At 34.5% G+C, this 72,089-nt stretch overlaps 2 protein-coding genes, 1 long non-coding RNA gene and 3 other non-coding genes across 6 annotated transcripts in view; 3 read left to right on the plus strand and 3 right to left on the minus strand.

The window, feature by feature from the left end:
• Positions 1–5,067: 5,067 nt before the first annotated feature.
• On the minus strand, positions 5,068–5,174 carry LOC131181249 (small nucleolar RNA R71). Its single transcript, XR_009149875.1, has one exon. It is a non-coding gene; the product is annotated as a small nucleolar RNA R71 (small nucleolar RNA).
• Positions 5,175–15,214: 10,040 nt separating this feature from the next.
• LOC131181225 (small nucleolar RNA R71) lies at positions 15,215–15,321 on the plus strand. The gene has a single exon (XR_009149851.1). It is a non-coding gene; the product is annotated as a small nucleolar RNA R71 (small nucleolar RNA).
• Positions 15,322–24,212: 8,891 nt separating this feature from the next.
• On the minus strand, positions 24,213–32,691 carry LOC131180799 (disease resistance protein RPV1-like). Its single transcript, XM_058148522.1, has 5 exons — positions 32,138–32,691; positions 30,947–32,048; positions 30,540–30,839; positions 29,483–30,451; positions 24,213–25,126 (listed from the first exon to the last, which is right to left on the minus strand). The coding sequence occupies exons 1-5, from the start codon at positions 32,629–32,631 to the stop codon at positions 24,347–24,349; spliced, it is 3,645 nt and encodes a 1,214-aa protein (XP_058004505.1). The 5' UTR covers positions 32,632–32,691; the 3' UTR covers positions 24,213–24,346.
• Positions 26,250–27,281, plus strand: LOC131180800 (uncharacterized). Its single transcript, XR_009149494.1, has 2 exons — positions 26,250–26,771; positions 27,099–27,281. It is a non-coding gene; the product is annotated as an uncharacterized LOC131180800 (long non-coding RNA).
• Positions 32,692–67,102: 34,411 nt separating the features above from the next.
• Positions 67,103–67,210, plus strand: LOC131181141 (small nucleolar RNA R71). The gene has a single exon (XR_009149769.1). It is a non-coding gene; the product is annotated as a small nucleolar RNA R71 (small nucleolar RNA).
• A 3,712-nt stretch (positions 67,211–70,922) lies between these two features.
• Positions 70,923–72,089, minus strand: part of LOC110653235 (disease resistance protein RPV1) — a 5,097-nt gene continuing 3,930 nt past the window's right edge. The window contains exon 5 of the mRNA XM_058147967.1: positions 70,923–71,729. Within this exon, the coding sequence (XP_058003950.1) occupies positions 70,923–71,729 (807 nt within the window). The remainder of the gene's footprint in view (positions 71,730–72,089) is intronic.

Below are 72,089 nucleotides of genomic sequence, written 5' to 3' on the forward strand. Positions count from 1 at the left end.
CAAATGGTATTGTCCAATCAGAAGCCTAGATAATAAGGGGAGATGTCAATGCAGATTTTAATTTGTCAAAAGCTTCCTTGCACTCTTCACTGAACTCAAAAGAAACATCTTTTTGCAAGAGTCTAGACAAAGGCAATGCTATCTTAGAGAAATCCTTAATGAACTAGCGATAGAAACCTGCATGACCAAGAAAAGAGCGTACTTCCCTCACAGTTGTGGGGTAGGGTAAGTTCACAATTAAATCAATTTTAGACTTATCCACCTCAATACCCCTATTAGAGACAACATGACCCAAAACAATCCCCTGTTCCACCATAAAATGACACTTCTCAAAATTTAAAACAAGATTTTTCTCAATGCATCTTTCAAGAACAGAATTTAAATGATGTAAACATGCATCAAATGAATCACCATACACAGTAAAATCATCCATGAATACCTAAATGCAAGTATCAATGTAATATGAAAATATGCTCATCATGCATCTCTGAAATGTGGCAGGTGCATTACAAAGACCGAAGGGCATCCTTCTAAAAGCAAAAGTTCCAAAAGGGCAAGTGAAGGTAGTTTTCTCTTGATCCTCCGGTGCAATCACAATTTGATTATATCCAGAAAAACCATCAAGAAAGCAGAAATAAGACTTACCTGCTAACCTCTCAAGCATCTGATCAATGAATGGCAGTGGGAAGTGGTCCTTCCTTGTTGTTGAATTCAGCTTGCAGTAGTCTATGCACATTCGCCATCCACTCTGAATCCTTATTAGAACAAGTTCATTATCTTGATTTGCTACCACAGTGACTCCTGATTTTTTTGGCACTACTTGGACTGGACTTACCCATTTGCTGTCTGAAATTGGGTAAATAACTCCTATATCCAGTAGCTTTGAAATCTCCTTCTTCACAACCTCCATCATTTATGGGTTCAATCTCCTTTGAGCTTTTCTACTTGGTTTAGCCTCATCCTCCACTAAAATCTTGTGCATGCACACTGATGGACTTATACCTTTGATGTCAGCTATTGTCCATCCAATTGCTTCCTTGTGTACTCTCAGAACCCTGATCAATCTGTCTTCTTCAATCTTTGTTAAATTACTTGAGATGATAACTGGAAGTGTCTCATTGTCTCCCAAGTAAACATACTTAAAATGCTCAGGTAAAGGCTTGAGTTCAAGAACTGGTGCCTGCACCATAGAAGGTAATAATTTTATGTGAGATACAGGTAAATCGATCTTTGGTACTCCATACCTTTTTTGAACAGGAGGTAATGACTGCAATGCCATTACTGTCTCTTGAACCTCTACACTTAATGGTTGATTGGTATTGATTTCTTGAATTCTTTGACTAATCATCACTTCTAACTCATCCTCCATGCTTAACTCAAAGACATCCTGCACAATTGTATCAACAACATCAATAGAAAAGACAGAATGATCATCAGTAGGATACTTCATGGCATTAAAGATATTAAATTTGACAGTCTCTCCATCAAACTCCATAGTTAAGGTACCATCATCCACATCAATTTTTGTCTTGGCAGTTTTGAGGAAAGGTCTTCCAAACAAAATCAAAGCTAACTTTGATGTGGGAACACTATCCTCCATATCCCGAATGTAAAAATCTGCAGGAAAAATCAATTCTCCAACCTGCACCAACACATCCTCAACTACTCCCAATGGGTAAGCATTAGAACAATCAACTAACTGAATAATGACACTGGTTTCTTTCAAAGGACCCAAATTTAAAGTTTGAAAAACTGAATTTGACATAACATTAATAGATGCTCCTAAATCTGCCATTGCACATTCAAATTTAGAATCACCTATTCTGTAGGGAATAGAAAATGAACCTGGATCCTTACACTTAGGGGGTAATTTTTGCTAAATTAATACCGATACATTTTCCCCTTTACTAATCTTCTCATTATTCCTCAACTTCCGCTTTGTAGTGCATAGTTCCTTAAGGAATTTAGCATACTTGGAAACTTGTTTGATTGCATCAAGTAAAGGTATATTCACCTCTACCTTCCTGAAAGTCTCCAAAATTTCTTTCTCTTATTCTTCTTTCTTATTTTTAGCCAACCTACATGGGAATGGAGGAAGAATAGAATTATTAACCTTATTCAGTTTAGGTTCAGTATTTACCTCAATTTCAGACTCTTTTTCTCCTTGCTTCTTCTTTTTTGTTGACTCATATGGAGTCTGATTATCAACTTCTTTCCCACTCTGCAACAGTATCGCACTCGCATTTTCTCTGGGGTTCATGACTATTTGTGATGGAAGCTTTCCAGATCCTTGAGCTTCCAGCTTACTCACAGAGGAAGCTAACTGATCAATCTGCCTCTCTATGTGTTGAATGCTATTTCTAGTCTCCTGTTGAAACTGTTGGGTATTGTTAGCCAAAGCCTTAACAATTTCATCTAGTGACATACCTTGATTTGAGGGAGGCGGAGGTGGAGGTGGAGGTGGAGGTGGTAGATTCACTTGTGGTCTTTACTGCTGGTATCGGTTTTGCACCGGTTGATTCCCATAACTCAAATTGGGATGATCTCACCATCCTGGATTATAAGTATTAGAATAGGGATCATACCTGCATTGTGGCTGTCCATAATTTTCTATTGCATTAACATGTTGCATTGATTCATCCTCTTTTAATGCAGGACACATATCAGTAGCATGACCCGAACCTGAATAAATTCCACATGCCTTAACAGGTTGCATGTTCCCTACAGCCAACTACTTCACCAAAGAAATTAAATCAAAAATTTGTTTCTCAAGGTTAGATGTACTTACCTCATTAACCTTCATAGGTGTGTGATACACTCGAATTGTATAGATGTTTTTAAGCACATTTGTATTCTAAATCGTAGCATTTAGACAAGTATTTCCATGCATAGTAGTTGATTTCATTAGTTTTCATAAATTCTGTTGCCAAGCCCTTAATTCCATATTTTCTGCATTATTTCAAGAGTTTGGGTGAAGCCCTAAAGGATGGAAGTACAAAGGAAAGCTTGGAGAGGTAAAAAGACAAAGAATTGCTACTGATACAAAGTACACGGGTCGTGTAAACCAAGCCCCAAACCCGTGTAACTCTTTGTCAGAAGAAAGCCAAGAGAATCGATGAGAAACACAAGTACACGGGTCGTGTAAGTAGACCCATGTAATCTGCAGGGACCTGTGTAAGTCTCTGCTGAGCGCAAGCTTGAAGAACCTTATGGGAACAATAGTACACGGCCCGTGTAGTTGGCATAGACCCATGTAACATTTTGTGCCGAAACAAGACCACGCGATTCTCCTCCAGCAAGTTACACGGCCCTACTTTGCGGGGCAAGTGTAGTGACACATGGGCCGTGTACTATGCTACAGCCTATTTTCTGACTCGAATTCCCCTCCTGTTTTCTGATTTGAATGAGACTCCTAAAGCCTTTTGAACTCAAAATGACCTAACCCTAGAGCAACCAATATATATAGAAAAGAAAACATCAGGAAAAGAGGTCGGCCACTGTCATCGGGAATGTTGCTGAAGGTTGCTATTATCGGGCTCTACATCAATACCAAAAGAAGTTTTCCAGCTGAAGCTCCATAAGATCAAAGCTGAAACTCTCTTTGGTTCCTTCATTTCATCTCCTTAGACAGAATTTTATTACTTTATTTCTTTTGCATAACTCTCTTTTTATTGTTTTTAGTTTTTATCATGACATTTGCTGAACTCACCATGAGTGAGTAGTTTTCTTATTCTGGATTTGGGAGAGTAGCTCTTGTAATTATTATTATGGATGAACACTGAGTTTTATTTATTGGATTTGAGATTCGTTTCTTGATTTAATTTCTTGTGATCATAATGCATGCTATGTGTTGGTACCCACTTAGTTATGATTGTAGATGTTAATTGAAGGACTGAACGGTGAAGATTAACATTAGAAAATCGAGATCTTAAACCTAGGAATTCTAACCTAGACATAGGATGATACCTTTGTGGAACCTAAAAATTGGTCAAAGGTCTTAAAGGATTTTAATTGATTTGATCACCACGAAAGTAGGGTTCGAGTCAATTAGAATACACCCTAGATGGCTTGAGAGAGGATTTAAGATAGCTTAGGACTGATTTCCATCAAGGAAAATGATCCTCAATTCAGTAAATAAACGAGATAACATCCCTAGTATGATTCAAGTGTGAAATCTTAATTCTAGAATTGCTTCAAATAAATTATTTCGTTTTAAGTTTACCATTTTGGTGTTTAAAATTAACAAACTTCATTCCCTAAGTATTCGATAGCCTAGACAGTCAAGATTTCTGTGTAGATTGGTACTTGCTAAACAAAATTCCTCGTGGGAACGATACTCTACTTATCACTTTATTACTTGTTAGCGATACGTGCACTTGCGGTAATTGCAAAATAGCAAAACAAGTTTTTGGCGCCATTGCCGGGAAATTTTTGGTTTAGTAATATCAAGCGATAGGTGATTTAGCTGATTTAGGCAATTATATTTATTATATAATTTTATTTTACTGGTTGTATTTCTTTTTTTTTTTCTTTTCTCTTAGGTGCCCGATCTGGTATATGACCAGAACAAAGCCAGAAGAAATTTTGGACTGTGATCCAAAAATAGACAGAACTCTGAAAGCCATCAGGAGGGAAAGGAAACATCAAGAGCACGGTCAAGGAGATCCTAAAATCCAAACCATGGCCAATAATAATGACAGACCAAGACTCTTGAGAGATTACGGAGCTCCATCTATCCCAGGATTTTAGCCCAGTGTCACTAGAGCCACAGTGGAAGCCAACAACTTTGAATTAAAACCAGCATGGCTCCAAATGATTCAACAAACCCAATTTGCAGGTTCACCAACAGAGGACCCACACTTTCACCTCCAGTGCTTTCTTGCCCTATGTGATACATTCAAGATGAATGGAGTGTCTGATCAAGCAATAAGACTCAGAGCATTCCCATTCTCCCTTAGGGACAGAGCAAGGAAGTGGTTATTTTCTCAACCGGCTGAGACATTCACTACCTGGGAAAACCTCTCTCAAGCTTTTCTAGCAAGGTATTTCCCACCTACAAAGACTGCAAAGCTGAGGCTTGAGCTCAACACCTTCAGACAAAAGGAAGGAGCATCACTCTATGACGCATGGGAAAGATATAAAGACCTGCAGAGGGAATGTCCACACCATGGCATAGAAGATTGGCTATTGGTGCAAAATTTCTATAATGGATTACTACACTCTACAAGGAGCACAGTTGATTCAGCTGCAGAGGGTGATCTAATGGAGAAAACAGTGCCACAAGCACTTGAACTTCTAAAAAGTGTTGCATACCATAATTATGAGTGGTCGAATGAAAGAGGAAATGTAAGAAGAACTGCAAGGGTCCTGGAAGTAGATGCCCTAAGCATGATAAATGCCCAGTTTGATCAGCTCACAAAGAAACTCGAAAGAATGCAAACCAACGCAATTGGTACAAATAGTCAACATGAGGGTAGCTGTGAAGGAGGATACATGAATTCAGAATACAGCAATTTTAACGAACCTACAGAATAGATGAACTATATGAATAATGGAGGAAACTTCAACCAGAGGTAGCCAAACAATTTGTATTCAAATACTTACAACCTTGGATGGAGAAACCACCCAAATTTCTCATGGTCCACTTAGCAGAACCAGCCAATAAACAAGCAATAAGGGTACAAACCTCCAAAGACTCGGATTTGTAGCAGGTCAGAACTTTACACAGCCATCACTACCTCTCCAACCTCAACAACCTGAACCGAAAATGACCATGGAAACCATGATGGAAGGATTCCTAGCAGCTCAACAACAATAAACTAAATTGATTAAATAGTTGACTTCCAGAATGGACCAACTTGCCACCCATAACAAGATGCTAGAGAATCAAATTGCTTAGCAACCAAGTTCTTCAAGTAAGCCTGCTGGCAAACTGCCCAGTCAACCAAAAATGAACCCAAGGGAGCATTGTAAGGCAATTGCACTAAGGAGTGGGAGAACTCTAGTACAACCAGAGGTAGAATCAACAAAGGAAACCATAGAAAAATCTAATGACCAAGCAGAAAAAAAGGAGGAAGAAGCTAAGAAAGATCAGGAAGAGGAAGCAAAGAAGACAAGGAAATTACCAGAACCATACCAGCCTCCCCTACCTTTTCCTCAGAGATTTCAGAAAGCCAAACTGGACAAGCAGTTTGGGAAGTTTTTGGAAGTTTTACAGAAACTTTACATTAACATCCCCTTCACTGAAGCACTTTCTCAGATGTTGTCTTATGCCAAATTTCTTAAAGAAATTTTGTCAAAGAAAAGAAAGCTAGAAGACTATGGAGCAGTAGCTCTAACAGAGGAATGCAGTGCCATTCTGTAAAATAAACTGCCTCCAAAGTTGAAAGATCTAGGAAGCTTCTCCATACCCTGTATCATTGGTAACAAGAAAATAGACAAGGCCCTCTGTGATCTTGGGGCAAGCGTTAGTCTAATGCCTCTATCAATATGCAAAAAGCTGGAGATCGGGGAACTGAAACCCACAACAATCTCATTGCAATTGGCTGATCGATCCATTAAATATCCTGTAGGGATACTTGAGAGCATCCCTATCAAAGTGGGCAAATTCTTCATTCCAGTGGATTTTGTTGTCCTTGAGATGGAAGAAGATGTCCAAATTTCCATCATCTTGGGAAAACCATTCATGGCAACTGCCGGAGCCATCGTAGACGTAAAAAATGGACGATTAACCCTTAAGGTAGGAGAAGAAGAAGTGGAGTTCAACTTGTTCGACACAATGAAACACAAATTTGAACCTGATGAATGCTTCAAGGTTGACATAATTGACGAACAAGTTAAAGAGGAATTTCATAAGACACATCCTAAAGATCCTCTTGAAGCATGTATTGTGCGCAGCCACACAGTGGATGATGAAAATACTGAAATAGCAGCATGTGCACAATAGTTGGCAACTCCTCCACCCCTACCTTTAGCTAAGGCTTCCGAGATAGAAAAGTTAAAGGAGGAACAAACCAAAGGTAAGCTCCAGGAAAACTCTAAACAGGTAGAGCTTAAACCTCTCCCGTCTTCACTAAGGTACGCATTCCTGGACTCAAAGTCTAATTATCCTGTTATAATCAATGCTAGCCTGTCTAAGTTAGAAGAGGAAAAATTGTTAAGAGAACTTAGAATCTATAGCAAAGCATTAGGGTATAAAATAGAAGACATGAAGGGGATCAACCCTTCGATTTGCATGCATAGGATACCCATGGAAGAAAACAGTAAACCCACAATCGAACACCAAAGAAGACTTAACCCAAACATGAAAGAAGTATTCAAGAAAGAAATTTTAAAACTATCAGATGCAGGTATCATATACCCAATTTCTGATAGTAAATGAGTTAGTCCAGTACATGTAGTTACTAAGAAAGATGAGACAACTGTTATCCAAAATACAAGCAATGAACTAATTCCTACTAGAGTAGTCACTAGTTGGCGAATATGCATAGATCATAGGAAATTGAACAGTGCCACCAGAAAAGATCATTTCCCTCTTCCTTTCATTGACCAAATGTTAAAAAGGTTAGCGAAACACTCTTATTTCTGTTACCTGGATGGGTATTCGGGATTCTTTCAAATTCCTATTCACCCAGAAGACCAAGAAAAGACAACATTCACTTATCCCTATGGAACATTTGCATATAGGAGAATGCCTTTCGGTCTTTGTAATGCCCCTGATACCTTTCAAAGATGCATGATGGCTATTTTTTCTGATTATATTGAAGATATTATGGAAGTTTTTATGGATGATTTTTCTGTTTATGGAACTACTTTTGATGATTGCTTAGCTAATTTATCTAAAGTGTTGCAAAGATGTGAAGAATCAAACCTAGTCCTAAATTGGGAAAAATGCCATTTCATGGTAAGGGAAGGCATAGTTCTGGGACATTTGATATCAGAAAGAGGAATTGAAGTTGATAAGGCAAAAATTGAGATCATTGAAAACATGCCACCACCAACATCAGTCAAGGGAGTGTGAAGCTTTTTGGGACATGCAGGATTCTACAGAAGATTTATCAAGGAATTTTCTAAAATAGCTAAGCCACTTACTAACTTGTTAAACCAAGATGTTCCCTTTGATTTTGATGAAAATTGCCTTGTCTCCTTTAACAGAATCAAAGAAGTCCTGATATCAACACCAATAATATAGCCACCAAATTGGGAGCTACCATTCGAGGTTATGTGTGACCCGAGCGATTTTGCAGTTAGAGCAGTGCTCAGGCAAAGAAAAGATAAAAAGCTCTATGCTATTTATTATGCTAGCAAGACACTCGATGATACACAAATCAATTATGCTACCATAGAGAAGGAATTCCTAGCAGTGGTATTTGCAATGGACAAATTCAGATTTTACCTCATCGGGTCAAAAGTCATTGTATTCACAGATCATGCTGCAATCCGGTACCTTATGAACAAAAAGGAAGCAAAACCAAGACTGATTTGATGGATTCTACTCCTGCAAGAATTTGACCTTAAAATAAAGGATAAAAAGGGATCTGAAAATGTAGTAACTGACCACCTTTCTAGACTAAAATTGGAATACATGGAAGATTTCGAAAATTTGCCAATTGACGATTCATTTCCTGATGAGCAATTACTTGCATTCTCTAAAGCTCCATGGTACGATGACTTTGTTAATTTTCTTGTATGCAGGGTACTACCTCCAAACATGACTTATCAGTAAAGGAAGAAATTCCTACATGATGTCAGATATTACTTATGGGAAGAACCACTACTGTACAAGAGATGTAATGATGGGCTGATAAGAAGGTGCATACCAGAGGAAGATATAGAAAGTATCATTTATCACTGCCATTCATCACTATATGGAGGACATTTAGGCACTTCAAAGACCGCAGCCAAGATTTTACAAGCAGGGTTTTACTGGCCACATTTATTTAAGGATGTAAGATCCTTTGTGCTAGCTTGTGATCAATTCCAAAGAACAGGCAACAGTTCAAGAAGGAATGAAATGCCACTGCACGGTATACTTGAGATAGAATTGTTTGATGTATGGGGAATAGACTTCATGGGACCATTTCCCTCTTCCCATGGAAACAAGTATATTCTGGTTGGAGTTGATTATGTGTCAAAATGGGTAGAAGCTATTGCAAAGCTAACCAACAATGCTAGAGTGGTCACTAAGTTCCTTAAGAAGAACATCTTCACAAGATTGGGCACACCACGAGTGATAATCAGTGATGGAGGAAGCCACTTTTGCAACCAACAATTCAAAACACTAATGAAAAAATATGGAGTGACTCACAAGGTGGCCACATCTTATCATCCTCAAACCAGCGGTCAAGTAGAAATATCAAACAGGGAACTGAAGCAGATTCTGGAGAAAATTGTAAACAGATCTAGGAAGGACTGGTGCATGAAGCTAGATGATGCACTATGGGCATATTGCACTGCATATAAAACCCCAATTGGCACAACACCCTTTCGACTGGTTTATGGAAATCATGCCATCTCCCTGTTGAACTTGAGCATAAAGCCTACTGGGCAATTCAGGTACTAAACTTTGACCTCAAAGCTGCTGGTGAAAAAAGGCTTTTACAACTAAATGAGTTGGAAGAAATCTGATAAGATGCATACGAAAATGCCAAAATCTTTAAGGATAAAACCAAAAGATGGCATGACAAGCGCATAGCAAGGAAAGAGATAAAAGAAGGAGATCTTGTCCTCTTATTCAACTCTAGATTGAAATTCTTTCCAGGGAAGCTGAAATCAAGATGGTCCGGACCTTTCAAGGTCACCCAAGTCTTCCCACATGAAGCAGTAGAGGTATGGAGCGAAACCTCAGGTGCATTCAAGGTCAATGGGCAGAGGCTAAAGCCTTACTTTCATGGAGAACCCATAGAAACGAGAGTAAATTGCACTCTCAGTCCTCCTACTGACAGACCATAAACAAGCAAAGTCCAGCTAAAGACTATAAACAAGCGCTCTTTGGGAGGCAATCCAAAATTTTGCTGAACTTTTCTTCTTTTCTTTTTCTTCAATATTGAATTTTTGTTTCATACTCATTAGCATTTCATTTTGTAGGATTTTTGAAAAAGGGAATAGAGATCAAAAGAGGAAGAGAATCACCAAATCAAAACCATAAAAGGGAAAATTGAACAAAACTAGGGAAGTAAATCTACTGTTAATCTTTGCATCCATTTCATGTGTTAGAATTATAAACTTTTCATTTGCCAAAGATTTGAGAAATCAGAAACTTACACGGGTCGTGTGCTGATAGTACACACCTCGTGTAACTTTCTGGAAGCCATAAATTTCATGCAATCTCAACCCTTCGGGAGACAGAAATTTACACGAGTCCATATCACAAATTACTCGGACCGTGTAATGTCTCTAGCAGAATAACTAAGAGACAGAAGGTTATACGGGGCTCCTTGAATTTTACAGGGGTCGTGTAACATATCCAGTAAAGTAATCTAAGAGACAGGAAGTTACACGGGTCCCATAGCTGATTTACACAGGTCGTGTATTATGACAGATTTCGAAAATATCAGGCAAAAATTTACACGACCCTACATGTTGGGACCCGTGTAGTGATAAACGAGCCATCAATCTTGTCGCAGACGCGACTCCTGGGGTGCAAAACCCGCGAAACGAAGAGTCCTAACGGCTCTTTAAATACACCCCTAACATTAAAACCCTTCATAAACACAAAACCTTTCATCTACTCCCTTCTTAGCCTATAAAAACCTCTCAAATCTCATCTCCCTTCACCAAAATCATACTCTTCTCCTTCCCAAAAACACACCCATGGCTCCTGCGAAGAGATCTGCAAGGAGAATCGACTCTTCTTCAAGACAAAGAGGATAATCCTCACCTTCTCCACCCCAGCCTTCAACCCAATGCCCAAGAACGAGGGTAGCCACTCCCCAACCATCTCAACAAGCCCCTCCTCCACCGCAACCACAGCCCCAACCCACTCCCCAACCCGAAATCTCTATTCCTTGGGGATTTCTAGATGACGCCCACAAAGCAATGTGCACCCGACTTCATTCCCGAAAAATATCCTCCACCAAATACATAGATTTTCCACTTTTAGAGCAAATTGGGTTGCAAGAAGAAATCAATGGACTACTTAATACCATTGGGTGGACAAGGTTCGCCCAACTCCAGCAAATCCAAATCAATGGGCATCACTAGTCTGGCATTGCGATACATGCATCGGTTTGCCGCCCACACCATAATGGGCTGTGGCGACAGTCTTGGCATTGTCAACGCCAGTGAGCTATTTTTCCTATGGTGCATGGTCACCGGGCAGCAGTGCAGTATTGGCTTTTTCCTGTGCAACCATCTCCGACGCCTTTGCCATCAGCCTACCGGGCACATAGTACTTGGAGGCCTTGTCACCACCATTGCCCTCCACTTCGACTTTGTTCCAGGATATCACAGACTACGCTTTGTTACTGGAACATCGAGAATTGATCAGACTATCTACATATCCATGGGGATATGTAAGAAGGTGGGCAACACATGCTACTTGGTGGATACCGAAGGAAATACCATCCCTCGGAGAGACGAGGCAAGGGAGGGACCCTGTGAGACTTCACAACCCCAAGAAGAAAGGCAAGAGCGGATGTTCGAAGAGTCCCCTATTCGAGTGCCTCCATACACACCACCACCGACAGACCCGGTCCTTACATACTTGCAGCGCATGGAGACCACAATATACGACAAAATGCGAGCTATCGAGGACAGCCTCTAGAAAGCACATAACTAGCTGGACATTCTAATGGACAAACTAAATGAGGAAGATGAGGAGGAAGAGGAGCAAGGATCACCAACATCACCATCATCATCATCAGAGGCCTTTTAGAGATAGGAATATAGTATGTGATCTTTATTGTAATATCTTACATGCCCTAGTCCTAACTTAAAACCATAGGTCTCTTTTATTTGCTTTATGTTCAAAAATTTTCCTTGCTTAATAAATATTATGCTTCCTTAAAATTTTTGTACGCTTCATCTAATATTGCACATTATATTGACATTGGGGATAATGTCTGATTTGAGTTTGGGGGGGGGGGGGGGTACATTTGCACTTGCATATCATTACATGCAAATCATTGCATTGTTTAAATTTAGCTATATTATTCTTGTGTATCAAATTCAGCCACATGAAAATTTTTGGATTGTAAATTGTGAAACTTAGCACTATAACCAAAATTTTTGTAATCTAATAATTGGACTCCACGGGATAGAGGAATGAACGCATCTAGATAGGCAAAAAAGGGATTCTAACATGTTGTTTGTAAAGAAACTAATCTCTTTAATGGAACTAGACTAGTTAAACCTCTTCATAACTATTAATTTATCACATTGAACTTGTAAAATTAGGAGAACGATTTTTGAAATACAAACAAACCTAAAAACTGCCTCACTAGCTCTAGAACATATCTCTTGGACCTATCAAGGTGAAATCCTAGCATACGTTTGATGAAGAGATAATTAAGGCATTCTTTGATACAGCCTTACTAGCCTTAGCCACCCCTAAATTAAAATGTATATCCCTTGTAGCCAACTTGAAGCCTATGTTCATCCCTTAAAATTTATTGCTTACCCATGTTATTCACCTAGTCCCTAACCTAAACAACTACCATACCCTTTTGAGGAAGCAAAATGCATAAAGAAAATGAAGAGAGGATGTGAAACTTAAGAAAGAATGCGAGTGTACAATTGAAAAAAAAAAATTTGCCTTTCTAACCTAGCAAAAGCAATGAGTTTGGGGGAGAGGACAAAAAGGAAAAAGAAACGAAGTCCCAAGATAAGTGTCATGGAAGTATGCTTGACAATATAAAAAGCCAAAAGCCTTTCCTTTTTACACAAAATATGTAGAAACAAACTCAGTATAGTTAGATTTTACGTATACATGCTATCCTCATATTTGCATTCCCTAAAAACCTTTCATTGGCAACCAAGTTTATCCCTCTAGCCCCATTACAACCCTTTTAAAAACCTTTTGATCTTTTGAAAAAGCGCATGCTACATTAGTGGAGATAGAAAATTGAGATATGCCTATGGAGTTAGAATTGGAATATTTCATCTCAATTACTTACGAAAGAGGCAAATTTTTGGGAGTTAGTGTTTCTTAATTCTATCGCGATAAAACAGGTTGTTTGTGGTTTATTAATGGTCTTGTATAGAGGAATAATTAGTTGAAACACCATAAAACGAGGTGAAGTTCCAAACAGGCAGCTGTTAGAACCCTCATGCCTTGAAAGAGGGAAATTGGTAAGAAGGTTGGAGGAGTTCAATTCTATGCTTATTAAATTGATGGTTGTATTCCTAAGTATCCCCTGAAATGTGCTTTAAAACAGAGTTTTGTTTTGCTTGAGGACAAGCAAAAGTTTGAGTTTGGGGGGTATTTGATACACTCGAATTATATAGATGTTTTTAAGCACATTTGTATTCTAAATCGTAGCATTTAGACAAATATTTCCATGCATAGTAGTTGATTTCATTAGTTTTCATAAATTCTGTTGCCAAGCCCTTAATTCCATGTTTTCTGCATTATTTCAGGAGTTTGGGTGAAGCCCCAAAGGATGGAAGTACAAAGGAAAGCTTGAAGAGGTAAAAAGATAAAGAATTACTGCTGATACAAAGTACACGGGTCGTGTAAACTAAGCCCCAGACCTGTGTAACTCTCTGTTAGAAGAAAGCCAAGAGAATCGATGAGAAACACAAGTACACAGGTCGTGTAAGTAGACCCGTGTAATCTGCAGGGACCCGTGTAATTTGCAGGGACCCATGTAAGTCTCTGCCGGGCACAAGCTTGAAGAACCTTATGGGAATAATAGTACACAGCCCGTGTAGTTGGCACAAACCCGTGTAACTTTCTATGCAGAAACAAGACCACGTGATTCTCCTCCAGCAAGTTACACGGCCTTACTTTGCGGGGCAAGTGTAGTGAGACACGGGCCGTGTACTATGCTACAGCCTATTTTCTGACTCGAATTTCTATCATGTTTTCTGATTCGAATGAGACTCCTAAAGCCTTTTGGACTCAAAATGACCTAACCCTAGAGCAACCAATAAATATAGAAAAGAAAACATCAGAAAAAGAGGTCGGCCACTATCATCGGGAATGTTACTGAAGGTTGCTGTTGTCAGGCTCTACATCAGTACCAAAAGAAGTTTTCCAGCTGAAGCTCCACAAGATCAAAGCTAAAACTCTCTTTGGTTCCTTCGTTTCATCTCCTTAGACAGAATTTTATTACTTTATTTCTTTTGCATAACTCTCTTTTTATTATTTTTACTTTTTATTATGACATTTGCTGAACTCACCATGAGTGAGTAGTTTTCTTATTCTAGATTTGGGAGAGTAGCTCTTGTAATTATTATTATGGATGAATACTGAGTTTTATTTATTAGATTTGAGATTCGTTTCTTGATTTAATTTCTTGTGATCTTAATGCATGCTATGTGTTGGTACCCACTTAGTTATGATTGTAGATGTTAATTGAAGGACTGAACGGTGAAGATTAACATTAGAAAATCGAGATCTTAAACCTAGAAATTCTGACTTAGACATAGGCTGATACCTTTGTGGAACCTAAAAATTGGTCAAAGGTCTTAAAGGATTTTAATTGATTTGATCACCACGAAAGTAGGGTTCGAGTCAATTAGAATACATCCTAGATGCCTCGAGAGAGGATTTAGGATAGCTTAGGACTTATTTCCATCAAGGAAAACGATCCTCAATTCAGTAAATAAACGAGATAACATCCCTAGTATGATTCAAGTGTGAAATCTTAATTCTAGAATTGCTTCAAATAAATTATTTCGTTTTAAGTTTACCATTTTGGTGTTTAAAGTTAACAAACTTCATTCCCTAAGTATTTGATAGCCTAGACAGTCAAGATTTCTGTGTAGATTGGTACTTGCTAAACAAAATTCCTCGTGGGAACGATACTCTACTTATCACTTTATTACTTGTTAGCGATACGTGCACTTGCGGTAATTGCAAAATAGCGAAACAGTGTGTGATCCATTCTCATTCCAAACTATTGAGAATTTGCTGCCATGTTAGCAATCAGCCTTCCTTGCCTCTTATGGTGTCTTGTCAACCAAAGCTCCTCCACTAGCAGCATCTATCATACTGCGGTCTATTGGTAGAAGTCCCTCATAGAAATACTGAATCAAAAGCTGCTCACTTATTTGATGATGGGGACAGCTTGCACACAGCTTCTTAAATCTCTCCCAATACTCATACAAGCTCTCTCCATTGTATTTCCAGATGCCACAAATTTTTTTTCTTATGTTGGCAGCACGGGAAGTAGGAAAATACTTCTCCAGAAATATCTGCTTCATCCCATTCCATGAGTTGACAGATCCAGAAGGAAGGTAATACAGCCAATCTTTAGTTGTGCACTCCAGTGAGAAAGGGAAAGCCCGAAGCTTGATCTGATCCTCTGAAACACCTTGAGGTTTCATACTGGAACACACAACATGAAATTCCTTTAAATGCTTATGTGGATCCTCACCTGCAAGACCATGAAACTTAGGCAACAAATGGATTAGTCCAGATTTCAATTCAAAAGCAACATTTAAAGCAGGGTATTGGATACACAAAGGCTGTTGGTTTAAATCAGGAGCAGCCAACTCTTTCAAGGTTCTAGCAGCCATGGTTTCGTTTTCAGAATTTGACTCTGACTCCGAATCCGAACTTAACTCCTTTGGAGATTGGACTCTTTCAGATGTACTCGAAATCTGCCTAGCTTGCTTAGCCAATTTTCTCAAACGTTTAGCTGTTTTTTCTACTTCTGGATCAAAGATCAACTTACCAGATTGAGAAATTCTTGTCATAAGCAAAAAAAAAATCAAAGTAAAAACAGAAAAATACCTCAAAACACTTGAAAACAATCGAATTTGGCCTTAAGAGGGTGGGGCCAAGGAATCCTATGGATTGATTGGTCTTAAGCAGAGCGTCGTTTCCTTCAAAATAGTTATGGGCCGCCCTCCAAATTCAACCAAAATCCTTAATAAACAGTAACAATGAACAGTAACACCATAATCATTATATATATATTTTTCTTCTTTTCCAAAAACCTGAAAATAGCAATAACTCACAAACAAAATTAATAACAAAATATCTAACACCAAAAACACGAAATCAAATAAACTTCAGTCCCTGGCAACAACGCCAAAATTCATGATGGGTGTCGAATCCACCAGAAATTAAATTAACTAAATCACCAAGTATGAAATATTTTTTGCAGTAAGTGGTGAATCCAAGTCGAACCCTAGAGACTGAATTATTAAATTTCGTGCACTTATGTAATGGAAAAGAAACAAAGGTTGTGGGGGGGGGGGTTAATTCACAATCCAAAGAAGAAATAAAAAAATCAGAAATTAAGAACGAAAATTAAATATGAAATTCTTGAATTAAACAAACTTCAGTCCAATGTAATTCTCATTCCAATGCATTGATTTGACCATAGACAAAAGAAATACAATTATATCTTATTGAATACTTAACATAGATTTACCAAACAGCAAGGTAAACCCCTGACTTCCCTAGACTCATCAATTCGAGCCTAGCACTCTTATTGACTCTAATTATTAACTGAGTTGGTATTAAGCAATCCTCATCAAATTAATAACTGCTTTAAGAAAAGGAAGTAGTTAAGCTGAACAACAATTTATGAAGCATAAATCATTTAATCCACCCTATTGTTTCCTTAGGTTATTATCGAAAACTTGGATCATAATCAATAAAACCTAATTGCTACTCATGTTCAATCTTACATAACAATTACGGATTATGAAGATGAACTAGCAATTGATCAAATCAAACAATTAACTAATAGGCCTTTTAAGCAAATCATTCAACAAATCAAAAACAATTAAATTAGAAAATAATAGATATTCAAAAAGACATAAATTAAATTAAGAACCTGATTTCAAAAATCATACATAAGAACTTGAATCCCTTGAACTGAATTAAAAACTTAGCCACTCATGTTCATGGCTTACAAAAAAATAAAGAAAAATAAAGAAAAAATCTAAAAAGAGAATGGAGAATGAAAGCCTTCAAATGGAGAACGAAGGTCTGAATTGGGATCCTCTTAGCTGCTGCCCAAAGACATATTTATACTAAAAAAAAAAAACCTAATCCCAAAGATAGGAACCAAACCAAACTAGGAAAGGTTTTGAAATTCAAGATGCAGATTTTCAGCCTGCATTCACGTTTCTAGAATCAAGGCAGATTTTGAATCTGCCTCTGCCCTCTTCAGGAAAGTTGTAGCCCTATTTCTTAGCTTTTCAACGGGTACTCATGGACCCAAATCCGAGGTCTACAGCCCAAGTTATAGCCCAAAAACTGGGACTGGTTCAGTCAGATGGTCCAGGCCATTGTAACGATTTCGTTGTCATTTTTGACAATTAAAATGGCCTCATCTCTCATCCAGCCCTTCATAGAAGTTGTAAAGGTGGCTCTTAAGGTTCAATTGGGCTTGGCCTTGCTTCATTTGAACGTTTGAAACTCCAGATACAAAATAAATACTAAAACTGGTTGTGACCCATTGAGTCTGGGTTTTTGCAATAGATCCATAGCTCATTTTGTCAACCTTGGAGACTGATTTGGGCTTTTGTCCCTCTTTATCATTTGAAGTGCTCTATTTTAGCTTTTCAATGGATTAAACAACACTCAATTTGGAGACCCGCAACTTTAGAAACACCTGAAAAATATAGCAAAGGTCAAATGCTGAAAATTTCTCCATTTAACACAATTATTCCACAACTATCTAAAAATATGCCTAAATGATAAATATATTTTAACCAACTGAATTAAACATAAAAACACACTAAAAATACTAAATGTGATGGGAGTAAAATTAATAAATTATGCATTTGTCATTACTAGAAGTCATTCATAATGGGTAGTGATGGAAGCCACACTACATTGTAGTTGTAAGGTTTAATTCATGGAATTATATGAAAATTGAATGCAAATATAATATCTATTTAATATCAAAAAGCTACCAAAGCACTCATAACTATGGCACCAAAGCACTAATTTTTCATTAATTTTTCTGCAATTTTATCTTATTATCAAGAGATGTAATATTGGTTTTTTTTTTCTCCAATTTAGAGGATTATTATTAAAATGTGAGCGTAACACGGAGGGGTTATTTGCTCTCATAGTATCTATTTTAAAGCCACCAAAGTACCTAGAATACATATTAGGATCACCAAATTGGAACCCAGCTCCATAGCTTTGCTTTCAGACAAAAATTCAAATTTCTAAACTCTTGAGGTGTCATAGCAAAGTCTTCTTGTCTCTTATATTTGTATCCCTGAATTCAAGAGGTTAGGCCTTCCATCATCTAATATAACTCATCATGATCTTGCTTTCTTAATACATCATCATCCCATGTGCATGCATGTTTATGGCACAATTTGTTCATCAATTGAATAAATCATGAGGTAAGCTTGGGAATATATATGGGAATGGAGGTTTGAGAATTGGATGTGTTGTCTGTTTACCATATATTCAAATTAATGAGGACTAAATTCATTGAGTTTGACAACCATGATTATAATTTGGATTTTTTTATTTCTTATTTTGTTAGTCTTCTTAAATGTACTTGAAAAAGGTCTTCTAAAATGTAATTAATTTTATTATCATTATTTTTTAAATAAATTATCATTTTTTTTATATTTTTCTAGCAGAATTTGTGAGGGGGTAAAGGCGGACTTAGGTTAAAGCCTTGAAGGTCACTGTCTATTATAATGATTTTGGTGGGGACAAATATTTATTATTAATTTTATTATTTAATATTTAATAATTATTTACTTTAATTTTTAATTTATCTGTTTAAAAATTTATTTTAATTCCTTACTGGATAGTGTTTGTATTGGATTTGAATTCCATACATTCGAAGATTTTGAAGTGATACTGTTTCATTAATCCCCTTTCAAAGATGAATCTTTAGGTTCAATGTTAGATGGTGTATTAGATGACAAAGTTCTAACAATGTGATAAAGTCTTTTGAGATATTTGGGTAAGCCATTACCTTGCAAATTTTTTACGAATGATCATTTTAAAAATTTAGGCGCATGAACGCCTTAAAATTTTGGGCAATATATTGTCTTGAAAATTTTAGGCAAATAATCGCCTTCAAAAATTTTGGGGGAACTATGACCATAGAAAGTGTGGCAAATTATTGCCTTAGAGTGTGGCAGACTATCGCCTTTGTGGGTGGCAGTCTACGCCTTAATGTTTAGTGGACTTGTTTGCCTGATACCTTTATTGTGGACTTATTAATTGGCTTGTTAGACACCATTATGATAGATTTATTTCTTAGGTAGCTTATCGATACCTATATAGTGGACTTACGCCTTAGGTGGATTGCCGATGGCTTTATGGTGAACTTTATGTCTTATGTAGCTTATCGATACCTTTATGGTGGACTTGTGCCTTGACTTAAAATAGTGGCATTAATGGAACCAATGGTTCTTTAGTAAAACTAGTTTTTTTTTTTAACCTGCGTTGCATGTTAAATTTACTATTTATATTTACTGTTTATATTCGTAATTTAATATTTTATATGGAATTTTAGAAAAATTTTTATACTAATTAACTAATAAACCTTAAAATATTCTGAAAATTTGTTTCTTTATTTTTTTAAGAATTATTTCTTTCCCCAATTTAAGAATTTGTTTCTCCCCACAATTTGAGAATTTATTTTTTATTATTTTAGAGAATTCATTTCTCTTGTCTAATAAATTTTCTAGTTTTACATTAAATGTATAATCTAAGGAATTTATAAGGCTTCAATTGAAAAGAATCATTTGTAAGACAAAAATTTAATTCAATACTCATACAGTCATATTATTTTTTGCGAGATTTGTATTTTTTTAAAATTAAAAAGAATTGATTTTTTTTTTTTTGTCTATTACATTTTCAAATATGAGAATTGATAAAAGAGAAACCAATTAAATAGAATTCTTTTAAAATTTTAGTTTCCAATAGGAGTAAGAGTAAACTTGGCTCTAAAGTGCTTCGTCTACCTAATCATAGCAATTTCAATAAAATATGGAGATAACCTTGATATAAATTATTTCAACATTGAAATATATGTGATTAATGTGTATGAATCAACAAGAAGAGATTGTATAAAATGTAACAATCATTCAATAAAATGAAAAATTAACCTAGATATAAATTACTTCAATATTGAAATATATGTGATTAATGTATATGAATTAATAAGAAGATGATGTATAAATCATAACAATAATTCAAAATGAGTTGCAAAATTGCACAAATTAAGTGAAATGTCAAAAGACTTAACATGATAAACAAAAAGAAAATTAGTAATGCCTTACTCTATCTTTCTACAAGTTGACATAGAATCATCTGAATAAAAAAAAGTAGGCACCCATAAGCATTTTATATATAACAGCACCACATGATAGGCTGTGATTTTATAATAAATAATCATTAGTGGCAATTTTTTTTATCAAAAATTAGGAGTCTGCAAATATCTAATAAACATTGGCAACTAAATGAATTTCTATATTGCCATTTGTATGTCTATTTGTTTCATTTACTTTTTATTTTTTATAATTTTCGTTTTCTACAAAAATTAATAAATATCCAATTGAAACTTAAAGACTAAGAAAGAAGTTAAATATAAGTATAATTAAGAATTTTAAATTTAAGTATATTTTTTATTTTTTATAATTATCAACTTCAAATTTAAGAATGTTTAGAATTCTTCATAAACAAAACTAATTTTATTATTATTTCTTTTTTTTTAATTCTATAATATTTTTATTTTATTTAAAAAATATATAATTTTCATAATATTTACTATAACTTATAATTATAATTGTATCAGAATTAGAATTGTTAAAAAATATTAATAAAAAATTATAATAGCTAAATTAAATTTAATCATTCATTGTAAAACACCCCCCCTTATGCAGATATTATGCACCCATAAGGCTACTAGCAAGTCATTGATGGTAATTTTATAAATTTAGCCTAAGAAACCATACAACACGTGATGGCACTTTGTAATTTGAGCAAAGAATAAGTCTTTTCTCTTATCAAAGAGGGGATGGCAATTTAGTAATATTGATGAAAAGCTAAGGTTCACATGTCAAGATTGGTGGCAAAGTTGTAAATATATCGAAACCAATGTCACTTTCATTAACTATCAGGGACTCCTTAGTAAATTTCCAATAAAAACTCTGGCCATTTACAAGAAACGGGAGCAATGTTGTTAGTGCAGGAAGTGCTTTTGTAAATAAATAGAATCTTCACATGACATGATGACATTGTAATTTTAACGAAAACTCCATGGAACATATGATGGATGGCTCTTAGTAATTTTGGCCAAACGAGGCACATGAGTAAATAAAATCAAAATTTACACCAGCTAATGATTTGGCTTAAAGCAAGAGCCATTTAAGAGCCAAGAAAACGATGGCAATGCAGTAATTATGAATAAAACATCATGCAGTCATGAGACCACGCAACAGTGGCTTTTTCATTTTCATTTTATCGGAACTTCGTCATTGGTTGTGTGTCGCCAACACGAGTTTATACGGGTTTGGTAAGGGATATCCAACATATAAAATTTGAATTTGACTCGAACTTATCACGGGTATTAAATTTAAAATCTGAATCCATTTTAAACCTGATTATATACTACCTAAACCCATTTTATTAGGGTTCGGTAGGATTGATCACTTGCAAAAACTCAACCCGTTGCCATTCTATGTGAAAGGAAGATGATGAAAGGACTTAGTGATGAAGAATGGTAAAAAATGTTGGCACTGAGTGGAAATAGTTTAATAGGCCAACATCCTACCTATATCCCTTTGACTTATAGCGTTTGGGTTGCTACCTTACAAGGGGTCATCTAAACAAACGTTAAAACAATGTTAATTATTATCTAATAATTAATAATAAAATTCCCATTAATGAATTGTGTCTTTTCTTATAGAAAAATATCACCTAGCATTAGCAATGAGGAATTATTAGGTGCACCCGGTGTACATACACCTTCTCTCACAATCATGTGGGACCCACTTCCTATATAATAGGAAGGATCCACTTTCTGTGAGAGAGGGAGCACTATTTTTTAGTGCACCGAGTGTACCCAATAATTAGCCATTAGCAGAGGAATTTTGGAATTTTGGAACCAGAAAATAATGAAGACAATTTTGCTGTTGAAGCCTTAGCCGGAAAAAGTTCAGAAGGTTAGTTTAGTCGGGCACATTCGAGCAGGTTTTTGGTCAAAATTAATGATTTTGATTTAAGATTGAAGAATCGTATTCAATTTGATTTTAGTTTTGATGAAGTTTAATAGTTGAATTTTTTTAATTTTTTATTTTAAAAATAAAAATATCAGACTCAAAATTAAATTGATTGATTTATTTCTATTCAAAATCAATTTAAATTAATTTAATTTTCACTAATTCTAGTCTTTCAATTTTCAATTAAACAACTGATTTGATTATAAATCTGCCTTGGGCTGGATCATGATAAGATTTGTCCAAAAAGAAAATTCATAAACGGTTAATCAGTGATAATTAGTTTTTAATGATGTGTAATTGTCTCGTGAGCTGCATGGCTGGGACTGTTAGCGCCATTAAAAATAATAATAATTATAATAACATTGTTTTAACAATTTGTTTAGATATTACCTTCACATATATAAATTAAAATAAATTTTAAATTAATAATTTTACATATTAGAGAATATTAACTCATTATAAAAAAGATACCAAAAAATTATTTAAAAGAAAATTCTATCATTCACAATATAAAATTTTGCTTTTTATTGTTGGAAGGCTGTAACAGCTTTATATTGACCTCCACTTCCTGATCAAGAGACATAGTTTTATCAAATATTTATTGGTGTATTCTATAGTTAGTTAATTTAATATATTTATTTTTAGACATTTTATAATTACAGATAATTTTTTATTTAATTTTAAAGATTAATTTTTCATATTTCAAAATTAATTTTGATTTTAAATTCTTTTACGTGGCACAATTTTAACCATCTAATTTATTTAATTTTGAATTTGTGCTACAAAAATTATTAACATTTAAATTAATATAAAACAGAAAAAAAAAATAAAAAAAATTGCTATAAATGTAAAAATCGAAAAAGCAATTTTTTTTTTACCATTAATAATAGAATGATATCTAAATTTTGCCAATAAATATGACCAAAATTATCAAATTTATGTATCAATTCATCAATTAAATTTAAGAGTAAAAATCTTATTTTTTGACATAATTTTTATCATTAAGTCAGTTAATAAAATAATTATTTTTAAATTGTGTTAATTTTAGTCTTTTAATATATCATGTGACATTTTATTATTAAGCTAAGTGTCTTATTTTTATAACTTAATTTTTTATAATTTAATTTTTATTTGCGTGTATATGAGCCATAGCCCCAAATTTTAAAAATTATATTTTTAATTTATTGACATATTTTACATTAGTGTTTTTTTTTTTTTTAAAAAAAAAAAACCTATATGAATGGTCCCTTCAAAATTTACAAATGGCTAAATGTTCAATTTTATACATATACTAACCGAGGATACTCAATTTAACTCATTTTTAATTTTTCTTTGCCAAGTTAATCACAAGTTTCACTATTTTTAACATAATTTAGTCTAAAAATTAAAATTTTTGAATTAAATTTCTTGATATTTTAATTTATATAAAATCAAAAACCTCAATTTTTTTATTTTTGAGCTAAATTTATTAATTTTTTAATTTAGTCCAAAAATAAGATATTGAATTTCTAAATTTTATTTATTTTTTAGCCAAATTAAACTTAAAGTAAAACTAAAAAATAAAATAATTAAATTAAACATTCTCAACAAGTATGGAGATGAAATTAAGCACAAGTTATTTATAAATTTTCCTACAACCTGAACAAGCTTTCCATTATAAATTTAATTTTTGCCCCCCCAAACCCCCACCCAAGTTTTAAAAGTATATTTCTGCCTTTGAATATAGTTTCTTATTCAATGGCCAAGCTTTTCTTATTCTCTGGCAGCATAGGATGATGAAGAATTGGAAAATCTCTACTCTATAGTGTGTAATTCTTTTGCCTAGTTATAAGGCACCGACAACCAAAAAATAAAATAAAATACATCTAGCAATAGCAGACTTAGCTTAATAGTGTTATAATTTACAAATACATAATTCTCAATTTATACATAAAATTTTAAAATCAAGTTTTCATTTCTCTCCTTACAAGTAAAGACATTATTTAAGAAAAACAAAATTTCTTCAACACCAAGTTTAGTTGCGCATTCCATGAAGAGACAGAGAAGAGTTGAAGGAAAGTAGCTTCAAACATACATAAATGAGCATCAAAGCAAAGATCATCCGGGTCGGTTGGGCTTTGGTTTGATCTGAATTAGCAGCCAGGCAGATAACTAAGGTGAATAAAAAAGATAATGCGAAATTTAAATCAAAACCTTTAAACTCATGCCTCTCTGGATATTGCTCATAATCATCCTCAGCAACTTGATCCGACATTTCAGAAAATTGAGTAAAGAACAACCCCTCGTCATCGGCCCGTTCATAGCCCACCATCGCTGACAGTCTTTTTCTATCATTACCATCATCATCATCGTCTTCCAAGTTATGATCAAACAGTAGATGGACTCCACACTTGTGTATGACCTCGCTAATAAATTCTCTTTGATCGGTTCTACCATAGAATTGAAATGAGGCCTCTCTGATACGGAATTTCTTAGAATTAAAATGAATGGTGGAATACCAGAGGGAAATGTCATTTATATTGAACTTTGAGCAAGAGGAATTCACATCGAGGCTATCTCCAGACTCAGTTATGAAGCTGTATTTGCATGAAATAGCCATGAATAAATTACGAGAATCATTAACTTTGGGTGCGAATAGAGCACAAAAAGCAATCTTAATGAAGTCGGTAGCATGGGGTGTTGTGAGAGAGAATAACAATGAAGATCCATTATCATTTTTGTACATCATCCATTTTGGCACTTCACTTCTCGCAATGCATAAACATTCTAGGCAATCAAACTTCGTTGCATCAGCCTGTAAAAAAAAAAAAAAAAAAATCACTTACATATATATAGAGATGATCTGATTTAGAAAAACTTATAAAAACCAAATTGAAAAATTCTAAATCAAATAATACTTTTATATATATATAATGAGGTGGAACTCATATTTTCAATAAGAGAATACATGTAAACCGGTGCCCTTAATAGTATCTCATTTCAAAAGACTCAGATCCAAAGAAGTTGTCAGGAAACAAGTATAGGAACCCGTAGAACAGACAAAACAGAGCAATATGCTGACCAAATTCGAAAGTAGCAATTTTTTTTTAATGTATAAGAAAGTTAAAGAATTCATATATATATGATAGATTATAATATTATGATAAAATACTATATAAAAAGTAGTGCAAAAACATAAACCTTTTAAACATCTATTATGACTTCAGTTTAAACCAAAACACGTACTTTGATAATATATATATATATATATATATATATTAAACAATTGGGTTTTTGATGTCTTAAAACCGAATCAAATAAATTATAAACCAAAGTTTTTATATTTTTTTAAATTTCCAAATCAAACCGAATAATTTAGAGGGTAAACAAAACTAAACTCATAAAATGAAGGGGTGATATCTTTAAAAAAAATCCTAAACTTTGAATTTTTTTGTAATTTTATCCCAATTTTTTTTAATAAAAATATCTTAAATTTTGAATTTTTTTACAATAGTTAATTCTAATAGACTTTGCCACGTAAACATAGGAAATGTCTAAAAACAAAAATATAACATCCTAATTTTAAAAAAAAATATTAAATATGATTATTATTTGAATGAAAATAAAATTTATAAAGTTTTGGGAGAAAAATTTAATTTGAACTTGGACTTGAAATGAAAATTTTAGAAGTTTTAGGTAAAAAATATAATTTTAGAGAATTCAAAGATCCAAAGAGATGTTTTTCTTTGATGGGCAGCTGGCAGCTGAGAGTCACGTGATAGACTTTTCTAGAAGCTTAAAAAAAAAGAAATAAATAGATTATGAGCTTTTGGATGAGAAAATAACTTTTAGAAGAATTGAAGGACCAAAATGAAATTTATTTAAAAGAAGTGGCACAACTGATCTAATGACTCACATGAGCTGGTTTCTCCAACAGGTTCTATAAATAAATAAATAAAAGAAAAGGGGGGAAAAGAAGAATTAGGGGGAGAATCAAAATTTGGGCGTTTGGAAAAAAGACACTGGGGAGGGAGAATCTTCAAAGCCCAACTTAGAATCCAACCATTTTTTATTTTTCTGGTGAAATCCTTCAAATTTTGTGGTGCTTTCCATCACCAAGTCTTTACCTCTTCTTCTTTACTCCCTAACTTGTGGGATTCTTGATTTTCTCCAATTGAAAACAGCAAAAATTAAAGGAGGAATTCAGGGGCAGCAACTATCCCTCGTCACCAGCAGCCATTCTGACTCCAAGCGTACCTCCCATCAGCTCCCTCATTTCCTCCAGCTACTAGTCATATTCCCTCAAGCCTCAATTTCAGCTCTTATTTATGTACAGTAGGGAAAAGCGAAACAGGAGATCAAAGCTTTGCAACTTCAACTCTGGCAAAATTTACTCTTCTATCAACCTCACTAGTGTTTTTGAGAAACTTTCAAGCGCTTTTGACGGGTATTTGGCAAAGGTAAACCTACATATATGGTTTTTAGGCTGTGATAATAATATATTCAGTATTATTGGGATGGATTAAATTGAAATTTAATTGAAGGAAAATTAATTGGGTTGTTATAAATTTAACTTGCACTTGGTGAAATTCTGAGTAATTTAATGATTTAAATTGTATGATGCTATGTATGGAAGGGGATTGGATGATGATTTAATATCTTGGAGGATAAATGTAAAAAATGGCATTTTAAACTTTGAAATAGTTTAGTAGCCTATTGAGTTCTAATTTATTTTAACGAGATCTTGATTTGCTTATATTTCAAAACTTTTAATAATCCTTGTGCAGCGCTTGCTGCACTCTAAGTACAGCATCAAGCTACAACTCTCGCACAAGTGTAGCGGTTCTATGCACCATATTCTCTTTATATTGAATCAATTTGATATACTCCTTTTATTTCTTAATTTTCTTGCTGTGATACTCTTTTTAGTTATCCATTTATTATATTATTGTGGATGATCTTTTCCTCAAGTTGCTATGTAGTTTACATTAAATTTAGTTTTTTTCTTTTTATTTGATAATTGGGAAATTTCAGCAATGAAATTGTAATTTCTGGTTCAACTTATATTACTTTAGATACTTAAAATAACCACTAGATCAGCTCATTAAGTGCTAAATTTTGGATGGTTTGAAGTATATCAGATGTTAATATTATTCCTTTCTGTTGTTATTCGTAATTAGATTGGATTGCTATTAGATACTATTGGTACATTCAATAGAATGTGTAGGCATGGTTTAAACGTAAAAGTTATAAGGTGATTGGATGATTTGAATTGTCTGTGATATAACATTGCTGAGGCTAATTGACCTAACTGACAATTTTTTTAATCTCTATTCACCAAATTAAAATCCCTCTATGGAGACAATAGCAGATAAGAAATTCATATGCTTTATGGAATCTAATTTCTAACTCTTCAAATTGGGGATATTCGATTTGGAGTAGAATGTTTTTTTTCAGAAGAATTTTCTTTAACTACTTCACCTGCTTCCTTTCTTCTTATGTCTTTACTCTATCCCTTTCTGCTTTCTTCTCAAATTGTACTTTTCCCGGTTGACTTAATCAATCCTTAGGCTGAAAAATTTAGCACATAGCAATTTGCAGTGTAAGCTCACTATGAGTTAGGTATTTGATGCATCATGGATTTTTATTTATTTATTTAGTGTGAGAAAAGTTGTTTAATGGTCTTGAGGGAAGGGAAGGTTATAGTGACTACCGTGTGAAATTACATTTGATAATCATGGGACAACAAGCTTGTTGCCTCTTCTTTGTTTGGAATATGGTCAATAGATTTTAAGAAGCCATGCCTTCATTTGAGATGCTAAATTACCTAATATTTGAAGTTTGGTTTAACCCTATGTAGTTTGTGAACTTTTGAGATAAGAAATGACGGATTTTATAAATAATTTTTTTGTTTGCGTCTGTTGAGGGCTGTGGTGTTATCGTATTAATTTGTCTGCCCTTAAAAGGAGGAAATGACTAAATTTTAGGAGAAATCCTACCTAAATTTTTGGTGGAATATTAAGAACTATGTGGACCTGATCCTCCATGTTAAAAATGAAGGTATGTAGGCAACCTTCAGGTACGGTCCAAAGTAGGTAAAATTTTATTCTCCTTGCTTTCAATGTTCCCTTTTCCAATTCTCTAAATATTTGGATATGAAATAATATTAGTAAATATGATGTCTTAATATATAAATTGATTTATTAATATATTTAATTAGTCACTTGGGAAAAATTATGTTTATAGGAGGTATTTATAGTTAGTTGATCACTTGTTTATAGAAAACTATAGTTTAGTTTCAGGTTTCTCATGTTTTAATTAGGAGGATGGGCGTAACAAAAAATCTCAAACTTTTTTTTTTCACAATTGTACCCCAAATTGTTTTTTTAATAAATATACCTTGAAGTTTAAACTTCACTGCAATGAAACCCATTGTTAGTTGCCTTTTTCAATGCTAATAGAGATGTTAGGTTAGTATTTCTAATCCCTTAATTGATACTAATTAAAACTAATTTATTTACAGTAACAGAAAAAAGAAAAAGAAAATTCATTTCTAGCAAATTTGACACCAGTTTCAGTACTTTATCACCTAGACAAGCCTTCACTTCTGTGATGCTTAATTCTGCCCAATCCAACTCTATCCTTATGAAAACTAAGCCTCACCCCCATCAACATTCTATCTCAACAACTCAACCAAATCCATCTTAACTGTCTCAAAACGTATTAATTGGTCAATTATGGTTTATTTTATTTGAATTGGGTTTAATTAGTTTTAATTTAAAGATTAGAAGTGCTAACCTAGCACCTTTAGTAGCATTTGATGGAGCAACTAACTAACGGTGGAATTCAATTGTAGTAAATTTCAAAGTTCAAGGAATATTTATTTAAAAATAGTTTAGGGTGCAATTGTAAAAAATGGTAAAGTTTGAGATTTTTTTGGCATTTTTACTGTTAAAATTAAGGACGGAATAGATGGCAGGGTGCAATTATAAAAAGTTTAAAATTTAGGATATTTTTATTAAAAAAAATTTTGAGGTCAAATGGCAAAAAACCCTCAAACTTCATAATCTTTTTTAGATATTATCCCTAAAATTAATTTGATTATATTTTTTGGATTCAGAATCTAAATCAAATTATGCAATCATATAACACTAGAGGGAAAGAAATTGACCTCTTTGTCCAAATATTGGTCCTCTGGTGGTCCCATGCTTTGAAGTTTGAGCAGTAGACAATCCATTAATGAGCTCTGATCCAAATTAATGCATTTGCTAAGATCCAAATCCAAATAGGAATTCATATATCCTTGTATGAATGAGCTTGATACAAATTCCAGAGAAGTGCAATTTTCTGCATCTACCCATTCAAGAGCTGATGGAAGCTCCGGCAAAAATTGAAGTCTCTTGCAATTGCTTAACATAAGTGTTTTCAATTCAGAACATTGCTTGATGCTTGCAGGTATGCTTTTGAAATTATTTCCACTTAAAACTAAATATATCAATGACCCTAAAGAGCCAAGATTACTGGGAATTTCTGATATACCACAATCCTGGAGAGAAAGATAATAAAGACAGGCCAAGCCTGTCAAAGGAGGCAATAGCAAACCGTCAATTTCATCACAGATCAAGATTTTTAATTCCTTCAACTGATTGACAGAACCTGGCAGTTTTTTAATGCCACTTCTCGTTGCAATCAGGTTCTCCAGAGATTCCAAGTCCCCCAAGTTCTCTGGCAATCCATGGAGATTCACACAATGTGAAATGTCTAGCCGTTTTAGAGATTTCAGATTGCATATGCTGTTTGGAAGACTCGCTAGCTTTGTGCATCCGATGAGATTAAGATACTCAACACATCTAAATTCGCCTAAGCCACTTGGCAGATTAGCCAGTTTTGAGCAACCATAGAAAGAAAGACTTACACCATTCGTCAAATAAATGCAGCTTGGAAAATGGCAGAGTTTTCTGCAGTTTCCAAGATTTAGATCTATAATCTTGCTGTGATACTTAGTAGACGAGGAAACTTCAACCAAACTCGTACAGCCTCTCAAAATAACAACCTCAAGTTTTGGGAATTTCAGTGGGTCTGGAATTTTGATCAGTTGTTTCGAGTTGCTGAGGTCCATACATTTCAAGTTTTCAAGACACTGTAATGACAAAGAAAAGGTTAAGAATATGTTTCAATATCCGGAAGTTTCTACAGAAAATTTCATAAAGAATCATGCTCAAGCATACCGGAGCATCTTCGTTCCACAGTTGTTTGAGTTGGCTACTCTGCATATGCAATTCAACAAGATTCTCAGGGCAAAATTTTGATGGCAAGTATTTCAAAGGGTACTGATCCCAGTAGAGAAACCTCAGCTCATTTGGAAGAAATTTCAGGCCTTTAGGAAGATGTAACTTGATTTCCTCAGAACCAGGATTGTAAAATTTTAGCAATCTAAGCTTATAAAATTTCTCAAAGGCAGAAGGACATAGTTCCATATTTTTAATTTTGGACATGTCAAATGATATGGCTTCGACACTTTCAGCCCCCTGATAAAGAAAATTAAGCGATGAAAATTAGCATAAAATATGCAAAACTACTTTTCTTACGAAAAGAAAAAAAAATGAAAAAAAAAAAAATCAATTGATGTTCTTACTTTTTCTTTTGTCAGTATATAATATATATCCTGGGCATCCCACAACCTGCTACGTTTTCTGGGCACTTTATTTTCCTTGCAAACAATATCCTTACCCATTTGTTGTAGTAAGTCGTGCATCCCCACCTTCTTTTCGGAAATAGTTACGAGAGACTTATCAAGCAGACTACGTATTCCACTTTCTGCAGAAAAACCACAGCAATCTAGTATATTTTTTACACGCTCTTTATCTTCCCCTTTAAAAAAACATGCAATATCCAGAAATATACTCCTTTCATTGTCATCTAGTTCATCATAACTTCTTCTCAGAATGCCCTGAATTTTCTTATTGGGAATAGTTTCAAGTTTTTTCAACTCACTTTCCCATTCTGTCACGCTTTTACCATAAAGGTTGCAGCCTAATACTTTAACGGCTAATGGAACTCCTTGAGTATAACTTATCACTCTCTCTGATAGCTGCTTCATGTATCCTTCTGCGGGATGAGGTTGTTTGAAGGCGTGCAAGCTAAAGAGTTGAAGAGATTCACAATCATTTAGTTCCTCAACCTTATAAATATATTTCTTGCAGTCCACAATTTCAAGCACTTGCTTATCTCTGCTTGTTACAATGATTCTACTTCCTGGACCATACAAATTCCACCCTCCAAGTAAGTCTCTTAGGTGCAAGTAATCATCCACATCATCAAGAACAATAAGAACTCTTCTATTACGAAGACTTCTTTTAATGAAAGGATGCAATGTATATGGTGTGCCTACATAAAAATTTTCTCCCTCTAATATTTTGCCAAGGATTTCATCTCGTAATTGAATTGGAGTGCGCTTTTCTAACTCTTCTCGGACATTTGCAATAAAGCATTGACTCTCAAATTTGTTTGCAATTCCATTAAATACTCTGTCAGCAATAGTTGTCTTACCAATACCTCCCATTCCCCAAATTCCTATCACACGCACATCTTCTGACTCAAGACATAACAATGATTCAACTTCCTTCACACGAGAATCAATTCCAACAAAGCCATCTTCATCAAAAACATTGGGAAACAAGTGATTTAATTTCTTGCCAATATCATGTACAATTTCCTCAATTAGTTTAGATTCAGGCCTGATCACATATAAAGACCAAACAATAGTAATTCAAAATGAACTACGAAGAAATAAATAAATAGAAGCAATTGAAAATAAGTGTCTTACTTAATATTTCTTGAATCCCACCCTGAAATGTTGGCCGTTCCCTTCAAAGCACAGCTCCAACTCTCCACCTTTTCTAAACAGTCTCTGAAATTTTCTTTATGTTGAGCAAGTGCATCCCCAAATCTTCCTGTCAAGTCTTGAACGTCTGAGGGATCTACTTGGTAAAAAACTGGTAATACTATTTGTCCTGTAGTTTCCTGGCATTCAAGAATCTTGACAAGCTCATCCAAACACCATGGAGAATAGGCATAGTTTTTTGAGAAAATGACTATGGAAACCCTTGAGTTTTCAATTGTTTTCAAGAGAGCTGGTGAGATCTCTTGTCCTCTGTCAAGTTTATCATCCTTGAAGGCACAGATTTGTTTTCTACTCAAAGCTTCGTACAGATGACTGAGAAAACCTTCTCGGATGTCTGCACCTCTAAAACTTATAAACGCATCATACTTCTTCCACTGAGGATTGATAGAAGAAGAGGAAGAAGAAGACGAAGCCATCAATATCTGGTGACTGAAAAACAAAGAACTTTAGTGAGATAATGGAGAAGCGGAGACTAAGACTTTTGCTTTGTACAGCCTATTTGATGGTAAAGAGTTGGGTCTATTTCCCCTTTCTTTCAAGATATTTTGAAGGATTTTTTCCCAAAGATTTAAGGCTATATTTGGTATGCATATAATTATTTGTTTTGATTTTTTTTATTTATTATTAATACTATCATCACTGCCACTACCACAACTACTACTACCGGTACTACTACACTATCACCGTTACCACTACCACCACAACCATCACCATCATCCTGTTATCACTTGATCACTACTTAACTATTGTCACCACTATTATCACCTGGCCACCACTACCACCACCACTACCTCACATTGCCACCATCTAACTACCATTATGACCACCACTTAACTACCGCTACCACAAAACTACCAATCACTGTAACCATTACCACTTATTATTAACATTATAAATAAATTAAATATTAAAATAAAAATTATTATTGCATTATACTATTTATATTTTTATTTTGCAACCAAACAGAAAAATGTAATGATAAATACATTACGTTATATTACAAATTTGATTGCATTATATAATTAATTATATTGCATTGCATTACGCTCTACCAAACATAACCTAAATGATTTTCAAATATAAGAATTGGAGGATTTTTTTTTTTTAAAGAAATAGTTATTAGCTAATGCATAGGAAATTGTCATTAGTTATAATTATTTCGGTATTCGCTAATTGATTTGAGATTAATATATGGATAGTTTTTGCCTAAACATGGTCTATCATGGATTCAAAATATAAGTAGTGAAAATCATATATTTAATATGTAAATCCCATCTTATATATTTGAGTTCATGAAGCCTAAGCAAGAAAATCCTCAACATAAACCCAACCAAAACTCTGTGCGCAGGTTGAAATTTTGTACATATTCTATTATATCTTGAGAGAATCGGAACATATTCTACATCTTAACAAAAGTTTAGTGGCATCGTCACTTTTTGAAAAGATCAATTGCTTAGCCGTAATATTACTCGATTTTTTTTTTTTAAACTGTAAAATGAAGCATTCAAGCTCCAATCAAAACTCAATCAATTAAAATAAAGTTTCATCTATAAAGTAATTAGGCATGGAAGATTCGAATTCAAGAGTTTAGAGGACTGCCATTGGACCTTAATATCCTACTAATTTTAATTTCAATTTAATTCAATTTTTATTAAATTTAATAATTATTTTTTTTTAAATAAACAAATCAATTTAACTCAAATTGGACCAAACAGTTTTCGTCCAGTTCAAACTAGATTTATTTAAATTGATTTCAGTCTAATTTTGAATTCAAACTTGCCGTTGCCCCCTTCCTATTCTTGCTGCTAAAACAATTACACAGATAGGAATAGTGGACTTTAGCTTACAGGTGGGTGGCTAGACTAGTGGACTTGTTTTGATATTGGTATTCTTCATTCTTTATGCCTTTAAAAAAAAAAAAAATTGAGGAGATGCCAATTCTAATTTGACTAAATTATAATTTTAATTAAAGTGTTTATATGTGCAATACCTATCATTTTTCAATATCGAAATATGTATCCTTGATAAGATATTCTAGTGAAAAGTAAAACTTCACTCACTAGGGAGTGGCTGTATAACGTGAAAATGTGTATTTGTACGTGTGATATGTTCGAAATGTTTTCAGAAAAGAAAAATATTTTAAAAGTTTTATTTCTAAAAGTTTTTAAATTAGTGTTTTTGGCAGAAGGAGTTTCGGCAGTCGAAGCCTTTTTCCTACCCACAAGCTCTTTTGGATAGAATAGATTTCGGTAGCCAAAAGCTGAACTTTTGGCAGCCGAAAGTGCCTTGATATTTTAAAGGTTTTATTTCTAAAAGTTTTTAAATTAGTGTTTTTGGCAGAAGGAGTTTCGGCAGTCGAAGCCTTTTTCCTACCCACAAGCTCTTTTGGATAGAATAGATTTCGGTAGCCAAAAGCTGAACTTTTGGCAGCCGAAAGCACCTTGATAGAGAGGGTATAAAAAATGTCCAAAGCTTATTTTGCTGTCAAAACACTTAGAGGTTTCTTTTTTCCTCTCACTCTCAACTTTGATGCATATAAAGAGCTCTTTGAAGAGATTTTCTTTAGTTTTTGAAGATTTTGAGTTGGATTCTTCCACTTAGAAGTGTGGAATAGTATATACAAGCTTTGAAGTTGCTGTTCTCTCACATCCAAGCTCCAAGAAAAGAGGTAAACTTCTTTTCTTTTTTATTTAATCGGTAGATTTAAGAAAGTTGATGAAAAATTAGATTTCTACAACTTCAATTTCATGAAAAGTTATTTTTTTCAATTGAGTTTTGAGAAGTTTATGTATGCTAGGTTTAGGTTTTGTGATTTTATGTTGAAATTGTATGTTTTATGGTTAAAATAGTTATGTTTAAATGTTAGAGACCTTAAAAGGCTAGTTTCCCTTGATGGATTTGAAGAAATCTATGCATATGCTATGTTGGGTTTGGGGAAAACCTAGGATTTTGAGTTTTGATTAATGTATGTGGACATTAAGCATGATTTTAAGTTGTTTTAGGCCCTAAAGATGTGTATATGTGTTTGAATTGAGTTTTGCAACTTTAGAAAGAGTTTTGGTGTTGATGGGAGAAGGATTCAATAGGTTTTCAACTTAGGAATTCTTCCGAGGTTCAGTAGCCAAAGCATGGAGTTTCTTAGAAAATCTAGAATTTTTTTAGCTTCGATAGCCGAAGTCCTAGACTTCGGCAGTCACAGTGGCTACTGCCCAAAATTGGGCACTTAATGTTCCAAGGTTCAGCAGTTGAAGCCCAAGACTCTGGTAGCTAAACTTGGTTCTGCTTACTTTATTTCTCCTTCGATTCTAAAGTTCCAAAACCTAATTTCATGCTTCCTAAGGGCCTAAAATAGGATGTTTATGATATGTATAGATTTTTAGAACCTTGTATAACACTCTAGTGTCTGATTTTATAGGATCGGACTTGAGAGACTCAGAAGAGTAAGGATTTGAGGATAGCTCCCATTCGAGTAAGGTGGTTGATAGGTTATAAGAGGTGAGTAACTCTAACCTTAATAAAATGAAAACTATTTATAGGTAATTAATGAGCATCCTCATGCATCATGTTATACTTATTTAGGATGTATGTATCTAGAATACGAAAATGTTGCATAATTGCATAACTTGTTATTGGTGCACTAATGGATGTTAGATGACCCACTAACTCCTCCCATGTTATGATTACATAACATTACATATGTTATGGATCCATAAGTAAATCCCATGGGGAGATCTTCAAGTTTCCCTTTAAAAGAGATCTATAAGTTGCCCCAAGATACATGACACAGGTCATGTTTTAAAGGAAAGTTTGGGCAGTTACTAGTGATAATGTCCATCTTATGTGAAATATTTGTGATGTGAAATACTATGTTTATAATGTATTGCATATGTATAAATGAATGATATAATTAATGATCGTTAGTTTACTTACTAAGCTTGTGTAAGCTTACCTCATTCCCTTAACTCCCAGGTGTAGGGTTGTAGGACTAGAAGAGTGCTTTGAAGACAGAGCATCAAGGGTAGTCTTAGCCCTTCCTTTATGTATGATGTATAGGTAGATAAGCATATAATTTATGAATGGACAGTACTGTGCCAGTGATTAAAGGAAATTAAAAATATGTAATATTTTATTTTTTTTAAGTATGATTATGTATATATTGTGTTAACCTTTTTGAAAGTACGCATGTCGAACTCTTACACTTTGGATCTTATGTATGTTAAGGTTTAAATTATGAACCATTATTATGTATGGATAAAAAGACTAAGGTGTAATCATTTAAAGTATGTTAAATGGTAAGATGCAGGAATGTATATGTGTTTCTTAGGTTTCAGGCTTCCTACAGGTTTTGACAGCCTTAAGTTGACCCTATCCCTAACGCTGGTAATGGCTCCTGGTTTAGGTTGTTACAAAGTTGGTATCAAAGGTTTAGGTTAGATGACTAGACCTAGATGCTAGTAAAAGTATAGAAGAGAGGTGAAGGGAAGCATGTCGACCAGCACGGTTAGGAAAATACATGTCCAATAGGGTTGAGTCCCTGCATGTTATGTGATGAATGTATGTGCATGTTAGGTTTCATGCTATGTTTGGTTGCATGTTGTGTGTTCATGTGAATGCACATGAACTTTTTGTGGTCTCAACACTTCTTGTTTGCTTTCAGAAAGGTGAGGTTCAAGACAGTTCTAAGTTGATTACCACTCCACTTGAAAATAAGGGTATTAGAGCATTACTCGCTAACCTTATTGTCAGGAAGAGAGCAAGTACATGTGGAAGGAGAGAATCTTCAAGAGGTCCTAGAAGGTCCTTTGAAGTCAGTAGGGAGATTGCACAGGCACCTAGAATGTCTATAGATGCATGAAGGAATTCTTATGGCTTCTCTTAACAGCATGAGAATCTTGAGCCTTCTGGTGTGCGAAGGATGAGAGAAGACAATTTTGAGGAGGGAGGAGATGAGTTAGAGTTCGTATCTCCTCCACAGCTAGAATCGGAGTATGGGTTTGGGTATCAATACCCACAACAGGGGAGTTTTAGAAACCTTGGGTTTATAGACTATCCCTAATATCCTCCTTACCCACCTTACTTCCCACCGTACAACCCATGTCCCATGTACCCTCCACAGTAGTACATGCAAAGTTCTTTTATCACCATGGGAACTCAAAATCTTATGGAAGGAGTCACAAGAGAGCAAGTGCCACCACCACCCCTTGCAGCTCTAACAGTTCCTACACAAGAGATCGGGACAAGTAGCTGAGGTAAAACAAAAATGATAGACTACTTAAAGTTGGATGCTCCTAAGTACATGGAAAGTGATGATCTTTTTTAGTATGTTAGGGTAATAAAAATGATAGCTACGAATTAGACTCCAATGATAATAGGGCTAATTAGATGGTCAGCTTTACCTTAAAATATAAGAAAGCAAAGGAGTGGTATAAGTCCTATATTGTTGACAGAGTTGATAGTACAACCTAGTCTTAGTTTCTGATGGAGTTTACTAATTAAGCTTTTCCAGAAAGCTCTAGGGAACTGAAGGTGGTGGAGTTTGAACAGTTAAGACAAACTATTGATATGAGTGTGGACGAGTATACAAATAAGTTTGTTGAACTTCTGTAGTATGTGAGGCAGGAGTATGATACGGATAAGAAGAAAGCAAAGAGGTGCACTCAGAAGTTGCACTACAAATACTCATAGCTTTCATTCTATAGTAGATGCTGCATTAAAGATGGAGGCTAGGGTTATTATTAAAGGGAGTCTGAAGTTAAAAAGCAATATGCACTTTCTAAGGCTACTGATGTAGGGAGGTTTGATCACTTAACCTAGACTGTTTCTTCATTCGAAATTAAAAAAGATAAAGGAGGTAAGTTTGGCAAAAAGCAAAAGAAGAATAAGTTTTAGAGCAAAATCAAGTCTGGCCTTAGGATGGGAGGTGATCTAGTTCAGGTTCGGATACCTCTGATTGTGTTAGATGGGGGAAGCCTTATTGAGGAATTTGTAGGTTTAGAACTTCCTAATGTTATAGGTGTTATCAAGAGGGGCACATGTCTAAGGAGTATCCTAACATGGAAAGGGTGGCTTCATAGCAGCAGACTGGGTCAGGCAATGTGGCTTAACTGACAGTGAGACAAACTTTTATGGATCCTGACCATAGGGTTCTTCTTCCTCTACAGCAAGCTCCCAAGAAAGGGGTTCAATAGCACTGGCATAGATCTTTACCATGACACAACAATAAGCTAATATGTCCAATACGGTGGTGTCAGGTAACCTCTGCATTGGAAGATTCGATGTGCATGTTTTGATTGATCCTAGTGCATCTCATTCTTTTGTTAACCCTAAAGTGGTTCTAAGGTTGGGTTTAATAGTTTCGAGTTTGTAATGTCTATTGCTATCAATCGGCCTAAGTGTGATCCCTCGGTGATAGAGATGATCTATTATGTCTATCCAATGATGGTGGAAGATAAATGTTTTCTAGATGACCTGGTGGTCTTAGAGTTGATGGATTTTGATGTCATCTTAGGGATGGATTGGCTTTCAGCCAATTATGCCACCTTAGACCATAGAAACAAGGAAGTAAAGTTTAGAGGACCAGATGGTCGGAGGTAGTTTTTCTGGGAGATCAAACATTAGCAATGAAGGGGATAATCTCCATGATGCAAGCCAGCAGGATGCTCTAAAATAGATGTAGAGGGTTTCTAGCCCATGTTAGAGAAGTTATGGAGAACAAAAGTGGACTAACATTAGTTCTTATGGTAAGACAGTTTGTAGATGTGTTTCCTGAAGAACTACCTAATCTGCCACCTGAAAAGGAGATATATTTTAAAATTGAACTAGTGCTTGATACTAGACCCATATCCATCCCTCCTTATAGGGTGGCTCCTATAGAGTTGAAAGAACAGCTGCAGGAATTAGTGGGTAAGAGATTCATCCATTTGAGTGCTTCTCCTTGGCATGCTTCAGTACTATTTGTAAAGTAGAAGGATGGATCCTTGAGGCTATGTATTGACTATAGGCAATTAAACAAGGTAACTACAAAGAATAAGTACCCTCTATCCTGTATCAATGATTTGTTTGACCAATTAGCCGGAGCTAGTTATTTTTCAAAAATAGATTTGAGGTCTAGATACCACCAGTTGAGGATTAAGGAGTCACATATTCTGAAGACTGCCTTTCAAACCAAATACGACATTATGAGTTTCTTGTGATGCTGTTTGGGTTAACAAATGCCTTAGCTACATTCATGGATCTCATGAATAAGGTATTCAGACTATACCTGGATCACTTTGTAATGTCTTTATTGATGATATCTTAGTGTATTCCAGAAGTCTAGAAGAGCATACATAACATCTAAGAATAGTTTTCCAGATATTGAGGGAGCATCAGTTATATACCAAGTTCTCTAAGTATGAGTTTTGGCTAAAGAATATATCCTTCTTAGGACATGTAATGTAAGAGAATGGAATCGAAGTGGATCCTAAGAAGGTAGAAGCGATGGTAGATTAGCCAAGGCCAACATAATGACAAAGATCAAGAGTTTGAAGGTTTGACTAACTATTATAGGAGATTTGTATCTAATTTCTCTAAGAAAGCTACTCCAATAACTAGGTTAACTCAGAAAAATAGGAAGTTTGAATGGAGTGAATAATACGAGGAGAGCTTTTAGAAGCTTAAGGAGTGTCTAATTTCAACACTAGTATTAGCTCTGCCCACAGGTAATGAAGATTTTACTATTTACTGTGATGCCTACAGAGTGGGTTTGGGATGTGTTCTCATGCATAAAGGAAGAGTAATAACTTATGTTTTAAGATAATTAAAGAAGTATGAAAGTAACTATCCCACTCATAACTTAGAAATGACAGTCATAGTCTTTGCTTAAAAGATGTGGAGACATTATCTTTATAGAGAAAAATGCAAGATCTTCACAGACCACAAGAGTTTCCAGTACATAGCAAAAAAAGTTGAATCTCAAATAGAGAAGATGAGTTGAACTACTCGGTGATTATGACTGTACAATCTAGTATCATCTGGGAAAGGCAAATATTATTGTAGAAGCCTTCAGCTGAAAATCATTTGGTAGTTTGACACATATATCCATATAAAGATGACCCATCTTGAAGGAGTTGCACTAACTGATTAGAGAAGGGTTGCAACTGGAGTTATCAGCTAAGGGTACTTGGATAGCTCAAATGAAGGTAACACCAGTGTACCTAAGACAAATAGCAGAGAAATAGTGTTGTCCCTTATAGCAATGCAAGAGGGGGTGAATTGGATTCTAATTGTAAAATTAAAGATTTAAACACAAAGAAGAGAAAAGAAAGAATGATAACACAAGAGATTTATAGAGGTTCGGCTATCCCAAGCCTACGTCCTCTCCTCAAGGCCCTCCTTGAGAGTTAAATCCACTAAAATTCTTCTTTGGGTGAAGAATAAACCCCTTACAATCACCACAAGAGCAAACCCTTGCTCTTTTACAAATCCGTTACACTCAAGAGCTATTTAAAGCTCTATCACACTCAAAATTACAATAAGTGCTCACAACAACCTTGAATAAACTCTCAGAACAAAGAATTTACAACTCAAATATCAATTTCTCAACATTAACTGTGGTAGCTCAAGTTCTAGAGAGAGAGTGAAGAAAATCTTTAGAACACAATAAATTTTTAAAAGATTATTGTTGTCTCAACATGTTTCCAGTCATAAATGGTGCCTATTTATAGTTTTTGCAAGAAAATAGTCGTTGGGGGTGCATTAAATGCAAAACTAGCTGTTCAACCACCCAAAGCTCTGTTTTATTGAGTTACAGAAACCCAGGTTCGACTACCGGATTTATTTACTTCGGCTGTCGAAGGTTGAAGCGCCAAAAAAATAGCTTTTGAAAAGTCACTTTCGACTGTCGAAGTTCCCACTTTTGGCTATCGGAGTGCTCTCTGGACAAAATGAATTTTAACGCTAAAAAACAATGATTTTAAAGAGTGAACTTAGGCTACTGAACTTTCCACTTTCGGTTGCCGAAGTGCTCTCTGGACAGAAAGTGTCAAAAGAGCACTTAGGCTTCAGAAATGCATAACTTTTTGATCGAAACTCGGATTTTTGATCCGTTTGAACCATTGGAAAGCTAATTTGTTAAAATTTTCAATGAAAACACTTTAAAAAACAAATTTACTTTTCTCAAATGTGAAAATTTCATGTTAGTCCCCCTTGGTTAAGAAAAAATTACAAGTAAAGACACTAAGAAATTAAAAGTTTAAAAAACTCATAACTTTTTGATCTGAACTCGGATTTTTGATCCGTTTGAGCCATTGGAAAGATAATTCAATGTATTTTGCAACTAAAATACTTTTTAAAATTAATTTTGCATTTTTGAAAAATTTATTTGATTTTCCCTTGATAAAGAATTAGGTGAAAACAAAGTTGAACAAGATATTCTTAGTATCACCTAGACTTGAGCCAACATAATTAATAAAAAGAGATTTACAAGATATAAAATAAATAAAAGTTACATTGTAGGTTCTCATAAATATTTGCTTCCTTATCTTGCTATTCCTTAGCCTTGATTTGAAGCAATTTGGCAATTTTGAATCTAGGGCCTACAAACTCAACACAAACACTTCCAAAGTATATTAGTAGCACACTAATTGTTTATTATTATCAAAACATGTGTTAAGACACCTAGGTCCAACAATCTCCCCCTTTTTGATGATGACAAACAATTAGTGGATGAAGAAAATTAAGCACAAGTGAAGTGTGTGTTTTTCAGAAATTCTCCCCCTTAATGTACTCCCCCTTTCAAAAATAGTTTGTGCCTTACTAAGTAGAATTTAGAGAGCACATAAGAGAGGCTTTGACTCAATGAATGCAATGCTATGAGTCCTAGGTGAATGATAATGCAAAGTTATTGTTATATCAAAAACAATTCAGAATATGTATCAAAGGATTACCAAGAAGCATCACATAAGTATACCCAAAACATGTATCCCACTAAATCATCATTTATATATCATGTTTAAAGCTTAAAATTTAGAATTATTCATCCACTTAGCTAATTCATCCACTAGCTATATATCTCCCCCTTTTGGCATCATCAAAATACACTCTAGAAGGAAAGATATAAGAACATATGGCAATATAACAATTATTCTAAAGAATAGCCTACAAAGAGTCAAGAAGACTTCAATGCAAATTTACTAATTTCATTTGCATAGGACTTGTAAAATCATCAAGGAGTCTATTCAAAGCATCAACAGAATCTTGGAAAATAACCTTCATAGAATAATCAAGGAGAATAATCTAAATTAATGAGGAATAGTATTGTGATCATATGGCAGCCAAAAATAGGAAACCCATATTTTGTTCATGTGAACAGTAAATCACAATCTCAAGCATCAAGTTTGTCAAGCATGCCTAATTCTCTCTTAATGAAATTAAACCTATCTTCACACAAAGGTTTTGTAAAGATATCAGCTAATTGGTGATGTGTATCAACAAACTCAAGAACAACATCACCATTCAATACATGATCACGTATAAAATGATGTCTAATGTTTATATGCTTGGTTCTAGAATGTCGTATGGGGTTCTTGGTCAAATTGATTGCACTTATGTTATCACATTTAATAGGAATGTGATCAAGAGATACTTTGAAGTCTCTCAATTGTTGTTTGATCCAAAGCATTTAGCTACAATAAAGACCCGCAGCTACACCAAGAAACTAAAGAGTGTCCTAGGAGTTGATAAGTACCTAAGGTACTCTTCCTATCAAGGATGCTTCCAGCAAAGTCAGCATCCGAGTAGGAACATAAATCAAAGGATGCATTTCTAGGATACCATAGACCTAAATGCAATGTACCATTCAAGTATTTGAGAATACGTTTAATAGCATGTAAATGAGGCTCTTTAGGACATGATTGAAAACGTGCACATAAATATACGAAAAACATAATGTCCGGTCTACTAGCTGTGAGATATAAGAGACTACCAATCATATCTCTATAGAGCTTTTCATCAATCGATTTTCCTTTTTCATCCTTGTCAAGTTTGGTGTTTGTGCTCATTGGAGTTCTACTTAGCTTGCTATTCAGCATTCCAAACCTCTTGATCAATTCTTTGGTGTACTTGGCTTGGCTGATGAAGATGCCATCCTTAGCTTGTTTGATTTGAAGCCCAAGGAAGGACTTGAGTTCTCCCATCATGCTCATCTCAAACTCACTCTTCATTGTATTAGCAAACTCTTCACACAAACACTCATTAGTAGCATCAAATATAATATCATCAACATATATTTGTACTACAAGGATGTCATTTACATGATTTTTAACAAAAAGAGTTGTATCAACTTTTCTTTTGAAAAACCATTTTGTAAAAGAAAGTTACTAAGCCTTTCATACCAAGCTCTAGGAGCTTGTTTCAAACTATACAAGGCTTTAGTCAATTTAAAAACATGGTTTGGAAACTCATGATTTTCAAAACCAGGAGGTTGCTCAACATATACCTCCTCATCAATAAAACCATTTAGAAAAGCACTTTTGACATCCATTTGGAAAAGCTTAAAATTCATGTATGATGCATATGTAAGCAAGATTCTAATGGCTTCTAATCTAGCGACGGGGGCAAAGGTTTCATCATAGTCAATGCCCTCCTCTTGGTTAGAGCCTTTGGCTACTAACCTAGCTTTATTCCTAGTTATGTTTCCATCCTCATCTAATTTGTTTCTAAACACCCATTTGGTTCCTACGGATGGATGGTCCTTTGGCCTAGGAACTAAGGTCCAAACCTTATTCCTTTCAAATTGATTGAGCTCCTCTTGCATTGTGAGTACCCAACTCTCATCATTAATGGCCCCATCTATGCTCCTAGGTTCTATTTGAGAAATGAATGCAAGGTTATTACATATATTTCTAAGAAAGGATCTAGTTGTTACCCCTTTTGATGTATCACTAATGATTAGGTCTTTAGGATGATCCTTATTGAATGTCCAATTTTTGGGTAGATCTTGTTGAACTTCTTGATATGGAACTGGTTGACCTTGTTGCTCTTGAGGCTCAACTTGATCAACTCCCAAGTCCTTCAAGGGATCTTCCATGTGTTGATCTTGAATTCCACTAGATTGAAGATCTTCAAGAATCAACTCATCAAGATTACCTACAACATCATCATCACAAGAAATATCCTTTCTAGGACCAAAGGGGTTAGCTTCATCAAATACAACATGCATTGACTCCTCAATAACTAAGGTTCCCTTATTGAAGACTCTATATACTTTACTAGATGTAGAGTAACTCAAGAAGATACCTTCATCAGTTTTGGTGCTAAATTTATCTAAGTTATCTTTGGTATTCAAAATGAAGCATTTATCACCAAAAACTCTAAAATAACCTATTTTAGGTTTCTTGCCATTCCATAGCTCATAAGGGGTTTTCTTTAAAATATGTCTAATCAAAACTCTATTTGAAACATAACAAGCCGTATTAATGGTTTCCGCCCAAAAATAAGTAGGCAAATTATATTCGTTTAACATAGTCCTCCCCATGTCTAAAAGAGTTTTATTTTTTCTTTCAACAATACCATTTTGTTGGGGAGTCCTAGGAGAAGAAAAATTATGAGTGATCCCTAGTGAGTTACAAAACTTATCAAATTTCTCATTTTCAAATTCTCTACCAGGATCACTCCTAATAGAAGATATTTGAAAACCCTTTTCATTTTGAACCCTTTTTAAAAATCTCTCAAAAATATCAAAACATTCATCCTTATGAGCAAGGAATGCAACCCAAGTATACCTAGAGTAGTCATCAATAATCACCAAGGCATAATATGCACCACCTAAGCTAGCTACTCTAGTAGGACCAAACAAATCCATATGCAACAATTGAAGGGGTCTAGAAGTAGATACCTTATGAATAGATTTAAAAGAGCTCTTGACTTACTTATCCATTTGGCATGCATTACACACCTTATCCTTTTGAAACTTGATCTTTGGTAGCCCATCAACTAGCTCATCCTTGTTCAAGTTTGCAAGAAGGTCCATGCTAGCATGTGTAAGCCTTCTATGCCAAGTCCAAGAGTCATCACTAATAGAAACAAAACACTTGACATCTTTGTTAGACAAAGCATGCAAATCGATAACATAAATATTTTCAATTCTTTCACCAATAAACAACATTTTGTTATCACTCATCCTAGACACAAAGCAAGATTTAGACTCAAAAACAACTCTACAGCCCTTATCACATAATTGACTAACACTAAGCAAATTATGTTTTAAACCATCAACCAAAAGCACTTTGTCAAGAATAGGGGAGTTTTCCTTACCAACCTTACCTATTCCCACAATTTTACCTTTACCATTATCACCAAAAGTCACTTTTCCACCTCCATCTTTCTTTTCAAGTGAAAGGAAGAGATTGACATTTCCGATCATGTGTCTTGAACATCCACTATCCAAGTACCACTTGCTTTCAAGCTTTGAGGATTTCAAGCACACCTACACATGATAATTCAATTTACTTTAGGTACCCAAATGTACTTGGGTCCTTGGGGGTTAGTAGTTCCATCATTAAAATCAAATATTCTACCATATCCAAGATGGATTTTCCTAATGGCACACCTATAGTTGGTGTGACCAATCTTACCACAATAGTAATAATGTCCATTGAACCTTCTATGTGTATGAGGGTGAGCAAATGGTCTCATATGACCAATCTTTTTATGTTCATTATGTGAATGTGAGCATGAGGCATGGTGAGTGTGATAATAGTTATGAGGCCTAGTAGCATGTCCCCTATAAAGGTTTGGCCTAGATGCAACTCTCCTAGATGTATATGTCCTATTTACATTTTGTCTAGGAGCATGTTGATGAAATGAAGTCTTTCTAGTTTCATTACCACAAGATTTCTTTGGCTCTTGTCCTTTAGGATTGGACACCTTTTGACTAGGCACTTGGGGACTAGGCTTATTAGAACTGGATGCTTTAACAAAGATGGTCTTGGAAGGAGGTGCTTGGGTAAATTTACTATAGCCAAGTCCATACTTGATGCTAGGAGACCTTTGAGAGTCCAAAATTGCATCAAGTTTGTCCTTTCCTTTAGCACATTTGGAAAGAGAAGTTTTTAGCTCAACAATTTCATTTTTCAACTTCTCATTTTCTCATCTAAGGATTTTTACACATTACTATCCAAAGATCTATCAACCTTAGATGAGGTCTCATTCTCCTTCCTTAAACTAGCAAGCTCACTTTTCAAAAGTTTATTTCTATTATGACTTAATTCTAGTTCATCATTCATAACTTTAAGAGCATTAACTAGTTTATCATAAGAAAATTCAACAACATCATCATTTAAAGTTACCTCATTGGAGCTTTCCTCCATTGCCATGAAGCACATTTAGGCAACTTGATCACCAATCTCCTCATCTTCGGAGTCACTTGATTCATCCCATGTTGCTTTTAGTGCCTTTTTCTTGAACTTCTTGAAAGGCTTCTTCAATTTGGGACAATCCATTCTAATGTGACCCAGTTTGTTGCATTCAAAGCATATGGGAGGATCCTTCTTGCTTCTTTCTCCCTTGTCCTTCTTGAAGTTCCTCTTTGGGATGAACTTCTTGTTTTGGAAGAGAATCTTCCTTATTCTCCTTGTCATTAGAGCCAATTCTTCCTCATCAAACTCATCATCTTCATCACTTGAGTTTTCGGAAGATTCTTTTTGGCTTTGTTAGGTTCCTCCACTTGCTCTCTTTTGAGGGTCATCTCATAGTCAATGAGATTTCCTAAGAGCACATCAAGTTGTACCTTGCTCAAGTCCTTGGAATCCTTGAGTGAAGTTACTTTGGGTAGCCACTCCTTAGGAAGACTTCTTAAAATCTTCTTTACTAGCTCCTCATTAGTGAATGTCTTCCCAAGAGATTTAGTTCCTCTTATAATCTCCACAAATCTATCATGCATTTCACTTATGGTTTCATCCAAATTCATCTTGAACAATTCATATTGGTAGATAAGGGAATCCATCTTATTCTCCTTTACTTGACTAGTACCCTCATGAGTAACCACTAAAGCATCCTAAATTTCTTTTATAGTAAACTTCATACACACTTTATTATATTCACTTCTACTTAATGCACAAAATAGAACATGAATAGCCTTATCATTTAAAGCCACTCTTCTTTTCTCCTGCTCACTCCATTCACCCTTAGGCTTAGCCACATGCACACTATCAACAATTTTAGTTGGGGTGAATGGCCCATTTTCTACAACATCCCACAAGTCAACCCCTTCTGATTTAAGGAAATAATACATCTTATTTTTCGAATACAAGAAGTCATTACCATCAAAGAAAGGAGGTCTTACCACCGATTGACCATCTAGTGCATTTAGGGTTGCCATTGATCTTTACACCAAGATGATTAAATCTTTTAGAATGGAGACTTGCTCTGATATCACTTGTTGTCCCTTGTAGCAACCCAATAGAGGGGGTGAATTGGGTTCTAATTGCAAAATTAAAGATTAAAAGAAATTTAAACAAAAAGAAGAGAAAAGGAAGAATGATAACAGAAGAGATTTATAGAGGTTTGGCTATCCCAAGCCTACGTCCTCTCCTCAAAGCCCTCCTTGAGAGTTAACTCCACTAAAATTCTACTTTGGGTGAAAAATAAACCCTTTACAATCACCACAAGAGTAAACTCTTGCTCTTTTACAAATGCCTTTACACTCAAGGGCTATTTAAAGCTCTATCACACTCAAAATTATAATAAGTGCTCACAAAAACCTTGAATAAACTCTCAGAACAAAGAATTTAAAATTCAATAATATCAATTTCTCAACATTAACTATGGTAGCTCAAGTTCTAGAGAGAGAATGAAGAAAATCTTTAGAACACAATAAATTTTCAAAAGATTGTTATTGTCTAAACATGTTTCCAGTCATAAATGGTGCCTATTTATAGTTTTTGCAAGAAAATAATCATTGGGGGTGTATTAAATGCAAAACTAGCTGTTCAACCACCCAAAGCTCTATTTTATCGAGTTGTAAAAACTCAGGTTCAGCTGTCAGAGTTATTTACTTTGGTTGCCAAAGGTTGAAGCGCCAAAAAAACAGCTTTTTAAAAGTCACTTTCGGCTGCCGAAGTTCCCACTTTCGGCTGCCGGAGTACTTTCTGGATAAAATGAATTTTAACGCTCAAAAACCATGATTTTAAAGAGTGAACTTCGGCTGCCGAACTTCCCACTTTTGGCTGCCGAAGTGCTCTCTGGACAGAAAGTGTCAAAAGGGCACTTAGGCTTCAGAAATGCATAACTTTTTGACTGGAACTCGGATTTTCGATCCGTTTGAACCATTGGAAAGCTAATTTGATAAAATTTTCAATGAAAACACTTTAAAAAATAAATTTGCATTTCTCAAATGTAAAAATTTCATTTTAGTCCCCCTTGGTCAAGAAAAAGTTACAAGTAAAGATACTAAGAAATTAAGAGTTTAAAAAACTCATAATTTTTTTATCTGAACTCGGATTTTTGATCTGTTTGAGCCATTGGAAAGCTAATTCAATGTATTTTGAAAATAAAATACTTTTTAAAATTAATTTTGTATTTTTGAAAAATTTATTTAATTTTCCCTTGATAAAGAATTAGGTGAAAACTAAGTTGAACAAGATATTCTTAGTACCACCTAGACTTAAGCCAACACAATTAATAAAATGAGATTTACAAGATATAAAATAAATAAAAGTTACATTGTAGGTTTCCATAAATGTTTGCTTCCTTATCTTGCTCTTCCTTAACCTTGATTTGAAGCAATTTGGCAATTTTGAATCTAGGGCCTACAAACTCAACACAAACACTTTCAAAGTATATTAGTAGTACACTAATTATTTATTATCATCAAAACATGGGTTAAGACACCTAGGTCCAACAAATAGCATATTGACCCTGAGTTTGTGAAGATAATAAAATCAATATAGAAAGGTAAGATCAGTGAGTTCTGTTTCGATGGAAAAAGAGTATTAAGGTACAATAACAGGTTATGTGTACTGAATGACATCCAACTCAAGGGAGACATTATTAGGGAAGCTCATAATGGAAAGTATAGTGTGCACCCAGGGGCCACCAAAATGTTTTAGGATTTAAAGAAGTTGTATTGATGGCCTTCCATGAAAAAGGAGATTGCACAGTTTGTGACTGCTTATGAAGTTTGTCAGAAAGTGAAGTTGGAGCATCAAAAGCTAGCAAGAATGCTCAACCCACTACCCATTCTAGAGTGGAAATGGGAAAATGTGGGATGAACTTTGTTATGGGGTTACCATTAGCCTCCAATAGGCATAACTCTGTATGGGCTATAGTGGACAAATTGACTAAGACTGCCTACTTCATTCCTGTTAGAGCTAACTATTTAGTGGATAAGTTAGCTCAAGTATACGTGGCAGAGATAATAAAGTTGTATGGGGCTCCAGTAATAATAGTCTCTAATAAAGGACGACAGTTCACCTCAAGATTTTAACATTGTTTTTAAAATGAGTTAGGCACTAGGTTAGACTTTGGCATAGCTTTTCACCCTCAAACAGATGGACAGTTAGAAAGAACCATATAGACTTTGGAGGATACATTGAGAATGTGTGTACTTGACTTTGGTGGATCATGAAAAAAATACCTTCCCCTAGTTGAGTTTGCATATAATAATAGCTATCACTCTAGCATCGAAATGGCACCATATGAAGCTCCGTATGGGAGGAAGTGTAGGTCTCCTGTGTATTGGGAAGAAGTTGGTGAAAAAGCCTCAAAGGGAATGAAGTTGGTGGAAGTCACCAATCAAGCCATGCCCTTTAATTAGGGAAGGTTAAAGACAACAACCAGTAGACAAAAAAGTTATACAGATTTCCATAAAAGAGAAGTAGTTTTTCAGGAAGGGGACATGGTGCTTCTGAAGGTGTCTCCAATGAAGGGCGTCATTCTATTTGGAAAGAGAGGGAAACTAGCTCTAAGGTATATTGGACCGTATGAAGTGCTACAAAGGGTAAAAAATCTGTCTTATAAGTTAGCTTTGCCATTAGAAATGGAGAGAATCCATCCAGTGTTCCATGTTTCTATTTTGAGGAAGTTTGTGTCAAATCCGAACAAGGTTATAAGTGAAACAAACATGGAAATTCGGAAGATCTTTTTTGTGTTGAACAATCTATTTAGATTGTAGACACCCAAGTAAGGAAGCTGAGGAATAAGGAGATACCTGTGGCCAAAGTGTTATGGAACCGCCATAACATGGAGGAGTGCAGGCGAGAAACCCACGATTCCATAATACAATAATATCCCTACCTTTTCTAGGTATGTTCTGTATGTTATGTTTGTTATGTTTGCTTTTCATGTGTTTTTTTTAACATTCGAGAATGAATGTTCTGAAAGGGGGGGGGGGGGGGGGAGAATGTAATACTCACCATTTTTCAATATTGAAATATCTATCCTTGATGGGATATTTAAGTGAAAAATAAAACTTTACTGACCAAAGAATGGCGGTATAACGTGAAAATGTGTATTTGTATGTGTGATATGTTCGAAATGTTTTCAAGAAAGAAAAATGTTTTAAAGGTTTTATTTCTAAAAAGTTTTTAAATAAGTGTTTTTGGCAGAAGGAGTTTTACTAGCTGAAATATGGATTTTCGACAGCTAAAGCCCTTTTTCTTGTGTACGAGCTCTTCTCTTCTATATAAAATAGACTCTGGCAATCGAAAGTTAAACTTTTGATAGCCGAAAGTCTATCGATAGAGAGGGTATAAAAAGGGTTCAAAGCTTATTTTAATATCAAAACACTTAGGGTTTTCTTTTTTCATCTCTCTCTCAACTTTGGGGCATACAAGGAGCTTTTTGAGGAGATTTTCTTGAGTTTTTAAAGACCTAAAGTTGGATTCTTCCACTTAGAAGTGTGGAAGAGTATATACAAGCTTTGAAGTTGTGGTTCTATCACCTCCAAGCTCCAATAAAAGAGATAACCTTCTTTTCTTTTTGATCTAATGGGTAGATCTAAGAAAGTTAATGAGGGATTAGATTTCTACAACTTTTATTTCATGAAAAGTTGTTTTTTCAATTGAGTTTTGGGAAGTTTATGTATGCTAAGTTAGGGTTTTGTGATTTTATGATGAAATTGTTTGTTTTATGGTTAGAATATTTATGTTTAAGTGCTATCAACCTTAAATGGCTAGTTTCCCTTGATGGATTTGAAGAAATCCAAACATATGCTAAGTTAGGTTTGGGGAAAACTAGGATTTTGAGTTCTGATTAATGTATGTGGGCATTAAGTATGATTTCAAGTTATTCTAGGCTCTAGAGATGTGAATATGTGTTTGAATCGAGTTTAAGAACTTTGGAAGGAGTTTTGGTATTGATGAGAGAAGGATTATGCAAGTTTTCGACTTAGAAATTCTGGAAATTCCCAAGTTCGGCCATCGAAAACAAAAGGTTCAGCAACTAAAGCATGTAGTTTCTTGAAAAATCTAGAAAATTTCTAGGTTCGGCAGCCAAAGCCCCAAACTTTGGTACTTACAGTGGATACTCCCCAAAATTGGATACCTAATGTTCCAAGGTTCAGCAGTCAAAGCCTAAGACTCTGGCAACCAAACTTGGTTCTGCCTACTTTATTTCTCCTTCGATTCCAAAGTTTCAAAACCTAATTTTATGGTTCCTAAGGGCCTAGAATAGGATGATTATGATATGTATAGATTATTAGAACCTCTTATAACACTCTAGGTTCCGATTTTATAAGATTGGTCTTGAGGGACTCAGAAGGATAAGGATTCAATGATAGCTCCGGTTTGAGTAAGGTGGTTGATAGGCTACAAGAGGTGAGTAACTCTAACATTAATAAAATAAATACTATTTACAGGTAGTTAATGAGCATTCTCATGGATCATGTCATATTTATTTAGGATGTATATATCTAGAACACAAAGATGTTGCATAATTGCATAACTTATTATTGGTACATTGATGGATGTTGGATGACCCATTAACTCCCCCCATGTTACGATTATGTAACATTACGTATGTTATGGATCCATAAGTAAATCCCATAGAGAGATCTTTAAGTTGCCCCAGGGTACATGACTCAGCCCATGTTTTAAAGGAAGGTTTGGGAGTTACTGGTGATAATGTCCATCTTACATGAAATGTTTGTGATGTGAAATCCCATGTGAATGATGCATTACACATATATGAATTAATGATGCAATTAATGATGGTTAGTTTACTCACCGAGCTTGTGTAAGCTTGCCCCATTCCCCTTACCCCTAAGTGCACGGTTGTAGGACTAAAAGAGTGCTTTGAATAGAAAGCATCAGGGGTAGTCTTAGCCATTCCTTTATGTATGATATATGAGTAGATGGACATGTAATTTATGAACGGATAGTACTGTATTGGTGATTAAAGGAAATTAGAAATATGTAATTTTTTATTTTTAAGTATGATGATGTATATATTGTATTAATTCTTTTGAGGATACGCGTGTTGAACCATTACACTATGCATCTTATGTATGTTAAAGTTCAAATTATGAACCATTATTATGCACGAATAAAAAGACAAAGGTATAATGGTTTGAAGTATGTTAAATGATAAGATACATGAATGTATATATGTTTCTTAAGTTTTAGGCTTACTACAAGTTCTGGCAGCTTTAATCTGACTCGATTCTTGGCACCGGTAATGACCTTGGTTTTGGTCGTTATAATGGTTTTGATATTATAATCCAAAACTTTTGATTCTTAATATAAGTGCTCAATATTTCAAAATTTGTAAAAAAATTATTTAAAATTTAAAATAATTTGAGAGGAGTGTGCTTTAGGCTGTTGTGATTTTAAATTGTATTAAAATTTGTAAATTTTTTTTTTAAAATCACTTGTGCATCGGTAGGAGCACACTTTTCTCAAATTGATTTTAAATTTTGGATAAATTTTTTAAATTTTGAAATTTTAGACAATTGGGTCAAAAATCATACATTAAGATTAAAACACTAAAATACATAAACATTCCGATTAAAATTATAATTAGGCTATTTTAATTTAATGAAATTTAAATTATTTAATTTTGAATTTAAAACTTAATTAATTCAAGCTAAATAAATAAATTGAATTAAAAAAAATCAAACACATTATTAGTTGTGATGGATAATTATTATAGCTTTATTTAACAACTAAAAATATAATTAAAATTAATTAAAATAAATAATAAATTTTAATTTAGTAATATAAAATCATTTATAAAATCATAAAGTTTTGATTTTAAACCTCAATTAGTAAAAAATAAATAAATGAAATATTTCATTGATTATATAAAGAGAGATTCCAATCCATAATTAGAAAATACGAAGATAATTTTAAGGTTTGAAACAAGTAGAAATTCAATCAATTGAAAATAAATAAATAAATAAATATATATATATATATATATATATATATATATATATATATATATATAAAAAGGACGGAATTTTGCTGGGAGCCTTGGCCCGTCTGCTGGGAAAAGTTCAAAAGGTTAGTTTAGTGCGGTGACCTGGGCATTGGACAGATTCAAGGTGATTTTGAGTCGAAATTAGTGATTAATTTTGATTTAAGATGATTAAAAAATTACAAATTTTTTTAATTTCAGTTCGAATTTTGATTTTGATCAAATTCTAAAATTGAAATTTTTTTAAAAGAAAATGTTCAATTAAAAATCACCAATTAATTTTGACGCAATCCAAAATTGATTTTAATCAATCTTATTTTACTAATTATGATCACATTTCAATTTTAAGTTCAATCGATCTAATTTTTATGGCCTTTAATACCCTTTTAGATACTTTCTTTTCACAATTAGTTTACATATATAAATTAAAATAAATTTTAAGTTAACAATTTTAAAAATTAGAGAATACTAATAAATTATTAAAAAATATTTAAAAATAATTAAAAAAAAAATTATTTCTAACATTCTCAATATAAAAATTTAGTTCACAAGAAAAAAGGCTGAAATTTTTCACCTAGTTAAAAGTACCAAATAAATGTAAGTCGGAAGTTTGGTTGGTGATTTTTGCTTTTAATTATAAAGTGATAGGATGAAACTGATATATATATATATATATATATATATCAGTTTTACTAAATAAAAATTCTGTAATTAGAGGTGGAATCAAAAACTTTTTATGGACCAACCAAGTATTGATTTCGTTAATAGAATAAACTTCTTCACTATTTAAATTTTTAATTGATTAATTGAATCAAAATTGAGAAAAAAAATTAAATTTAAATAAAAAAAATTTGATCAGTTATGACTAAACTAATTGAAAAAATATAATACATATTTATGTTGATTAATTAATTATTAATAAAAATATATTTATAATACTTTTATTTATAAAAAATAATAAATATGATTTATAATTAATTGAAGGATAATTATAAACTAAATATTATTAATAAAATTCTTTGTATAAAATTTAAAGACCTAAAAATTTAAAAATAAAAATATACTTAAATAGTTAATATTATATGATATAATAACATAAAAATTAAAAAAAAAATTCTTTTCATTATTTTCCTTCCTCAAATACATGAAAATGAATTATGTAAAAATAGGGATTTGGAGGTAGCATTATACATGCTCTATGAATTTCCTAACAATGGTGCATATCTAATGGCTCTCTTTAGAATAAATCATTTGTAAGAAAAAAATTAAATTAAATTCTCACAAAATCATATTCGATTTATGATGTGGCCCAACCGCAAGTGCACGGGTCGTACAAGTAATACAGTAAAGATATCGTTCCCACGAGGAGTTGTGTTAATGATTGAATTTTTGATATAAAAAGTTGACTAAATTGAACTAATTTTGAAATTAAAGTAATGAATTGATGAGTATTGAGAATGTGATTTATATGTGCAAAATTGATAATCTATTCAACTATGTAATGATTTAACTAAAATTGCATCAAATTGAAATAAGCAAGTTCAAATATGGCAATATTCAAAATGGCAAGCAATTAAATTTGATTGGAAATTAACAATGATAAAAAGGTGATTCCGGAGTTCGGGATTTCATATTCGAGCTATTTTGGGATTTTAAATTGGTTATCCAATTTTGTGAAAACTTATGGTTTTAAGGAGATTAATTCTTAAATCATTTGAATACCCTTTCGAGTGAGACAAAGAGTGCCTTAATCAAACTAATCCTACTTTCGTTGAGTTAGAATTAATTAAGACCCATTAAGTTCTTTAATTAATCTGTGAATCCTCTTAATCCTTAGTCTATTTCTAGATCTAAGTTAATTAAGTCTAATTCCTTGATTATCTATCACAAGGCCTTCTCCTTTCGGTGCTTCAACCATGGATTAAGAACATTACTTAATGGGATCCTACACTAAGCATGTCATTAAGTACACAAGAAATGAATAAAACTCATTAAAACCACAAAATATGGATTACCCAATCAAAATCCACAAAATATCTCAAATATTACAACCCTTACTCCAGAATCAAAAGTAAACTACTCACTATCCATAATGCTTACAAGATATATTGAGTTTAAATGGAAATAAAGCTTTAATCTAAGCTAAGAAATAAGAAATTAAACACTAGAAATGTAGAAAAATATAAGGGAAGAAAGAAATATGCAAATCTTGGTTGAAAATGGTGTAGAAGGTGAAAGTGACTCTTCAAATTCTGCCTCTCCTCTTCCTTTCCTTTTCTGCTCCTTGTCCCCTTTCTAAAATGGGAAAATGGGACTATTTATAGCATTTTCTGACATGGAGCCCTAAAATGGTGTGTTCTAGGAGGAATTTTCTGAGGGAATCTTCTGCCAGCTCATTAATGAAACCTTTATGGGACTGCATAAGTGGACTGCATAATAAGTGGACTGCATAAGTTATGCAGTCCCTTATGCAGTTTTCGGCTGGTTCTGGTTCACTTATGCAAAACTGCATGACTTGGTGCATAGGTTATGCACAATTCCGTGAGAGTGCATAAGGGAGGCGTGAATGTGCATAAGGGAGGCGTGAATGTGCATAAGCTATGCAGTCTCCTTATGCACATTTCGGCAGGTATTAGAACAGTGATTTTTCTCCTTATGCAGATCTGCATAGCTTATGCGACAAGTTATGCACAATTTGGTCAATGCATATTTCAGCTTGAAAACTTGTTTTTGACATCTTTGGGTGTAGAAGTCACTCCTCAATGGCAAAATTTCTCTTCAGTCCTTCAAAAACACCATTTTTCTTACAAAACAAAGTAAAAAATACAAATTAATCCAAAATCGACAATTATGAAAAACTAACTAATTAACTAATGGAATTAGCTAAAAATGACTAATAATCAAATAAAATGACTATGAAATTAGACCTAAATGACAATGCAAAATGGATGCATCAAATACCCCCAAACTCAAGCTTTTGCTTGTCCTCAAGCAAACTTTAAAATGTGATGCAAAATTTTTAGGGGTGCTTTATCCAAAGAGCTATGAAAATCACCTATTAAAGTAACTTAACACCCCTTTAGCCATACCAGCAATCCATATACCCATCCTTCAAAATGCAAAGAATTTAATGCTTATCCAAGCTTTCACCGCTTAGCCATCAAGTCAATTATCATTCAGAGTCCCCAAACCAACCAATCAAAAGAGAGAGTTATGCATAAAAGGAATTCTAGAACAACCAATAGCCAAAGTGACTCTATATGGAATGATGGAATTGAATGAATGAATGAATAATTTTCCAATCCCATAGGCAAATTCCCTACTCCCATCTCCACTAATGTAGCAAGTACTATCAAGAGATCAAAGGTCTTTTTAGGGATGTAATGGGGCCATGGGATTCAAAATGAGGCTAAAGAGAAAAATGGGTAAAAAGGATTCAAAGCATGAGAATATTTTCAATTTTTGAAACATAAGGTACACTTCTTATTTTATTATTTTTTATATGGGGGAGAGAAATACAAAATGAGGATTGTCAAGTGCTAGCATAATTTACAAAACACATAAAATGGAGGGACATTTTGATACTTTAAACTTGTATTTTGCATTTTCTTTTGATGCTTGTCCCTAAAATTTGCCACCCCCAAACTCATTTCTTTTAATACTTTGGGTGGATTTCTTTCATTTTGAATGACAATGGTGAAAAGCACATATACTAGCACTTTTTTACAAGATGACAAGCATTTCTTCTCCCTTTTATTGTATATTTTTTTTTCTTTTTTTTTTTTTTTTATAAAGTGTACCTAATATTCAATTATCCTCATGAAAAGGGTTGGAGTGTTTGGTTCATTGGCTAGGTAGCAATAAGGGATTCAAGAAAAATTAGGGATAAAAAGGCTCAAAGGGGTTTGCAAGGGTAAATTTTAATTAGGAAAAAGGGCCAAAGGTTTAAAATGAGAAGGTTTTAAATCAAAGAATGCCTAATCATCTCTCTTTTCAAGTACAAGCTAGTATTTCGCCTTGAAAGGTTTAGAAAATTTGTTCTAGGATTGGTGAGACATCATTTGACTACCTTATATCCAATAACTCCCTCTAAGCATTCCAATCTCCAAAGGACTAGTTGGGTGGCTTTTTGGCTAAGAAGATATAGGCAAGGGATAGACACTTCAAAATCTTGCACCTTTTAGGAAACTTTCAATCCACAGACCCAACTAAAAGGTGAGTCAAATCACTCTCATAGGCACATTTTCAATACTCAAGGGATTTGGCAAAAGATTTTAATGCATGGTGCATGATTCCTAAAATGAGTAATGTATTAACTAAATGGAGGAAGTCTATTTGTGTGCAATGTGATGTATAATGTGTATGTAAATGTGTAATGTGTGTGTGTGTATGGATGTATATGTAAAATATTTACAATATATGTAAATGGAATGGGATGAGATGCTCCTATACTCAAAATGTGAAAAATAAAGCCAAAAATCAAAATGTGCACCCCCAAACTCAAAATTGGACATTGTCCTCAATGTCTCAAGTAGTAGATAACCAAAACTCAAAGCAAATAATATTGACCAGGAATTGTAAAAATTAAGAGCAAAAAGAAAGAGTTACCTGGTATGGGGCAGAGGAGAATGCAAGATATAAAGGGATGCATAAGAAGCTGCACAGGTTATGCAGAGTAAAATGCTGTCTAGATCAAGTGCATAAGTAGGGTGCATAAGCCGTGCGGTTCTGCATGAGTGGCAATATGGGTTGCATAAGCTATGCATGACATTTGCATAAGGGGAATACAACCTGTGCAGTTCTGCATAAGTAGCAGAAAGGGTTGCACAGGCTATGCAAAATATTTGCATGAGGAAATTCATAGCCTGTGCAGTGTATACAAAAGCTGCTGCATGATGATTAGCAAGGGGAAATGTACAACCAGCAGTAGAAGCATTGAAATATATACAGAGTATGGGCAAATATGTACAAAAGGGCAATAAGTGCAATGAAAATCAAAGAAAACTAATGTAATAGCTATCCAATGAAACTTCAAGAAAAACAGAATTTAAAACAAACTAATTCAAAACAAACAAACATAATTCAAAACAAACTATAAATGTTTGAACATATTTACAAAGGAAAAGTCCTACAAGTTGGAACAAAAGTAAAACAAAAACTAATCTAGTTCTATTGTTTTGCCCTTGTCCAAGGATGTTGCTAAGGGGCTGGTAGCTGCTGGTTGCTGTCGAAATGATGGTGCTGGAGGAGGTGATGGAGGTGGAGGTGGCATTCCCAGAAAGATCATGAGTTGCTTCACCATCTCCTTCAATTCTTTCTGCTTGTCCCTGGTTTCCATGACAAGGTCAAATAGGTGATCATGACGATCCTTGAGAGTATCAAGACCAGTGTCAAGCTTCCTATCCACAAAGTATATATCATCACTAAGCCTGTCAAGGTAGGTGAATAAGGCTTTAGTGTTGAAGGCAGGAGGGGCTGTGGATGAGGAAGGTTCAGCTGTAGGAGGTGTGGGCTGAGCAGAAGCTGCTGGGGTCTCCTGTTCAGACTGAGGGGGTGGGGTAGGTTCAGTGGAGTGCTGTGGGGCTGATGGGAAAGGTTGGGCTTCTGGTTGTGCAGTGGGTTCAGTTTCTGCTGCTGGTTGTGCAATATCAAAATGTGGCAAACTGAACCCTGTTTTGGATAGGTGTGCAGCATCAAAATATAAGGTGTCCACAAGTGCTGGTATTGGGTGCTCTTCAGGACTAAAACCAAAATGCTTGGCTATGACAGTTATGAGCCCACCCAAGACAATGTCACCTATGGATTTGGTGGCAATATGCAACACATGCTCACAAAAGAAATAACCCAGGGAGACCTTGACCTTGTGGAAAGCACACCATAACATGAATAATTCAGATTTCCCCACAGCACCAGAACTAGTCCCTCTGCCCAAAATAGTGCTAGCAATCAGTCTATGAATAAACCTAAGTGCAGGGTCAAAGATTTGAGAGGTTTTTGATCTGCCAGCAGAAAAAGTCTGAGGTTGGTTTGTGATGATTCTCCAGAATTGTGCAGCATTCCAAATACCCTTGTTTGCTACCTCTACTCCAGTATGTGGCACTCGAAATAACCCATCAATTGCAAAACCAAAAATGCTATGAAATTGGTCCAATGACAGCTCTCTATTTTGCCCCAACCATCTAAATTTCATAATTGGCTTATGGTCTACATCATGCAATTTGAGGGTAGCAGAGAATGAAGAAATAAACTCCAAAACTAGAGTTGGATAAACTATCTCCTGCTTATGCACAAATTCCATCCAACCCATACCATCAAGATATGCAACTACATTGTCAAATAAACCAAGAGATTGTAGAGAATCGGCAGAAATATACCTAGTGGGTTGTACCCTCCTATCCTTGAGTCTCTTAAAAGCTACCTTTTGAATTGTATCAGGAAGAGGCCAAGGTAGCTTTGATACCTGTGAAGCTACTGAAATTGGCTTTTTGCTGGAAGAGGGTGATTTGGCTTGTGTGGAGGCTGAGGTTTTGGGGTTTTTGGGTGGTGGTTCTGAAAATGGGGTGGGTGGTTCTTTGCGTTTGGATAGAGGAGGGGCAGAGGACATGGGTCGCACAGATTTCGACCGGATTTTTCGTTTGTACGTGGTTATGGGAGGTGGTGGGGGTGTTGCTTGTGGAGGGGAATCGGGATTGGGAGGTATCGTTGACAATGGCGAGACCTCAAGAGGAGAAGCTGGACGGGAATGGGGAGGCGACTCCATTGTCGATGGAGAAGATGGAAGAGATGAGGGATGCACGAAGAGATTAGGGTTTAGGCGGCGGAAATAGGTGTGGAGAAGAAGGAAGGGAGGAAAATGTCAGGAGAAGTGGAGGGGAATGAACGGTCGGGAACAGAAAATACAGGAGGTGGGAGAAATGGGTGCCGACGGGAGTTTTGGATTAGGTTGTGTAAGACTGCATAAGTGAAAAGTGAGTGTGCATAACTTATGCACCCTACTTATGCATGTCTTGGCTTGTTTTGGACTTCAAAGAAATAGCTCATGCACAAGTGCATAAATCATGCACTGTCCTTATGCACTGTTCGGCAAGTTTTGACCTTCAGGGAGAGTGGTCATGCGGAAGTGCATAAGCTATGCACTCTCCTTATGCACCTCTCGGCAGATTTTAGTGTTTGGAAAATGTGGTCATGCAGGTGTGCATAAGCTATGCACTCTGCTTATGCACTCCTCGGTGGGTTTTGATTTTCAGAATGTGAGGTTATGCAGAAGTGCATAAGCTATGCACTCTGCTTATGCATGTCTCGGCAGCTTTTGGAATTTTGGGGTGGTGGTCATGCAGTTGTGCATAAGCTATGCACTCTGCTTATGCATGTTTCGGTGGGTTCTAATTTTTGTGGAAAGTGGTTATGCAGAAGTGCATAGGTCATGCACTCTGCTTATGCAGGTCTCGGCAGATTTTGGTGTTTGGGGTTGGTGGTCATGCAGTAGTGCATAAGTTATGCACTCTGCTTATGCACCCCTCGGCAAGTTTGGAATTTTTGGGTTTCTGGTTATGCAGAAGTGCATAAGTCATGCACTCTGCTTATGCACCCCTCGGCAGGTTTGGAGATTCAGAGTTTTTGGTCATGCAGAAGTGCATAAGTTATGCACTCTGCTTATGCAGACTTCGGCAGAGAGAGAAAATGAGGAATTTGAAGTTATGCAAATGTGCATAAGTCATGCACTCTGCTTATGCAAGTTTCTAAAGATATGAAATTTGACAAAATTAGGCTATGCAGAGTTGCATAAGCTATGCACTCTTCTCATGCACTTTGCAATATGAATGAAAATGGCAAGAATTGTGGTTATGCAGGATTGCATAAGCTATGCAGTTGCTTATGCACAATTCAACAAGATTAAGATTGCAATGGAACATGATTTGCAAGTGTGAAAAATACCCTAAAATGAAGAAATGTAATTCTATGAAGCATAAACCATGAGAAATTTTCATCAAAAACACATCAATATATACAAAGTTCATCAAAAATGAATCACACAAGCTTGTAGAATATGGATCCTGCATAAAAAAAATTTGTGACCCATGCCATTTTGACTCAAATTCTGCAAATCAACATTTAGCACATTAAAACTCAATAAAATCTGCATAAAGTTGCATTTATCTACAAATGATGAAATGAACTCTCCAAGTTATGCCAAGAGAATGCAATATTGTCCACCTTGAATTCCACAACCCAAATAATCTCAAAACTACAAAGATGACCAACTTACCACCATATTAACATTAAAAGCACATATACTTAAAAGTCACACACCCAACCTCACCAAAAACACAAGCCATCTGCTGCAGATACCCTTTTTGCTGCAGATTCCATTTTTCCTCTGCATAAACCTGATAACAGCTCCTGCACAGGTTATGCAGTAAGAACTAATCAGTTTGTGGGAGAGTTTGAAGGACAAAATTTTCAAGTTAAGAATTACTCCCCAGCAGTTCACCAGCCTTTCTTCATTGAAATACATCTACAAGGGACAAGATTCAACAATGTCAAAAATTGAATTTGGGGAGATTTAAGATAAAAACAAAAGCAATGAAAATGAAAGTAAATCAGCAAAATAAAAATAAAAGGACTTGGGATGCCTCCCAAGAGGGCTAATTTATAGTCCTTAGCTGGACTTTTCATGAATTTCACTGAAAAGAGGTGAGGGATTGGAGAGCTTGTAACAGCTTGCTCCCTTTATTGGGTCTCCAGTTATGTAATGTTTCAATCTATGCCCATTGACCTTAAAATTCCCAGATTTTTCACTCCAAATTTCAATTGCTCCATAAGGGAAAACCTTAGAAACTCTATATGGACCAGTCCACCTTGACTTAAGTTTTCCAGGGAACAATTTCAATCTTGAGTTGAACAACAAAACTAAATCACCTTCTTTGAATTCCTTTTTCCTAAGATGCTTATCATGCCAAACTTTAGTTCTTTCTTTGTAAATACGGGCACTTTCATAAGCATCCATCCTCAGTTCTTCAAGCTCATTAAGTTGCAATAGTCTCTTTTCACCAGCTTGCTTAAGATCAAAATTCAAGGTCTGAATGGCCCAATATGCTCTATGTTCTAGCTCCACAGGTAAATGACAAGACTTACCATACACCAACCTAAAGGGAGTAGTTCCTATAGGGGTTTTATAAGCAGTCCTATATGCCCATAAAGCATCATCTAGTTTGATAGACCAATCTTTCCGAGAATTGTTCACTGTTTTCTCCAAAATATGCTTGAGCTCTCTGTTAGAAATTTCAACTTGTCCTGAAGTTTGAGGGTGGTATGGGGTAGCTATCTTGTGCACTACACCATACTTCCTCATTAAGCTCTCAAATTGCTTATTACAAAAATGGGAACCCCCATCACTAATTACAGCCCTAGGAGCTCCAAATCTGCTCAAGATAAATTTCTTCAAGGATTTCACTACCACTCTAGCATCATTAGTTGGAGTTGCAATAGCTTCCACCCACTTTGACACATAGTCAACTCCAACTAGGATGTATTTATTACCATATGAAGGAGGAAATGGCCCCATAAAATCTATTCCCCAAACATCAAATAATTCCACTTCAAGAATATTTTTTAGGGGCATTTGATCTCTTTTTGACAAATTTCCACTCCTTTGACATTTATCACAATCCAACACAAATTTCCTCACATCCTTAAAAAGATTTGGCCAAAAGAAACCAGCTTGCAAAATTTTACTAGCTGTTTTAGAGATTCCAAAATGTCCTCCATAATCAGAAGCATGGCAATGATGCATAATACTCTGTGTCTCTTCATCAGGAATACATCTCCTTATTAAACCATCACAGCATCTCCTAAAGAGTAAAGGGTCATCCCATCTATAAAACTTCACCTCATGCAAAAACTTTTTCTTTTGTTGCCATGTCATACCTAGAGGTAAAACTCTACAAGATAGATAATTCACAAGGTCTGCATACCAAGGTAGTTTAGCAACAAGAGAGAATAGTTGTTCATCCAAGAAAAACTCATCAATAGGGATTTCATCCAATTCTTCTTCATCCAATTTCAACCTACTAAGATTATCAGCAACTACATTTTCAGCTCCCTTCTTATCTCTAATCTCCAAATCAAACTCTTGTAGCATCAGAATCCACCTAATGAGCCTAGGTTTAGCCTCCTTTTACGAGCAAATACCTGATGGCTGCATGATCTGAAAATATAACCACCTTTGAGTCAATAATGTAAGGTCTGAACTTTTCTAATGCAAAGACAATTGCTAAAAATTCCTTTTCAGTTGTTGCATAATTTGTTTGAGCCTCATCCAGTGTTCTACTAGCATAATAAATAGCATAAGCCTTTTTGTCCTTTCTTTGACCAAGAACAGCCCCAATTGCATAGTTGCTAGCATCACACATAATTTCAAAAGGTAGGCTCCAATCAGGTGGTTGTATGATTGGTGCAGTGATAAGAGCTTGCTTCAACCTGCAAAAGGCATCCAAACACTCTTGGTCAAATATAAATGGTGTGTCATTACTTAACAAGTTAGACAAAGGTTTAGCTATTTTAGAAAAATCCTTGATAAAGCGTCTGTAGAACCCGGCATGTCCTAGGAAACTTCGAATCCCCTTGACATTGGTAGGAGGAGCCATCTTCTCTATCACTTCAACCTTGGCTTTATCAACCTCTATTCCTCTGTTAGACACCAAATGTCCAAGCACTATCCCTTCCTGAACCATGAAATGACACTTTTCCTGATTTAACACAAGGTCGATTCGCACATCGCTGCAAAACTTTAGAAAGGTTAGCCAAGCATATGTCAAATGAAGATCCATAAACAGAAAAATCGTCCATAAAAACCTCCATTATGTCTTCAATGAAATCTGAGAAGATTGCCATCATGCACCTTTGAAAAGTGGCTGGTGCATTACACAACCCAAATGGCATCCTTCTATAAGCAAAGGTTCCATATGGACAAGTGAAAGTGGTTTTCTCTTGATCATTTGGATGAATAGGGATTTGAAAAAAACCAGAATATCCATCTAAATAGCAAAAATAAGAATGCCTAGCTAGTCTTTCCAACATTTGATCAATGAAGGGAAGTGGAAAATGATCTTTTCTAGTGGCAACATTTAATTTTCTGTAATCTATGCATATTCGCCAACTAGTCACATTACGTGGGAATTAATTCATTATTTTCATTTTTGACCACCGTCATTCCACCCTTTTTGGAACAACATGTACCGGCTCACCCAAATCTTATGCGAGATAGGGTATATGATCCCTGCATCAAGCAACTTCAAAATTTCTTTTTTAACAACTTCTTTCATATTTGGGTTCAACCTCCTCTGATGTTCAATAGATGGCTTACAATTTTCTTCCAAACTGATTCTGTGCATGCAAAAGTGTGGGCTTATTCCCTTAATGTCATCTATGGTGTACCCTAAGACTTTCCTAAATTGTCTCAACACTCTTAACAACTTATCAGCCTCTAAGGTACTCAAGTTTGCATTTACAATTACTGGATAAGTGTTATTAGTGCCAAGAAATTCATACCTAAGCTGAGAAGGAAGTTGCTTAAGTTCTACCTTAGGTGCATCTTCTTCCTTGAATGATGGTTGCTTAGATTCTGCTATTTCCTTTTGTGTGAGTTGAAAAACTGGAGCAGAAATGAATGGTGGACTTCCCTCTAAGTGTTGAGCATATGCAGCCACATGAGGGTTGTCATAGTCTATGCCTCCTCCATGAACCAAGCAATTTTCAAGTGGATCTTCTGGATATTTCTTTCTGAAGTGTTCTTCAACCAGCTCATCAATAATATCAACTCTCAAGCAAGTATCAGCTTCAGAATGATGCTTCTTCATAGTGTTATTAATGTTGAAAACCAATTGCTCTTCACCAACTCTAAGAGTAAGCTTTTCTCCCTTAACATCAATCAATGCTCCTGCTGTAGCTAGAAAGGGTCTTCCCAAGATGATTGGGATATTAGAATCTTCCTCCATGTCCAATATGACAAAGTCAACAGGTATATAGAACTTTCCAACCTTTAGAGGCACATTCTCCAAAATCCCTTCAGGATACTTAATTGATCTGTCAGCTAACTGAAGAGAAATGTGGGTTGGCTTAAGATCTCCCATATTAAGCTTTTCATAAATGGAAAGGGGCATAAGGCTAACACTAGCCCCTAAATCACATAAAGCTTTTGTAGAACATGATTCCCCAATGTGGCATGGAATTGAAAAACTCCCTGGATCCTTGAGCTTTGGAGGAAGTTTCCTTTGGAGGATAGCACTACATTCTTCTGTCAAAGCTACAGTTTCATCATCTTCAAGTTTCCTCTTGTTTGAGAGAATTTCTTTCAAGAATTTTGCATAAGAGGGCATTTGTGAAAGAGCATCAACAAACGGCACATTTATGTATAGCTTCTTCAAAACCTCTAAGAACTTCCCAAATTGCCTATCAAGCTTGGCTTTTTGAAATCTTTGTGGAAAGGGAAGTTGTGGCTTGTAAGGCTCAGGAGGTATATACTTCTCTTCCTTTTCTTCAATTTTCTCTTTACATTTTTCTGCACTCTCTTGTTTTTCACTCTCATCAGTTTCTTTCTCATTTTCTCTCTTCTCACTATTTTCACTCTTCTCATCATTTACAACTTTCCCACTTCTTAAAGTAATAGCTTGACACTACTCTCTTGGGTTTTCTGGTTGACTTGGAAGCTTTCCAAAAGACTTGGCACCTGAGGAAGATGCTTGTTGTGCAATCTGATTTTCCAGCATTCTGTTATGTGTTTGCATCTGTTCTAGCCTTGCTTTCATCTCTCTCATCTCTTCATCATGTTTATTTTGGTTAGCAAGAATCTGTTGCAATAAAGCTTCTGTGGTGGAACTTTGTTCTTGCTGTTTTGGTGGAGGATTCATATTTTTCTGCTGAAAATTAGGCAATGGTTGCCTATTTTGCTGATATGGAATTCCTTGTTGCTGTTGTGGTTGAAAATTCTGATTTGGAACTTGACTTTGCTGATTTCCCCATGAAAAGTTGGGATGATTCCTCCAATTTGGATTGTAAGTTTGAGAATAAGGATTCCCCATTTGCTTGTTTCCATAATTACCAACATATGCTGCTTGTTCTCCATAATCTACTCCACAGCTGGTAGTTTCCTCTGCATAAGCCACTTGTTGTGAACTTCCAGATGATGATGTTGAACTAACCAACATACTCAAGTCTTCCATCTTCTTAGCCAAAACATTAGTCAGTGCATCAAACTTTGCATTAATCATGTTGAATGGATCAAGATCATACATTCCAGCAGCTTGCCTTTTTTGAGTTGGAGCTGGTCCTTTTGGACTACTCCAAAGATGAGTATTCTTTGCAATTTTCTCCAATAGCTCATAAGCTTCATCTTCATGCTTCATAATAAATTCTCCTCCTGTTTGAGCATCAATAATCCCTCTAATTGCTGGAGTGACATTTGTGTAAAAATTCTGATTTATCATCCATTTCGGAATGGCATGATGTGGGCATTGTCTCTCTAATTCCTTCCATCTCATCCATGATTCATAAAGAGTTTCATCTTCTCTTGGTCTGAAAGCTATCATTTGATTCCTCAACTCTTGAGTTTTTCCAGGTGGAAAGTATTGTGCAAGAAATGCATCAGTGAGTTGCTCCCAATTTGTAATGGAGTTGTGAGGTAAAGAATCAAGCCAATCCAATGCTCTATCTTTCATAGAGAATGGGAATAGCTTTAATCTTGCTGCATCATCAGACACTCCAGGTTGTTTTTGCATATCACAAATCATAGTAAACTTCTTCAGGTGTGTGTGTGGATTTTCAGAAGGATGTCCTCCAAATTGAGAATTTTGAATCATTTGAAGAACTCCAAAATCCATCTTGTAACTATTTGCATCAATTCTTGGTCTTGCTATGCTCTCTCTCAAGTCATCAAAACGTGGAAAAGCATGATCCATCATACTTCCCCTAGGCACGTTTGCATTAACAACTTCTTCCCCTTGGGCTTCATTTTCATTGTTTTGACCATTTCCAGCATTACCAACACCAATTCTAATTCTTTCATCACCATATGCCTTCTAATTCAGTTTCTCTCAAAGCTTCTTTTCTTTTTCTGGTTTTTTTCTTGTTGGCTTTACAAAATTTCTCAATTTCAGGATTGAATAATAAGGATGTGTCACTTGTGTTTCTAGCTCTTCTCATAAAAGATTAAAAGTACCTGAAAAAGAACAAACAAACACAAAATGAAAAGATAACAAAAATAAAACTATAAACAACTAAAATAATCAAGAATTCAATCTTAAACAAACAACTCCCCGGCAACGGCGCCAAAAACTTGATGTGGCCCAACCGCAAGTGCACGGGTCGTACAAATGTCTGAGAAAGATATCGTTCCCACGAGGAGTTGTGTTAATGATTGAATTTTTGATATAAAAATTGACTAAATCGAACTAATTTTGAAATTAAAGTAATGAATTGATGGGTATTGAGTATGTGAAATCTATAAATGCAAAATTAATATTCTATTCAATTATGTAATGATTTAACTAAAATTGCATCAAATTGAAATAAGCAAGTTCAAATATGGCAATATTCAAAATGGCAAGCAATTAAATTTGATTGGAAATTAACAATGATAAAAAGGTGATTCCGGAGTTCGGGATTTCATATTCGAGCTATTTTGGGATTTTAAATTGGTTATCCAATCTTGTGATATTTATGGTTTTAAGGAGATTAATTCTTAAATCCTTCGAATACCCTTTCGAGTGAGACAAAGAGTGTCTTAATCAAACTAATCCTACTTTCGTGGAGTTAGAATTAATTAAGACCCATTAAGTTCTTTAATTAATCTGTGAATCCTCTTAATCCTTAGTCTATTTCTAGATCTAAGTTAATTAAGTCCAATTCCTTGATTATCTATCACAAGGCCTTCTCCTTTCGGTGCTTCAACCATGGATTAAGAACATTACTTAATGGGATCCTACACTAAGCATGTCATTAAGTACACAAGAAATGAATAAAACTCATTAAGACCACAAAATATGGATTACCCAATCAAAATCCACAAAATATCTCAAATATTACAACCCTTACTCCAGAATCAAAAGTAAACTACTCACTATCCATAATGCTTACAAGATATATTGAGTTTAAATGGAAATAAAGCTTTAATCTAAGCTAAGAAATAAGAAATTAAACACTAGAAATGTAGAAAAATATAAGGGAAGAAAGAAATCTGCAAATCTTGTTGAAAATGGTGTAGAAGGTGAAAGTGACTCTTCAAATTCTGCCTCTCCTCTTCCTTTCCTTTTCTGCTCCTTGTCCCCTTTCTAAAATGGGAAAATGGGACTATTTATAGCATTTTCTGACATGGAGCCCTAAAATGGTGTGTTCTAGGAGGAATTTTACGAGGAATCTTACGACTCATTAATGAAACCTTTATGGGATGCATAAGTGGATGCATAAGTTATGCGATCCCTTATGCGATTTTACTGGTTCAGTTTACTTATGCGAAACTGCATGACTTGATGCATAGGTTATGCACAATTCCGTGAGAGTGCATAAGGGAGGCGTGAATGTGCATAAGCTATGCAGTCTCCTTATGCACATTTCGGCAGGTATTAGAACAGTGATTTTTCTCCTTATGCAGATATGCATAGCTTATGCGGCAAGTTATGCACAATTTGGTCAATGCATATTTCAGCTTGAAAACTTGTTTTTGACATCTTTGGGTGTAGAAGTCACTCCTCAATGGCAAAATTTCTCTTCAGTCCTTCAAAAACACCATTTTTCCTATAAAACAAAGTAAAAAATACAAATTAATCCAAAATCGACAATTATGAAAAACTAACTAATTAACTAATGGAATTAGCTAAAAATGACTAATAATCAAATAAAATGACTATGAAATTAGACCTAAATGACTATGCAAAATGTATGCATCAATTTATATTTCTTATAAAATAATAATTTATTAAATTAAAAAGAATTAATTTTTTTTAATTTCAAATGTACAACTTCATTAAAAAAAATCAATTGAATTTAATTCTTATATAATTTTAAAGGGGAATATGAGAATGTTTTCAATGCTGATGCATTATTTATGTGAGAAAAAAAAGCAAGACTTTTCTGTATCGCTTGAGAGAATGAAAAACAATGGTATTGATTGTGTTGTCTTCTTCATTTTAATTTTCATTTTTTTAGTAACCACCACCTTGGTATTATTTTTTGGTTGAATTGATTCACAATATAAAATGATCGAATTATATAATTTTAATATGTTCCTGCATTTTATTGATTAAATTAAAATGTCATACTAAAATTATAAAAAAAAATGTTAAAAGTTGTGCCTTTTATAACATTACGCCAAATTAAAATGGACATAATGAGAATAATTGATTTGCATAATTTTTTTTAAGTGAAGTACATCAATATAAACACCTATGGGTTTAGATGGGATGTAAGGGCCATGACTCCCAAATTTTAAAAATTATGTTTTCTCCAAATATTTTACATAAGCTTTTTTTTTTTTAAATTTGAAAAATATAAGTTTGGCCCGTCCAAAATTTTTAAATTTTCATACAATCTCAATAACCGAAATTAGTTTTCCTACTTATGAATATAAGCCTATTTAGAGGTGTTTGGCTTAACTTTTAAAAACTAGTTTATAAACTAATTTAAGCTTATGCTTATAAATTAATTTAAGTTTATAAGCATTTAAAATTTTAAATAGTTAAAATGACTAATAAATAGTTGATGTGTTTAATAAAAATTAGCTTATAAACATATTTATTATTAAAATGATAAAAAATGATATTAAATGAGATTTTGATGAAATTTTAAAAATTAAATGGGAATAATATAGTAAAATATTTAGTCAAATTAACTTATAAACACCAAAATAAAAAACTGGATAGCTTATTTATTTTTTTTAACTTATAAGTTTAATTTACATGTTTAAAAATTATTATAAACAAACATGTTAATCTATTTTTAGTATTGGTTTAACCAGCTTATAAGTCAAGATAAATACCCTCTTAGAGTTTTAGTCTTATTCAAAGTGAAATCAATATAGGTATTGGAAAAGAAAGGAAAACTATAAAACATTTTAGCAAACTTGTATTTTGAAAATTTTGGCTGAGCTTTTCTTATTCTCTAGCACCTTAGGATACGTTGAATAGTTGGAAAAACTATACTTTATAGTTTATAGTGTGTTACTTGTTTCGCTTAATTTTAGGGCTCAAGCCTCTTCTAAAATAAATAAAATAAAATGCATTTCTCTCCTTAAAAATAAAGATATTAATTGACAAAACAGAATTTATACAACACTAAATTTGGTTGCCATCCCATGAAGAGATAGAGAAGAGTTGAACGAAAGCAACTTCAAACACACATGTATCAGCATCAAAACAAAGACCATCTGGGTCGGTTGCGCTTTGGTTTGATGTGAAGTAGCAACCAGGAAGATAACTAAGGAGAACAAAAAATTTAGTGAGAAATTTAAATCAAACCATTTTAACTCTTGCCTCTCTTTCAATCCTTGAAGGGGATATTGTTCAGGATGTTCCTCAGCAGCAGGAAATTGAGTAAAGAACAACCCTTTCTTCATGGCCCGATCATAAACCCCTGCTAATGATAGTCCTTTACTATCACCATCTTTATCATCTTCTTCCAAGTTATAATCAGATATTAGATGGACTCCATACTTGAGTATGACCTCGCTAATAGGTATTAGAGAATTGGGAATGGCATAGAATTGAAATGAGGCCTCTTTGATACGAAATTTCTTGGAATTTAAATGAATGGTGGAATGCCAGAGTGACATGCGATGCATATTGACTAGTCTGCAACCGGAAAGAGTTTTGAGGATATCTCCAGACTCAGCTATGAAGCGGCATTTGCATACAATACGAGTCCTGTAGAAATTACGAGAATCATTAACTTTGGGTGTGAATAGAGCACAAAAAGCAATCTTGATGAGGTGGGTAGCATGGGAATGAGGCTGAGGTGCTGTAAGAGAGAATGACAATGAAGATCCATTATCATTTTTGTACATCATCCATTCTGGCACTTCACTTTGCGGGATGCATAACGAGTGTCTCCAATAAAAAATTGTTGCATCAGCCTGTAAAATATATATATATATATCACTTACACATGTATAGAGATGTAATTCGGTGTGGTCTTTTTTAGAATAACTTTTAAATATCAATTAATTGAAAAAAAAATCTATATCAGATAATAACATTTGTATATAAAAAAGTTGAATCAGATCGAACTAAAATTTTATTATGATTTCATTGTGGTCAGCTGTTAAGCTGCTGATAGTTAACGTTGTGTCTCAAATGAGAAAATTATTATATTTAATTCACTTATTGTGATTAATTATTGTAATAGTTGAGGACTAGTAATTGACGTGTCACAGCTTTTACTAATGCCTAAAAATGTAATAACTGGTCTTAACTGGTCAATTAAATTTATATTA

The sequence above is a fragment of the Hevea brasiliensis genome, chromosome 6, assembly GCF_030052815.1.
Source record: "Hevea brasiliensis isolate MT/VB/25A 57/8 chromosome 6, ASM3005281v1, whole genome shotgun sequence".
Classification (NCBI taxonomy): domain Eukaryota; kingdom Viridiplantae; phylum Streptophyta; class Magnoliopsida; order Malpighiales; family Euphorbiaceae; genus Hevea; species Hevea brasiliensis.

What these genes read in the sequence shown, in the direction of transcription:
- LOC131180799 (XM_058148522.1), bottom strand. Translation starts at nt 32,631, where the DNA reads ATGGCTTCGTCTTCTTCTTCCTCTTCTTCTATCAATCCTCAGTGGAAG. An exon ending in TGGGATTCAAGAAATATTAA is followed by an intron (nt 32,049 to 32,137) that starts GTAAGACACTTA and finishes ATATGTGATCAG; the next exon opens with GCCTGAATCTAAACTAATTG. An exon ending in ATATACTGACAAAAGAAAAA is followed by an intron (nt 30,840 to 30,946) that starts GTAAGAACATCA and finishes TTTCTTTATCAG; the next exon opens with GGGGCTGAAAGTGTCGAAGC.